This window comes from Dermacentor silvarum, unplaced genomic scaffold (genome assembly GCF_013339745.2).
Source record: "Dermacentor silvarum isolate Dsil-2018 unplaced genomic scaffold, BIME_Dsil_1.4 Seq317, whole genome shotgun sequence".
NCBI lineage: Eukaryota > Metazoa > Arthropoda > Arachnida > Ixodida > Ixodidae > Dermacentor > Dermacentor silvarum.
This window is the reverse complement of record NW_023606039.1, coordinates 11,260-80,001: the sequence shown is the minus strand read 5'-3', so window position 1 is coordinate 80,001 and position 68,742 is coordinate 11,260. Positions and strand designations below refer to the sequence as shown.

At 48.6% G+C, this 68,742-nt stretch overlaps 1 protein-coding gene across 1 annotated transcript; it reads right to left on the bottom strand.

The window, feature by feature from the left end:
* Nucleotides 1–22,870: 22,870 nt before the first annotated feature.
* Nucleotides 22,871–24,508, bottom strand: LOC119434906 (uncharacterized). Its single transcript, XM_037701934.2, has one exon. The coding sequence runs from the start codon at nucleotides 24,490–24,492 to the stop codon at nucleotides 22,972–22,974; it is 1,521 nt and encodes a 506-aa protein (XP_037557862.2). The 5' UTR covers nucleotides 24,493–24,508; the 3' UTR covers nucleotides 22,871–22,971.
* Between the last annotated feature and the right edge of the window lie 44,234 nt (nucleotides 24,509–68,742).

Sequence of the window (68,742 nt, the reverse complement as noted above, 5' to 3'; positions counted from 1 at the left end):
TCGTCAGCTTTCGCTGATGCCGCTTACACATGGCGAGTCGAGTTCTCCATTGGCGCCCGCTCTACAATATGTCATCAAGGAGCAGGTAGTCAACCACGTCCCGCCTTCTTTCCATCAGGCTCTGACTGCCGCTCCTCTGACGTACGCCGAAGTCGCTGCGAGACCTGGACTGCTGACCTACGGTCCACTTCGCCCACCTTCGCGCTCGCCTATATCCCCTCCCGCCCGACCAGTGGTAGACCATGCACGACCTCAAGACTATTGGCGCACGGAAGACAACCGTCCGATTTGTTTTTATTGTGGCCATGCTGGACACGTGGCATGTCAATGGCGCTTACTTGCACCGAACGTCTCCAACAATGTGCGTCCATATGTGCCACGTTTCCAACAACGCCACAATTATTCGACACCTATGAATCTCCTCCTGCCGCCGAGACCGCCTTCTCCGTTCGCCGTTCACCATCTCCTCGCCGCCGCTCCATTTCGCCCATGCACCGTCGGCGGAGCCCTCTGCGCCAGGAAAACTAAATATCGCAGTTCAGGAGGCAAGAACTGTGGTGTCAACAAAATGTATAAGGTCTCACAATTCCCCGAAAAACGTTATTGAATTTGCAATTGAAGGAATATGACGCTAGCTTGCGACACCGGCGCTGCACTTTCGCGATAGTGCCCGTATTTGCCGCAAAATTGGAAAAGTGACGACACCGCTTTCTGGATTATCCCTTCGGACTGCCAACGCGCAAAACGTCGAGCCATCCGGTCCGTGCACCGCTCGTGTCATGAAACAGGAGGTTCTATATGTCATCGAATTCATCGTGTTGCCATCATGTTCTCACGAAGTCATATTCGGGTGGGACTTTCTCTCCACACATCATGCGATCATCGACTGCACCTGCGCCGAAATTGAGCTGTTTCCGTTTTCGTCAGATATTACCCATGCCAACAAGGGCCCTTGTCACAAAATCACCGTTTCATAAGATACCGTTATACCTGCCTGGTCTTCTGCTCTTGTCAGTGTATCTTGTGCCTCGGTATAGATGCCGGCACAGTACTCTTCACGCCGTCTGAACTCTTAGTTCGCCGCCGACCACTACCCTGCCATTCGCTGTTCTCGAGTTCATCACTGGCGTCTCTCTGATGCGTGTGTAAAACCATCGGCCGAACCGATTACTTTACGCCGCCGTGGAAGCCTTGGGAGAGCAGAGCCACTAGCTTCACCTTCAATCTTTGGCACAATGGACGACTCCGCTTATCTTGCCGCACTCGAAGAATCGCCTCTCAGTCACTGCCACGTTCGCTTACGCCGTCTATTGCCAGTGACCTTACGACGACGTAGCGAGCCGAACTTCTTCACTTGCTCCATGGCTTCTCTTCCTCTTTTGACTGTCAAGCAATGTCACTCGGCTGCACAACGACTGTTTCGCACACTATCGACACCGGAAGCCATGCACGCATTCGGCAGCGTCCGCAAGGACGCAGACACTCTGACGCCGATGCCCTCTCGCGCTTCCCAGTTAATTCAGACGCCAGTACTTCTACCGACAGTCATGGTATCTCACCCCTTGACATCATGGACATGACCTCGGAGCAACGAAACGACGCATGGATCGTCATGATTTTCGATAGTTTGTCCAACCCTCCGGTGGCTTCAGCAACTCGAGCGTTACGCCGACAGGCCCAGCATTTCACCATCCGTGACGGACTTTTATACCACCGCAACTACCATACTGACGGCCGCACATGGCTGTTAGTCGTCCCCGCCATCTTCGAAACGAGTTATGCTCCGCTTTTCACCGACCCCCAGTGTAGTCACGGCGGAGTGTCAAAGACCTACACTCGGCTTCGCCTATATTCCTCTCGGACGTGCTGCAGTCACTCCTATGGGAATGCCAAATTATTATTGCGATAGCAATTATATGGACACTCAAAAGCAGATTTCTGCCGTCGCCGTCGCCGTCGCCGTGAGGTTCCGTATGACGTCAATGGAGATGAAATCGTGGCCGCGCGCCGCCGAACGCTGTATGTGCGAGTGAAAGGGCGCGAGGGACGCGCTCTTTCACGGGGAGTGAACGCACGGCGGAGAACAAACGCGCGTTCTGCGCCGTGCTTCCTTAAGGGCGCAGAAGTAGCGTCTCTTTCCTCCTTTACAATCACCATAAGTAGAGCAAACGCGCCTTCTTCCGATGCGCGAGAGGCCGGTGGGGAGGGGGAAGGGGGAGGGAAGGGAGGCGACGTTTAGCTGCGGCACCAAGTGCCTTTATATCGGCTCCGGCACCAGTCACCAACGCCGCACGCATTTTGAGCGACCGCGGGCAAAATGCCGACGGCGTCGACAACAGTTCGGCGCGTTGCCGGTGCTGCTGCATGTCCAAGTTTATACAGCTGATAAAGCTAATATCATTACTCCGTATATCTCTCTACAAATTTGCTATCGCAATTGATGCTTCACCTTTCAGGTGAAACTGCGACAACTTTTTTCACCGCACAACTACCGCTTATCGCCCACAGACGAATGGCTTAACAGAACGATTCAACTGACATGCTATCACTGTATGTGGCGTCAGACTACTCCAACTGGGATCTTGTACTTCCCTTCGTCACATGCGCATATACACTGCCTCCCAAGCCACTACCGGGTTCTCAACATTCTTTCTGCTTTACGGCCGCAGCCCTCCAGCACCATTGATACGGTTCACTGGTACCGGCCGGACCCTGCCGAATGCTGACCTGTTGCTACGGTCGCTCAGCATGCCGAGAAATGCGACAATTTGCCCGTTCGTTGACGTCTGCTCAACAGCGTCGCCCAAAAACAGCGTCATGACCTCAAACCACCTCCTCAACCTTTTGCCATCGACTCCCTCGTGTGGCTTTGGGAACCGCCTGTCACTGCCCCTGGCCTTTCGTCGAAGCTCCTTCCCAAGTACCACGGGCCCTATATACCGCGTGGTTGCGCAAATATCACCCGTTAATTAGGTGGTTGAACCCGTGTCGCCATCTTCCAATTTCCGTCGTCGCGGGTGAGAGACTGTACAAATTGACCGCCTCAAGCCATACTACGATCCGCTGAACTCTGCCTAGGTCGCCAGGATGGCTACTCTGCTACTCTTCCATACCAGGAACGGCGGCTGCATTTCGGTGGGGGCGAACTGCAAAAACACCCGTGTACTTAGATTTAGGCGCACCTTAACGAACCCCAGGTGGTCGAAATTTCCGGAGTCCCCCACTACGGCGTGCCTCATAATCAGATCGTGGTTTTGGCACGTAAAACCCTATAATTTTACATTTTTCTTCCATACCGGGGGGTGATTGTGAGGAAGAAGATCGGCACTCTGAACAGCCTCGTTGCCATCGTGTGGCTCGTACCCAATTTCCTCTCTGGCTACGCCCTACCTGCTGGTGCTGCGTTTGTCGCTGCCACTCTACGACCCGAATAAATCCCCTTTACACTACATACATATTGGCGCGTGTGCTCTAGGCAGAAGACAACGACGATGGGGGGCATTTAACGGACTCCGTGTAGTGGGTCGGTGGGATTTGGCCGACGACGAAGAAGACGTGCCCCTAATCTGTTTTGCTTGAACTGGTTGTCTCGTTGTTCCTGAAGAACGTCTCCGAGTCTTCTCTTGGCGTCGTACCGCGACACTGGTGGAGGTCTGGGTATTGACCATGCTGATGCTCCGGACTCCTTCTGGGAGTCGTTCATCTAGCCCGGACGCATTGCCCCCAGTTACAACCCCCGTGTATCGCTTCAGTCGTCGACTGCTAGGCCTTGCCCCGGAGTTCTCCCCTCTTCAACCACCTCTTTCTCGGAGCCCCACACTTCTTGCAATGGCCGAAACAAGCCCACCGCAAGCACCCAATGCAGCCGGTCTCCCAGTCAACAACAGGTAACCGTTCTTCATCCGCTGGTTCCTGATCGCTATCGCGGTGCAGCCTTTGAAGACATTGAAGACTGGCTTGACAAGTACGAGTGCGTCACACAGATCAACCAGTGGACCGAACAGCAAAAGCTCTCCCACGTCTATTTCGCCCTTGACGACAATGGCCGTACTTGGTACGAAAACCGCGAAGGTAGCCTAACGACATGGAATGACTTTCGGCAGAAAATCACCGATATTTTGCAAGTGCTGACCGACGCGACCGCGCCCAGCAGTTGATCGATGGAGCTACGGGTGCAACAACCGAATGAGTCGGTCACAATGTTTGCCGAAGATATGGCCCGTCTCTTTCGTAGAGCCGACCCGAACATGACCAAGGATAGGAAGTTGCGTTGCCTCATGCGAGGTGTAAAAGAGCAGTTGTTCGCGGGGCTTGTGCGGAATCCACCAGTCACTGTCGCTGATTTCATCAAAGAGGCTACGGCCATTGAGCGGGCCCTTCATCAACCATGCAGGCAGTACGAACGACTGTCCACCAGCACCGCAATCAATGTCACCGCATTGACTCCATAGTATTAGAGCTCCTTACGTGAATTGATCAGAGAGCTCGTCAGTGAAGAAATTCACAAGATTCTGACACCGACACTGGATAGCCCCGTTGCGTCATTCGCCGAAGTGGTCCGTGACGAAATCCGGCAGGCGTTACCGGCAGCCGATCGTCCAGACCACCAGCGTCCCATGACTTACGCCGCCGCTGTCAGATGTCCGCCACCCTTTACAAGCACACCCCCGTACCACCAGCCTCCGACAGCCGCTCCTTGGTCGCCGCCGCAAGAGGAGGCCTTGAGGCGCACACCCGGGATGCTGCCGTTGCAGACATACCGCCAGCCATCATTCGCCGCGCCTTGGTCCACGCCGCAAAACGACCCTACGAGACGGCCCCGATTTCGGAGATCCGACGCGTGGCGCACCGCCGATAACCGCCCTCTCTGTTTTAACTGCGGGGGTGCTGGCCATATTTCGCGCCATTGCTGGCATCGTGACACATCATTTCGACCTCTTCGTCCGTGGTCTGATGGTCGACGTGGAAATGGCGACTCCAAGCTACGCCGCAACGACGTTGATTTTCAGGGACCTCCAATAGCGCACCCGCATGACGAATACGTGCCCAATGCTCGGTCCGATTTCAGCCGACGGTCACGCTCCCGAACGCCTACACGCCAGATGCCTGCAGGACGTACTTTTGCTGACTTTCAAGGACGAAGGTCGCCCAGCCCCCGCCGGGGAAGCTGAAGGCGGCGACCTCAGGGGGTAAGGTTGCAGGCCCGCCGCAAGACGATAAAAAGCCCCCAACTCGCCCGCTGCCGAACGCCAAGAAGCCGGTAACCGACCCCGAATAAATTGTGAGCGCCGACCTTGATGTTTTGTGGATGGACAGCAGTGACAGCGTAGTCGACACTGGTGCTGACTTCTCTATATAAGTCTGGAACTCGCCCTCCGCCTGAAGAAAGTCAAGACGCATGGACCGGACCTCACATAAGGACGGCAGGCGGCCATTTACTCATGCCTACTGGAAGTTGTACTGCAAAAATTAACATTGGAGATTCTTCTTTCGTGGCCGCTTTCATCGTGCTTCCTGCGTGCTGTAAAGATTTGATTATTGGAATGGATTTCCTAAGGGATATGGCGCCGTAATTACCATCCCAGACTGCATGGTGACATTTTATAAGAGCCCTGGTTAGTCAATTGCTTATCGCCGCAACACAAACCCATTTCGTCTAACAGAAGACGACGTTGTAATCCCACCTCGGTCATGTATCCTTGCTTCAGTGGCCTGTGACGTACCATTTCATTGCGAAGGAGTTGCCGACCAAATAACCATTTTGTTACTTACGGTATCTCGGTTTGCACGAGGAATTGTAAATGTCACCGACGGGCGCACGAACCTATTGCTAACGAATTTTAGCACTGACAGATGGCAGCTTCCAAATGCACGGCCTGTGGCTTATTTTGACGGTGTTCGCGGCTGCTGTTCACTACTCGAAGAAGTGCCTACACAAGACCCAGCTCCTGTACTTGACGTCAGCACTGTTTTGCCCCAGCATGAGCGAGAAACGGCTTCTTACGCTATTGACCACGTCAACGACTGCTTTTCGTCGACGTCAAGAGTCGGTCGGACGCCTCTAACAAGGGACTGAATAATTACAGAGGATACGGCGAGACCGATTCACCAAAATCCTTATCATGTGGCTCCCAGAGAACGTGAAGCCATACAACAACCGGTGACAAAAAATGCTTGAAGACGACGTGATCCAACCATCAATGAGTCTCTGGGCATCCCCTATAGTTCTAGTCAAGAAAAAGACGGCAGCTTGCGTTTCTGTGTGGACAACCGAAAACTAAATCAGGTGACGAAGAAAGACGTCTACCCGCTTCCCCGTATCGACGATTCCCTCGACAGGCTTCGACACGCACGTTACTTCTCTTCATGGAGTTGAAAATCGGCTATTGGCAAATCAAGGTAGACCCCAGAGACCGTGAAAAGACTGCTTTTGTGACGCCAGACGGCCTATACGAATTTAAGGTTTTGCCTTTCGGCTTGTGCTCTGCCCCTGCTACGTTCCAACGCCTCATGGATACTGTGCTTTCGGGTCTTAAGTGGAAAACCTGCTTAGTGTACCTCGACGACGTCATCGTGTTCTCCGCAACGTTTGAAGAACATCTCGCACGGCTTGAAGCGGTTTTGCAGTCCATACGATCCGCCGGCCTCACCCTGAGCCGGAGAAGTGCCACTTTGGCTTTGCGGAATTAGTTTCTTGGTCACGTCGTCAGCCACGCCGGTGTCCGCCCGATCCTGAAAAAAATTACCGCCGTCGCACAGTTTACTGTACCATCCGATAAAAAGGCTGTCCGGTGGTTCCTCGGCTTCTGCGCCTATTACCGGCGGTTTATTGCAGACTTTGCTCATATTGCGTCGCCGTTAACTCGCCTCACGAGAGACGACGCTGCTTTTGTATGAGGCGACGAAGAGCAAGGAGCATTTAACGTCTTCCGGCAACGTCTCCAGACACCTCCAGTGCTTGCCCACTTTGATGAGACAGCTCCTACATGCTCCATACGGATGCCAGCAATGTTGGATTGGGAGCTGTTCTTGTGCAATGGCAGGATAACACGAAAGAGTGATTGCCTATTCAAGCCAGAACGCTCTCACGCGCCGAGGCAAATTATTCCACAACTGAGAAAGAATGCCTCGCCGTAGTAAGGGCGGTTATGAAATTTCGCCCATATTTATATGGCCGCCCTTTCAAAGTTCTCAGCGACCACCATTCACTGTGTTGGTCGACTAACCTTAAAGATCCGCCTGGACGATTGGCGCGTTGGAGCCTAAGGCTGCAAGAGTTTGACATGACGGTCACGTACAAATCAGGGAAGCGACATACGGATGCTGACTGCCTGTCTCGGTCGCCGATAGAGTCGGCTTCTCCACTCGAAGAAGAAGATACAGCATTTCTTTGTGTTCTGGACACATCTGCCATCGCTCAACATCCAACCCTGAGTTGCTTGCACTCATCAATTACTTAGAAGGAAGATCTGCGAAAGCACCTAGAGTTTTCGCAAGAGGATTGTCTTCGTTTTGTTTGCGGGCCAAGTCTTTTACAAAAGAAACTTTTCTTCAACCGGTTCCCCCTACCTGCTCGTCATTCCTGCAGCTCTTCGTACGGATGTACTTCACGCCTGTCACAACAAGGTGACATCTGGTCACTTAGGCTACACGCGAACATTGGGCAGAGTGCGGCAAAGCTACTACTGGCCGAGACTTACCACCGCCGTGAAACATCACGTTCGCACTTGTTTTGAGTGCCAGAGGTGCAAGTAACCTCCGACGAAACCAGCCGGCCTCCTACAACCTGTCCAGGTTCCTCGAACACCATTCCATCAAATTGGTATGGGTATTTTGGGCCCCCTTCCTACTTCTACTGCATGGAATCGCTTTCTCTCGTCGCAACCGACTATCTGACGCGGTACGCTGAAACAAAGGCCATCCAGAGAGGCACAGCAGCCGAGGTGGCGCGCTTTTTCATTGAGAATGTTGTGTTACGACACGGCGCACCCAGCGTCGTGATCACGGACCGAGGAACTGCATTCACGGCTGCACTTTTAGATCACGTCCTTGCTGCTAAGTGGAACGGCTCATCGGAAGTCAACGGCCTACCATCCACAAACCAACGGACTGACAGAGCGTCTAAACAAAACAATCGAAGACATGCTTTCAATGTACGTGGATGTCGATCATAAAAATTCTGATGACGTCCTTCCTTATATCGCGTTTGCGTACAACACGGCGAACAAGAGACGACGCGCATGACTCCGTTCAGCCTTGTTCATGGCCGGATGTACGAACGATGTTGGATGCCATGCTTCCACACGAATTTGACGACACTGATAAGGACGCCGATGTGTCTACGCAACGCGCCGAAGAGGCTCGGCAGCTCGCGCGCTTACGGATCTGCCAGCAGCAAGACTACGAAGCAGGCCGCTAATGCTCACCGTAGAACCGTAACCTATGAAGTCGGCGACCGAGTGTGGGATTGGACACCCATACCGAAACGAGGCCTCTCCGAGAAGCTGTTAAGGCGATACTTTATTTATTTATTTATGTATTTATTTATTTATTTATTGATACCTCAAATGCCCCTGGTATGGGGTATTACATGAGGGGTGGGTTACATTTGTACGAGTTCTTAGATGAATGACTTGAAGTGGCACGGGTCGGAGTGGTGCGCAGCGTCGGTGTGCAGATGATTCCACTCATTCGCTGTTCGAATGAAAAATGAGTTGAGGTGCGCAGTAGTGCGCGCAGGTGGTGGGTATACAGCTTTAGAGTGACTGTTGCGGAGCGAAAGGCGATGAGCAGGTATGATAATCGAGTGAGCAAGAGACGAGTGATAAAACTTGTGGTAGAGGGACAGGCGCGCTATTTTTCTGCGTGACACAAGACTACGAAGATTAGCCGTAAGTTTTAGATCAGTGACACTAGAATAGTATGAATAATCTGAGAAGACAAATCTAATAGCACGGTTTTGGATGGACTCAAAAGATTTCTGTAGGTTAATGTGGTACGGGTCCAAAACTGCGCATGCGTATTCCAGCTTGGGACGAATAAACATTTGGTACGTTAGCAATTTTACGTGAGGAGGGGTAAACTTAAGGTTACGCCGGACATAGCCAAGGACACGGTTAGCTTCATTTGTTAAACGTGCTATATGATGTGACCAGCTGAGATCATTAGTCACTGTGATTCCGAGGTACTTATACGATGAAGCTAAAGATAATTCGGAGCCAAAAATGACGTACCTATGAGCTTGGTAGGAGCTCGGCGGTGGAATGAGATGGGCGGTCTTCTTGATATTTAAGCACATTAACCAAGTTCTACACCAGTTTTCAACAGTTAGTAAATCGTTTTGAAGGGAAATGTTATCATGGAAGCTCTGGATAGGACGGTAAAGGACACAATCGTCTGCGAAAAGGCGAATACAGGAGGAGATGTTTGTCGGTAGGTCATTGATGAAGGTTAAAAAAAGCAATGGTCCGAGGACGGTGCCTTGAGGAACTCCGGATATAACAGGCGCTAATGGGGAAGTATGCCCATTAATACAGACAAACTGTTGCCGGTTTTGTAGAAAGTCACACAGCCAGTCGAAGACAAAGGCGTTAAGATTTAGGCGTGAGAGCTTAAGGAATAGTCGTTTACGTGGTACCTTGTCAAAGGCTTTTTCGAAGTCGAGGAACAGGGCGTCTATGGGAATATTGCGATCAATGCTTGAGCTGATGTCACGAGTAAAAAATGCAAGCTGGGTCTCACAAGATAAACCTTTTTGAAAACCAAGTTGCTGTGGGTGAAAGAAGTCAACAGAGATTAGAAACTTGGTAACATGCGAATAAATGACTGTGCTCCATTAATTTTGAAGCCACACACGTTAATGACATGGGTCGATAGCTGTTATGTGATGACGAAGTACCTTTCTTTGGAACTGGGATAATCTTGCCCACCTTCCAGTCCTGTGGCACCACTCCTAATGACAGGGACTGTTGGAAAATGTGAGACAGGATGACACTTGTACTATGCTTGGTATTTTTTAACACCTTGGAGTTAATTCCCTCGATGCCTGCACAAGAGGACAATTTAAGATTGTCAATTAGTTTGCTGATGGGATGAGGGCTGACTTGTATATCGGGCATAGTGGGGTAACTAAATTCAGGAAAATTGGGCAGTTCATCATTCGGTTCGAGTATTGCGAACCCATATCGAGTATTGCGGCGACTCAGTGATGTAACATACAAGGTCATCCCCGATAGTCCCAATTGTACGCGGCGTCGCCCGCACCGTCCTGAACTTGTGCATGTTGTACGCATGAAGCCGTATGTGAGCGAATGGCTATGCGCGCGATGCTCACTTCCGCAAGTGACATTTCTGGTCTAGCATCGGGACGATGCTCTTCTAGGGAGGGACAAATGACGCGTGTGCTCTAGGCAGAAGACAACGACGATGGGGGCATTTAACGGACTCCCCCTAGGGGTCGGTAGGATTTGGCCGAAGACGAAAAAGACGTGCCTCTGATCTGTTTTGCTTGAACTGGTTGTCTCGTTGTTCCTGAAGAACGTCTCCGAGTTTTCTCTTGGCGTCGTACCGCGACAATATCTTTTAGCTTTTTAAATACGGCGCTCTTGTTTGGGATTTATTTGCAAAAGTGTACACAGTCAGGGATTAGTTGTTTAGGAATGCGGGCTTTGTCACTGGCTCTAAATTATGTTAAAAAATAAGAACATTGGAATATAAAAAAGGTTAATCTTAACTGAAATACAATCATACGTATGTTACGACTATATAAAGCCAACAGGCAACGCAGCCTAGGAAAATATAGCATTAATTATCTGTGGGTGAAATTGAAATTCGGAAAGGGGGAAATGAAAGTCGACGAAAACATAACTGGTCACCGGTGGGAGCCGAACGCACATTACGCGTGCGTTGCACTGCCAGTTCTGCTACGGCCGACGGGCATCATTCAAGCAACCAACTTCGCACTTTATGTGTACTGCATACAGCCCTGAGAATGTCAGACAGCTCCACTCAGTGCAATGGGGGGCGGATGGAAAACATACTCTTGTGACCGATGGCGTCCCTTAATAGGAGTAGACACGCAGCAATGTACTCTCGTATGCTATCGATGGTATGAAGAGCATCGGGGCTCTGAGATGCGAGGCCTTCGCTATTTCGAGACTGCCGAGGGTCTTGAATCTGCCGCCATATTTAGCACACACAATGACCCATGATAGTGGCCAGACTGACGGCCGTTGTCGTAGCACAATTGGTAGCGTCACGCCTGATTATAGCGAAGGCAGTGCCATCGCCCCCCCCCCCCCCCCCTCGGGGACTAGTTATTTTTTAGTTCACTTTTATATTGCAATATTGTCACGTAGTAGTGACGGTAAAGAAAACAGTCGCAAAACTGTGTATGACGAAACTGGTTGTTCCTTGGGCGAACCTGTGCCCACACACGCATGCTACACTCAAAGCACAACGATAGCGGCCAACACAGTCGGCAATCGTTGAAAATTTGATCAGCGGCGAAACGCGTCGGCTTTTATACCTGAGTCATCGAAGGTTCCAGATTAATCCCTGATGCCCGCGGGTCTTCCAGAAAGTTCTAGACAATTCGCGTCGGTCATACAATGAGATAACATAAGCGTCGGTGAAAACAGGCAACGAAAAGAAGCATCGATAATGTTCTAGAAACTTCCGATACAGTCGCGTCCTGCGCCGAGCGATAACATTTAACATTTGTTAGCCGGTGGAAAGCGGCCACCGGTGAAAGAAAAAAAGTATACGTGTCAATGCCCTCCCTTTAAAAAGCATAGTCCCGATGCTACAATCACGAAAGCAAAAACGAAACCACGTGTACAGAAATGGCCAAAAACAACAAAGCAACAAAGGACCTAAGTTCGTCAGTGGGCGTAGAAAGGCTTAAGACACACCACGTGGATGACGGCGCCGCTGTGATTGCGAAATACCGTCTGGCACAACCTCATAGTCTAGTGCGCCAATACGTCGGATGGCCTTATATGGTCCGAAATAGCGACGTAAGCGTTTCTCGCTAAGTCCTCGTCGGCGTATCGGAGTCCAGACCCAAACACGGTCTCCGGGCTGGTACTCGACGCAGCGTCGTCGAAGATTGTAGTGTCGGCTGTCGGTTCTCTGCTGGTTCTTGATGCGCAGGCGGGCGAGCTGTCGACCTTCTTCTGCACGCTGCAAATAGGTGGCAACGTCGAGATTTTCTTCGTCGGTGACATCCGGTAGCATGGCGCCAAGCGTCGTTGCCGGCGCCATGTGCGTCGTTTCTTGCATGGCCATGTTGTATGCGAAGGTCACGTACGGAAGGATGGCATCCCACGTCTTGTGTTCGACGTCGACGTACATTGCCAGCATGTCGGCGATGGTCTTATTTAGGCGCTCGGTGCGGCCATTCGTTTGCGGGTGGTAGGCGGTGGTCCGGCGATCGCTTGTCTGGCTGTAGCGCAGGATGGCTTGAGTTAATTCAGCCGTGAAGGCCGTACCTCTGTCGGTGATGGGGACTTCTGGGGCACCGTGACAGAGGAGGATGTTCTCAACGAAGAATCGGGCTACCTCGGCAGCACTGTGTATGGGCAAGGCTTTTGTTTCGCCGTAGCGGGTGAGGTAGTCCGTAGCTACGACGATCCATTTATTCCCGGACGTCGACGTCAAAAAAGGCCCCGGTAAGTCCATCCCGATCTGCTGGAATGGTCGGCGAGGTGGCTCGATCGGCTGTAGAAGCCCGGCTGGCCTTGTCGGCGGTGTTTTGCGTCGCTGACAGTCTCGGCATGTCCTAACGTAATGGGCGACGTCGGCAGAGAGGCGAGACTAGTAGTATTTTTCTTGTATCCTCGCGAGCGTGGGGGAAAAACCAAGGTGTCCAGCCGTTGGGTCGTCATGGAGAGCTTGCAGAACCTCTGGACGCAATGCTGAGGGTACCATAGGGGGTAGTTGGCTCGGAGAGGGGAGAAGTTCTTTAGGAGAATGTCGTTCTGCAAGAAAAACGACGCCTATCTTCGCCTGAACACCTTCGGCACAATGACGGTCTTGCCTTCCAGGTATTCTACAAGGCTCCTTAGTTCCGGGTCGGCTCGCTGTTGTTCGGCGAATTCGTCGGCACTGATGCGTCCCGAGAAAGTGTCGTCATCCTGGTGGTCCTGTGGCGGCGGTTCGACGGGGGCGCGATACAAGCAATCGGCGTCAGGGTGCTTTCGCCGGACTTGTAAACGACGGTGATGTCGAATGCTTGAAGTCTCAGACTCCATCGTGTGAGGCGACCTGAAGGGTCCTTCAAGTTAGCTAGCCAACACAAGGCGTGGTGGTCGCTCACAACTTTAAAGGGCCTGCCATAGAGGTAGGGGCGAAACTGATGTAGCCATGGTGATGGCGAGGCACTCCTTTTCGGTTGTGGAATAATTTGTTTCCGCCTTCGGCAGCGACGGGCTAGCGTAACTTACAACCCTTCTAGTCCGTCAGTCCTCTGCACAACCACGGCGCCGAGTCCTACGCTGCTTGCGTCGGTGTGGACTTCGGTATCGGCGTTTTCGTCGAAATACGCCAGTATTGGCGGCGATCGCAGGCGTCGCTTCAGTTCTTCAAATGCTTCGACTTGCGGCGTCTCCCACTTGAACTTGACGTCGGCCTTCGTGAGATACGTCAGTGGCTCCGCGATGAGTGAAAAATCCTTTGTCGAAGCGCCTGTAATAGGCGCACAGTCCAAGAAATCTAAGCACTGCCTTCTTGTCGGCGGGCGGAGGAAATTTGGAGATGGGCGCAGTTTTCTGAAGGTCGGGGCGGACTTCACACTTGATGACGTGGCCCAAAAACAAGAGCTCCTCTTATGCGAAGCGGCACCTTTCTGGCTTTAACGTGGGTCCGGAGGTTTTGATTGCTTGAAGAACTGTTTCAAGGAGCCGCAGGTGTTCTTCGAAGCTTGAGGCAAACAAAACGACGTCGTCCAAATAGACGAGGCAAGTCTGCCACATCAAGCCTGCCAGTACTGTATCCATGAAGCGTTGGAAAGTCGCAGGTGCCGAGCAAAGACCAAATGGCATGACCTTCAACTCGAACACTCCATCTGGTGTTATAAAGGCAGTCTTCTCCCGGCCCTCTCGTCGACTTCGATTTGCCAGTAGCCGGTTTTGAGGTCCATCGACGAAAAATACTTTGTGTTGTAGAGTCGGTCCAAGGCGTCGTCAATCCGTAGGAGGGGGTATACGTCCTTCTTCGTTATCTTGTTGAGGCGACGATAATCGACGCAGAAACGTAGGGTTCCATCCTTCTTCTTCACTAACACCACGGGGGACGCCCACGGACTCTTGGACGGCTGGATGATGTCGTCGCGTAGCATTTCGTCGACTTGTTGCCTTATGGCCTCGCGTTCGCGCGCCGACACTCGGTACGGGCTCTGACGGATTGGGCGGACATATTCGTCGGTTATAATGCAGTGCTTGGGGACAGGGGTTTGTCGAACTTTTTACGACGACGAGGAGGAGTCCTTGTATTGCAGGAGTAGAGCTTTTAGCTGTTCTTTCTTATGCCTGGGAAGGTTCTGGTTGACGTCGAAAGTTGGTTCAGATACTATAGTCGTCGTTGCAAGTGCACTGGAATCCGTGAAGGCGAAAGCACTGCTGGCTTATACTATTTCGTGGATGTAGGTGATCATGGTGCCTTTGTTAATGTGCTTGTATTCGGGGCTGAAGTTCGTGAGCATCACCCTTGCTTTCCCTGCACGTAGCTCAGCTATGCCTCTAGCGACGCAAATTTCACGGTCCAGCAGTAAGTGATGATCACCCTTGATGACGCCCTCCATGTCTGCAGGCACTTCGGTACCGACGGAAATCATTACGCTGGAGCGAGGCGGAACGGTGACTTGTTCTTTAAGCACATTCAAGCCATGGTAACTTATGCTTGTATCCGGTGGTATCGCGTTGTGTGTTGTAAGCGTTATCGACTTGGACCTTAAGTCGATGACTGCAACGTGCTGATTTAGAAAGTCCGTGCCTAGGATGACATCGCTGGAGCAGTGCTGCAGGATTACGAAGCTCGCCGGGTAAGTGCAGTTGTTTACCGTGACTCGCGCTGTGCAGATTCCAGTCGGCGTGATTAGGTGGCCTCGCGCTTTCCGGATATCGGGTCCTTGCCAGGCTGTTTTCACCTTCTTCAACTTGGCGGCGAACGGGCAGCTGAAGACGGAATAGTCGGCTCGAGTGTCGACGAGAGCGGTGATGTTATGACCATCGATTAGCACGTCTGAGTCGGTAGACCGTCGTCTGGCGTTGCGGTTAAGTCGTGGCGTCGGATCACGGCAGCGTCGGCTTACTCCGCTGCTGCTACGTCGCGTCGGCAGGTCTTTCGGCGGCGAAGTGTTGTCGTCAAGGCTCTTGCCAGGCGGCGTGCTGATAATTCGTCGTGATGATTAGCGAATCTTCATCGTCGGCGGCGGAGGATCTTCGGAATTGCGTCGTGCAGCAACCGCACCTCCATCGGTTGCTGCCTTTAGTTTCCCGGATAGGGGCTCACGGACCGGCCCCGGGCTCGGCCAGTGTATGATCGGCGCTGCGGCGACAGGTAACGTCCTGGTGACGGCGAGCGTGAGGGTCGTCGTGGCTGCCACTGGGCTCCGACGAGGTAGTCAGCGATGTCGCGTGGGCACTCGCCAAGCTGTGGACGTGGCGCGTTGACGGCGAGCCCTCGTAGGCCCATCTCGCGGAATGGGCATCGGCGGTAGACATGGCCGGCTTCCCCGCAGTGAAAGCAGAGCGGGCGGTGGTCGGGGGCGCGCCAAATGTCCGTCTTCCTCTGGTAGCTGCGCTGGGCGACGGGCGGGCGTGCTGGCGGCGGCGGCGGTGGACGACGGAACTGTGGCGTTACGTAGCCCTGGCGCGAGCGCGGAGGGGGGCCTTGACGACGGGCGACGGCGGCCTTGGTCATCGCTTGCGGCTGTGGTTGAGGCGATGCCGGAACTTCTGGCACTTCCAGTGACCGCTGAATCTCTTTAACTATGTCAACGATCGAAGTCACCTGAGGTTGCGACCTTGGGAATAATTTCTGCAGCACTTCCCGTACAACCGCTCTGATCGTCTCGCGCAGGTCGTCGGCGCCTAGCTCTTGAGCTTCGGCGTAGTTTGTCAATGCGCAGCGGTTGTATTGCCTGGCTCGCATTTCAAGCGTCTTCTCGATCGTTGTGGCCTCCGAAACAAATTCTGCAACAGTCTTGGGCGGGTTGCGCATCAATCCGGTGAATAGATGCTCTTTGACGCCCCGCATCAAGAATCGAACTTTCTTTTCCTCAGACATATCGGGGTCGGCGTTGCGGAAGAGGCGAATCATCTCCTCCGTGAAGATCGCGATGTTCTCGTTCGGCAATTGCACTCTGGTTTCTAATAAAACTTCGGCCCTTTCCTTTCGCACGACATTCGTGAAGGTCCTCACGAAGTTCTCACGAAATAGGTCCCAGGTCACCAGTGTGGCCTCTATATTGTCAAACCAGGTCCGAGCAGCGTCATCCAATGAAAAACAAACATGGCGCAGCTTGTCGTCGTCGCTCCATTTGTTGAACGTCGCGGTCCTCTCATATGTCTCCAGCCAGGTTTCAGGGTCTTCAGCCGATGATCCACGAAAGGTCGGTGGCTCCCGAGGTTGTTGCAGCAGGATGGGGTACGCTGGTGCTGCCATTCAGGTCGTTGACTTGGCCTTGATTGCAGTGGTCCTTTCGGGAAGAAGTCCGTACTCCGGCAGAAGTCCTTGCTGCCTACGGCTAGCTCGCTGGTCCTTGGCGACGTTGGCCTCGTCCTCCGTTTTCGGGCTTGGGTGGCTGCTTTGCGGGGGCGTTCGGTGCATGAACGAACTAGCACCTCCACCAGCTGTCACGTAGTAGAGACGGTAAAGAAAACAGTCGCAAAACTGTGTATGACGAAACTGGTTGTTTATTGGGCGAACTTGTGCCCACAAAAGCAAGCTACACTCAAAGCACAACGATAGCGGCGAACACAGTCGGCGATCGTCGAAAATCTGATGAGCGGTGAAACGCGTCGGCTTTTGTACCTGAGTCGTCGAAGGTTCCAGATTAATCCCTGATGCCCGCGGGTCTTCCAGAAAGTTCTAGACAATTCGCGTTGGTCATACAATGGGATAACATAAGTGTCGGTGAAAACAGGCAACGGAAAGAAGCATCGATAACGTTCTAGAAACTTCAGATACAGGCGCGTCCTGCGCCCAGCGATAATGTTTAACATTTGTTAGCCGGTGGAAAGCGGCCACCGGTGAAAGATAAACATGTATACGTGTCAATATTGCTTCACATTTCAATGTCAACTAGCGCTAATTACTGTTGTCCTTGCCTTGGCTAGCTGCTTTGGCTGTTGGCTTTTATATGGTCGTGGTTGACAAAAATCGCCGCAAGTTGCGAATAATGTTTAAGAACCTGAACTGAGAAAGCGTCAAGTAAGACTAAAGATTATTATGCAGAAAACAAAGGTAATGTTCAATTGCGTTGCAAGTAAACAATTAACAATTCATTATCTCCAGTGAGCTTCTACAGTTTCTCCAGAAGTACGTTTACCTAGGCCAATTACTCATTAGGAACCGTGATAATCAGAAGGAAATTTGCAGAAGAATACAACTGGGTTGGAGTGCATACGGCAGGCACCGCGAAATTTCCGCTAAGAGCTTACCACTGTCGTTGAAAAGAGCAGTGTACAATCATTGCATTCTACCGGTGCTAACATATGGGGCAGAAACTTGGAGGTTAACAAAGAAGCTCAGAAACAGCTTCTTTGAAAGCTCCAGCTTAAAAAGCTCAAGAAACAAGTTCAGGACCACACAAGGACTGATAGAACGAGAAAGGTTGGGCCTAACGTTAAGAACATGAAGATAGCGGTGTGGATCAGACAGCAAACGAGGATAGCCGATATTCTTGTTGACATTAAGAGACAAATATGGAGCTGGGCAGGCTGTATAATGCGTTGGGCAGATAACAAGTGGACCATTTGGGATACAGAATTGGTGCCAAGGGAAGAGAATTGTAGTGTACGGCAGTACCGCTGGATGTCAACACAGCATCCATGGCTATATAAGGGCTGAATAAAGCCTGTTGGGCACTTGCCCGCTCGGAGAATCGGTTGCTGTGCTATTCTCTCGCTCGACACGGTGTCAGAAGTGGGCTGGATCCGGCTTGGCTGATTCCGTGCTGGCGGCTTCGACACACGGCCTCGCCCACCGCCGCCACTCTTCGTTGAAGAAGTCACCTTCCCTCCGCCATGGCCACCGGTGAAGGCTCTGCCGGGAAGTCCGCTGCTTCGTCAGCCGCTGCGTTTCTACATGGCATGGCCCAGCTGCCTCCACTACCGGCGTTTGACTTTGACAAGCCCGGCTCCTGGGCCACATCGCTGCTGCAGTACGAGGACTACTCGTTCGCCACCGGACCCTACGCCGCTCCGACGGAGGTCCATGCTCTACTGCATGGGCCCGCAAGCCAGGGTTGTCCTGCGTCCACCACGCTGGGAGAGGCGGTCCTGAAGGACGTCGCTGCCGTGAATAAGGATTCACCGACCCCTTCGTCCACCCACCGAATGAGCTGTGCGAGTCAGCGCGCTTTCACGGCCGTACGCAGCAACCGGGTGAGACGGCCGACGCATTTTTAACGCGATAGCGTTTAGGGCCCCGTGTCGCACGAAATCCGGCTTCGGCGTCGGCATTGCCGCCCGCGGCCGAAAAAATCATCCCCAACCACGCAGGCCCTCCAAATATATTTCACAACTAAAGTTGCTGACACTTTGTCTTGCATTCTTTACAAAATTATTCCTCGGAATTTTGAGAGTGACAGCTCACAAACAATTGTCTTGAAACAAAACGCCGACAGCGCATGCCTTTTACGCTAAATCTTCTCAGGCTGAAATATTAAAGGTGAAAACAATAAAATAAGGGCAGCCCACAAAAGAGGCCGCGTTTCTACTAGAAAGCGCGCCTTCGTACATAGCGTTCACTGCCAGAGTTGGGCGGTAAACATTACGGCTACATAGGCTGCAGTTGCCGGTAGGTGAGAGAAACAAAGATCTTTGAATGCTATCGCGTTTCCACTCTTGAAGGGAAGCTTAAGCGTCCTCCAAATTTTCACTGCGCTCGGCACGATGGTCAAGCGCTGCAACTACTCGCCCGACGTCGAAGAGCGGCTCACCCGAGACCGTTTTCTCGTGGGCTCGCTTGACCGCAAGCTCTCGGGCCAACTTAGTCGGAACCCGAGACCAATGTTGCACGAAGCGCTCACGCACATTCGCCAACACGAAGACGCTGATAACGAGCGCAAGGGTTGTGACTCTGCTGTTTCATCGTCGCTCGCAGTCGACGCCGCTCGCCTTCGCAAGGGAAAGCCAGCGCCAGCTGATAAGGCAACGAAGCAGCTGGGCCCATTCCGCGGGCGCGCATCACACCCTCCTGCCGACTGTCCGGCTCGCAGAGCACCCTGCAACTGCTCTTCAAGAGCAGCCATCCGGTGAGCGTCTCTGATTCCCTTCTTCGGTGAGAACCTCTCTGATTCCCTTCTTCTCGTTCAATCATTGATGTATGCCACTCGCAATTTGGAACTGTGAAATCAAAACGCTCTCGCACAGTCTATGGAAAGCAAGTATTTAGATATCGGCTAGTTTTGTTAAATGATTTGCATCAAAATAACTGTGTCGACGTGGTAATCATATCACTGCAATAACTGCGGTAGTTGTTATTTTGACAAATTTTTCTTCATTTTTCAGGCAGTTTGTGTTGAGCTATGAAAATATAGTAACTTCTTTTTCTTTAATTCTTAACTTTTTTTCACGTGTTAGCGTAAGGCATTGCCGCGCTATTGTCAATTTGTGTAGAACCTCTTATTGTTGGCTGAAACTGCTTGCAAGGCACAAAGGGGAAGTTTCCATTTCTCTGCTTTGCCAATTGCGATCTAAACAAAAGTAAAATGCAAAAACGCTCGTATACATTTAGGTGCACGTTGGAAAATCCGAGGGGGTAAAAATTTATCCTGAGTAGCGTGCCTCATATACACATTATGGTTTTGCTACATAAAGCCCGCGAATTGTATTTTATTTCTTTAGAAACTCAACGTGATCAATGTAATTTATTTATTTATTTATTTATTTTCGTACTCTCAATCGCCCGAAGGCTTTACAGAGAGGAGGGGCAAGAACAAATGTAAGTATTAATGGCGGTCTTGAAATTCTTGGAGTCAGAGATGGCGGTGATGGAGGCAGGGAGGTGGTTCCAGTCTTCCGAGGTTCTTGGTATAAGTGCGTCAGAGTACATTTTTGTGCGACAAAGGGGTATACCAACTTTCTGGGAATGATCAATGCGAGATGACACGTACGATGGCCGATGTAGTAATTCTTCCTTAAGTGTGAGATCGAAGTAAAATATTTTATGGAAGAGGCACAGTCGAGAACACTGTCGGCGCAGAGCGAGGTCTGGTAGGTCAAGAGTTAGTTTCATTGCGGAGACGCTAGAATAACGACTATAGTTAGAAATTATAAACCGGGCGCTGCGATTCTGGATAAGCTCTAAAGAGTTTGTTAGTGTTACCTGGCCAGGATCCCAAATTGAGCAGGCATACTCAAGTTTGGGTCTGACCAAGGTCTTGTAAAGTGTGAGTTTAACTGTAGTGTTGGCGCGTGAGAAGTTGCGACGCAAAAAACCTAGCATGCGGTTAGCGTTGTTGATAATATAGTTCACATGCAAAGTCCATGATAGATTCTGGGCTATAATGACGCCGAGATATTTGTAAGAAGTCACGGCGATTAGGGGTGTGTTATTAAGAGTGTAATCAGCGGGATTAGTTGAGTAAGGCACTCGAGACACGCGCATGCTTTTACACTTGTTAATATTAAGTTTCATTAGCCAATCAGAACACCAGCGGGAAATACTATCAAGGTCAGTCTGTAATGCAGCATGGTCGCAGGAGTTAGAAATTATGCGATATATTACACAATCATCAGCAAACAGTTTTATAGTAGAAGAAACTTGGGTAGGAAGATCATTGATGTATATGAGAAAGAGTAGTGGTCCTAGAACCGACCCCTGAGGTACCCCCGATGTTACTGAAGCGAAAGAAGAATCATGACCGTTAGCCGAAACATATTGAAAGCGGTTAGAAAGAAAACATTTAATCCAACTTAGGACATTGGCATCGAGGTTCAAACTGTCAAGTTTAAAAAAGAGTAGCTGATGTGAGACTGAATCAAATGCCTTAGCGAAATCTAGAAAAATACAGTCGACAACGAAACCATTATCAACAGCGCGAAATAAGTCGTTTGTAAATAACAGAAGTTGTGTTTCACACGAAAGATATTTTCTAAAACCATGTTGACAAGTAGAAAAAAATGAGTTAGATTCAAGAAAACATACCACATGTGAATAGATGACGTGTTCCATGAGCTTGCAAGGTATACTGGTCAATGATATCGGTCTGTAGTTCAGTGGAGAGTGAGAAACACCTGATTTGTGCAAAGGAACCACCCTCCCCACCTTCCAATCACTTGGTATGGTGCAACATTGCAATGACTGTGAGAAAATCTCGCAAAGAATCAATGATGAATACACTGATGTACTTTTCAAAAACTTCGAATTAATACCGTCAGGGCCAGCACTGCTAGAGACCTTTAGGGTTTCGATTAAACGAGAAATACCAATTGAATCAAACACAATAGGATACATGGGGGGAAAACCGGAGTCGGGATAATCAGGATATACAACAGGATTATTATGCGAAAAGAAGGAAATAAATGCATTATTTAATACATCACAACAGTCCTTGTTATCTACAGGAACGCCAGCAGTATCACAAAGCTCAATCAAGGTTTCATTTTTGTTATTGACTGCGCACCAAAATTTTCGAGGATTGTCACGTAGAAGTGTCGGCAGTGTGCTACAATAAAAGTCATCCTTGGCCCGTGCTATAGCCTGTTTGTATTCGTTATCTGCGTTAGTGTAAGCAAACCAGCTCGAGGCGTTTGTGGATCTTTTTGTGCGTCGAAATAACCTTTTCTTTTTATTTAGAAGCCGTTTAAGTTGTGCGTTAAACCAAGGTGCCCGAGATTTAGTCGTAATACGCTTCAGTGGGATATAACGGTCCATTAGGTATTTTATTTTATTTTTAAACAAAGCCCAGTTTGCTTCCACCGTGCGAGTGTACAAATTCGGCAAATATTCGCTAATGAAGGATGACAATTCAGAATTAATAGCGGTGACATCAGCATTCTTATAATCACGAATAACTTTGGATGATTTGACCGATGGGGTGCAAGCACGTAAGTCGAAAAGTAGAATGCAGTGATCACTAACGCCAGAAAAATGTTGAACACTTGGAACGAGGTTAGGGGTTGTGGTTAAAATGAGGTCCAAAACGGTAGCGGAATGACTGGAACTTCGTGTCGGATTAGTGACAAGTTGCGTGAGGTTAAAATCAAGACATAGGTTAAGGAACGCAAGGCACTCAGATCCACCCTTTATAACTGTAGGTTGGGTTTTCCAGTCAATCCCTGGAAAGTTAAAATCGCCCACTAAGAATAAAGGGCATGAAGAAAACTGTTGTGTCAAGTTGCTTAAAATGTCGGAAAGTTCATTGCAAAATGTGTTAGTTGAACTAGGTGACCGGTAGCAGGCACTAAAGATGAAGTCTTTGTGATCGATGGTTATTCGAGCGCATACAAATTCCAAATCAGTAGAGATAGTTATCTCGCGGCAAGATATGGTATCACGGACGGCTATAAGCACTCCGCCGCCTGTCCGCTGCTCGCGGTCTCGACGAAAGAACTTATAGTTGCTTTCACATTCAAAAATTTCGTGATTAGCTATCTGATTTGAGAGCCACGTTTCTGTAAGAATGACTATGTCGGCTGAACACGTGTCTATTAGAGAGGACAAAGATTCGCGTTTGTTACCTACGCTGCGCACGTTAGAATAGAAGACAGAGACCTGTTTACGATTCGGGTTAGTAATAAGCTATGACGTTGCTGCATGTGCACTGCTAGTACCTGTGGAAGAACGGTTGTTATTGTTAGTGACAGGAGCCACGCCTGAATGAAGTTCGCAAACCTGGTCAGTAGTGGGACAATACACGTAGGTTTTCCTATTTATATGCAGTTTGTTAAGACGAAGTGTGTACTGTTGGCCGCTATTCTTGCCGAATTCAATAAGTTTCTTTCGACATTGACGTGTAGCTCGGCAAAAGTCCTCAGCCACAGATATGCCTGTACCGCGAAATTTTGAACGCTGAGAAAGGATGTTGTCCTTCAGTTTTGAGGAACCAAATTTTACTATTATTGGCCGTGTTTTGCCCAAGACGTGCGTACCCAGACGGTGTGCGCGTGAAATGCTGTCATCAGGAAACGTAAGATTCAAAATACGGGTGAGCGACTCACGAACATGGCACTCGGACTGCGCCCAGGTTTCCGCAGGACTATCGACAAGCCCGTAAAAGATCAAATTGTCACGTCGCGATCTATCCTCAAGTTCATCGAGTCGTGAATTTAGTATTACAGTTTCATTCATAACACTGCTCACAATACCAGGTAGGTTCTCGTCATGCCGAGATGAATCAAACGATTCAACAACGGATTCGACCGCGGAAAGTCTGGTTGTTATGTCAGACACCTTTTGTTCCAGTTGTTCTTGATTCCGTCTTACTTCGGTTAGCATTTGCATCATCTCAGCATGACCTGCATCGACTTTTGCTGACAATGTGGCAATCGCAGCCAGAACGTCACTATCATTGGCAGGCCCTGGATTCGTTTCAACGTCGCCAGCCAACAACAACAACATGACAACATGCGCACATTCACTAACAATATCCAAAAGAACTATTGGGCTTGGGAGGAGCAGCAGGCAAACATCATGTGAGCGTTTAGCATGTAAAGAGGGATATTTACTGACCTGCACAACGAAGCAGAAAGGATTGAAAACCGGCTGCATAGCTGCTGCTCCTCCGTGCCCACTAAAGGGAAACGATGCCGGCGGTGCGTTTAAATCTGTGGTGGTGACTGATGCCGTTGCCGATGACACTGTCCTGGTGAAGCCCGTCAATGTTGCCGTGTGCTCCCTCAGTGGCAAAGAAACGTTTGGAAAAGGCAGCACCGGTATCCCGGAAGGTAATGGTACGACAGCGACTGATCCATCAGGCGGCAAGGGCGGCCATGCTGATAACAAGGCCTGCACAACGAAGCAGAAAGGATTGAAAACCGGCTGCATAGCTGCTGCTCCTCCGTGCCCACTAAAGGGAAACGATGCCGGCGGTGCGTTTAAATCTGTGGTGGTGACTGATGCCGTTGCCGATGACACTGTCCTGGTGAAGCCCGTCAATGTTGCCGTGTGCTCCCTCAGTGGCAAAGAAACGTTTGGAAAAGGCAGCACCGGTATCCCGGAAGGTAATGGTACGACAGCGACTGATCCATCAGGCGGCAAGGGCGGCCATGCTGATAACAAGGCCTGCACAACGAAGCAGAAAGGATTGAAAACCGGCTGCATAGCTGCTGCTCCTCCGTGCCCACTCATGTAATTGTTTACTCTGCTGTCATTTTGCGGGGTCAGTCACCTCGTCAAGCTTTTTTTCGTTGAATATTTCTTTCACGAGAAAGCAAGATGAAGAATTGAATTTTGTCAACGTTCTCTTTTTTTCTTTCTCGAGTACCAGCCTGCGTGGTGGGAGCAGGCATAGGGCTCCCACCGGAAGGCTGTAACTCTGGCTGAGGGTCACGGGAAGCATCCCGCTAAGACATTCGCATGAGATTAGTGTTAGTAACGTGTCTGAGAAAGAAGTTTTGAAGAGTGCATTGAATAGTGCATTCTCAGATGGAAATTTTCGCGATATGCAAGCATAATATACAAAGCGTAAATTGTGCTCCAAATGTTTAGATGTAAATGTTCACGTTAACGTCTATTTTGAGGAATCTATAGTTCAACATCTTAAAGAACACCGCCCAAGCACTCCATACAGATGTTTAACTAGCGAAGCTGAAACGTGCGGCCCCTGTGTTTAGCAGTGGGTTAATCCCGACGCCGTATTGAGGCGTTTCTCAATTATTGGTTACATGTTGGTGTTTCTAGTGGAACGCAAGCGCCGATGGCGGGCGAATCTTGGTAACCACGATGCCGAGCTAACTTGAGATATTGAACGCATGTGAAAACGGCGAGCCGAGGAGACGGCGTTGCAGGCAGAGCAGCGTCAACGCTGCAATGGCGGGAACGCGTTCGCCAACGACGTCACTAACGGCACTGTCAATGGCGCGCGCGCTTGGGTGCGACGTATAGAGAACGACGTAACTGACGGTGCAGCCAATGGAGACGTTTATCGAAACATGGGACGAACGGTTTTTCGTTTCGCCTAGCCATATACAGCTTTCGCTGTAAGAAGTGCAAGGCTCAACGGTAACCGGTCTGGTCGAGAATACACACTCGAAATTATAAAAAAGCACGCAACGCTCACCAAATCTTTCAGCGAGAAAACAACGTTTCGGCCTCCGCAGGGGCGCCTTGTTAACCTGAACAAGTTTGGCATGCGCGGGAACAAAAAAATTTCGTCGGCATAGCAGGGCTTTTGTGCCCTTAAATGCTAAAACAGCCCCCGCCGTAGTTGCTTAGTGGTTTTGGCGTCGCTTTGCTAAGCACGAGGTCGCGGGGTCAAATCCCTGCCGCGGCGGCTACATTTCGGTGGGGGCGAAATGCAAGAACGCCCGTGTACTATGCATTGGGTGCTCGTTAAAGGGCCCCCTAAACCACCTTCGATATGTCTCAAAAATTTCAAGTAAATACGCGCATCGAGTTCAGGGCCGGTATTTTGTAGCGATGACTTTAAAGTAATAATGCCTTTTCGCGCTTCTCGCGCTTTGTCAGTGGTCAGAGGGACGGTCCGCTCGCGTTATCAACGGGATCAGCCGGCCGTGAGCGGTGGATGATAAGACTATTCTAAAATAAGTCATAAGGCATCGCTACAAAATCGCGGCCCAGAATGCCGTCACGATCAACCATGTGAAACGCGGCAACGCTACAAAATAAAAAAATCCCGTTCTCCTCTCCGGGCCTTTCCGTTGTCCCCAATGCAACGGTCGTCGCGACGTCACCAGGGTGCAACTGGTGATGTCAACCGGGTCGACGATGTCGATTGGTCGAGCAAGAACCTACGACTTCCGGTTAGTCGGCTAGCAGGTACGCGCGCTCCCTGCTCTTCCTCGTCATGTTGTTCGCTTGTGCGCGCTTGCGAATCGGTAACTAGGGGCCGCAACGCAAGCGCCAAATCGCTCGCGTTCCAACACAGTCGTGCTTAGCCATAGCCTCCTCTATAGAGGAGGCTATGGCTTAGCGGTCTGATTAGCTGCGCGAACAGAGTGTGACAGTGTTGGCCTTTCTAGACGTGTGCGCAACACAGGGTCCATAGCGGGACGCTTCACAGGAGCACGCACTGGCACGACTGCAACAGCGGCTAGCCGAGAAGCGCGGAGTTGCGGTAATGGCCCGTCCACGTTACCGGCACGGCAACTCGCCGCACGACGTTTGCGGGCCGCCTTTCGATGGCGGTTTTGCCCGCGAACGGCAAGATTTTCTTGCCGTCCAGAGGATGGCGCCGGGACCCATTTATGCGTCAGCCGTACAGCGATGTGGCCAATCAGCGACTGAGGAGCGGGCACTCTGGCACCGCCGGTAGCCTCACCGCCGCTGATCACTCGACGGCGCCGATATCGTCGGTAGGCCTTCTCCTGTTCACTTCAAAGCTAAAGCTGACGGCGCTTCGGAATGAATCACCGACGCTCACAAGCCGCAATATTTTCTGATCGGCGTTGTCGCTCTTCGCAATAATTGTACACAAAGAAGAAAATACGATATTAGCGGCGCCGTCGGCTGCGATGCGAGCACAGATGAGCCGCTCGGTCGTCTGCCATCGGTAGCTGTGCACTGCTGCTGAGCACTCTTTCGTGTTTAACGTTTGGCAGTGGATATGTTTTTAAGCGAAGCTTTATAGGCTCACAAGTTTTGGCGTTTCGGCGGCGGTGGTGTCACGCTGAAAAGTGGGCCGATCCTTGCGATTGTGCAGAAAATGTCCAAGTTCAATGGCTCATACCAAGGACAAAAAAGAGAGAGAAAGAAAGAAAATCACTAGCGCTTCCCCTGTCGAGAAAATGGGGGTAATCAAAGATTGTCGTGTGTGTACTTGACCTACTACTTTCCCTTCTTTTTCTTACTATCTTTTGTTCCCTCTCGTGCTACTTTTCGTTCCCTTTCCTTCTACTTTTGTTTCTCTTTCGGACTTTTCCTTCCGTTACGTTGTACGTTTCATTCCCTCGATACATACATTTAGTAAGCGTTTATGTTTCATTACCGTGACACGTCGTGAACTTTGTTACCCTGACGTTCGAAGGTGAGATACACACTACAAGCATCGCTTATACCCCCATTTTCTCGACAGGGGAAGGGTTGGTGAATTTTTTCATAAAATGTACAATTTACGCATCTCTTTACCCAGCGGAAATTATTTTGCTCGGAACAGAAGCTGCAGCCGATGTTCGCGGGGCCGGTGGCGGAGTCGCGCAACTTCGCGCTCGTCGATTGGCTCGTCGGTCGTACGGTGGGCGGTGCCAGCCGAACTGCAGTCTAGTTTGGACACCTCTCGCACGGCAGACGTTCAACGGATTCTACGGCATTGGAGGCCGCTTCGCCGTTGGTGTGTTAGCCGCTAGGAAGTGGACAGTGTTTTGAAAAGCGCGTTGGCGATTCACCAAACGTGACATTTGGAGGAGCTCTCGGCAAGGAGATACCAGCCGACTAACGGAGCGTAGAGAAGGAAAGAGCGAAACGAGTGAGGGCCGTGTTTCAATCATCAAACGCGTGTAACTGCGCTTTTACAGCACAATTTCGAAAAATTCATGTGGCTACGTGTTCGTTGCAGACTCGTAAACAGCTGCAACCCCACAACTATATTTCGACCTCTGGGGGGTTTAGGGACTGTTTAAAGAACCGCAGGTGGTGAAAACTCATCCGGAGGCCCTCACTACGGCGTACCGCATAAGCAGATAGTGGTTTTGGCGCGTAAAACCGCAGAAATGAATTTAATGCCAAAACATCACAGCGGCCTTTAGAGATGCCGTAGCGAAAGCTACATCTTATTTTGGCCGCTTCAGTTGGTTTAGCGTCCTCATTTGCCTTGCTGTGAAATGGTATTATCATGCCGGCCCCATGAGCAAGCGATCGCTGGATGCGGGAATCGGGCCGGTGACAGTTTACTCCGAGGCCATATTAGTTGGGCACAATGATGGCCAAAATCTACATTGGTATTCAAAACTGCCACAGCTGTAGAATTCATTTCGAATAATTGGTAGTAGCGACAATTGCAATGTGTGGGCACGAAATGAGATGGTCGTAAAGATATATACCTCAATTTGGTGCGCATCTAGGTAGCAGCTCGCATTTCAATGTGAGCTTTGCACAAGGACACAGTCGCAAGAAAGTCAGGAAGGCAGCTGCCTGGCAACTCTCGCTTAGCCATCTTTGCTGTGGTAAAAGTTGCGTAGCAAACAAATGTGCACAGAAGTGTCAGCCAAAAGTGTGCATCTGTTCAGAAACACACACACACAAAAACTAAAGTACACTACCACGTACTGCACCTATTATCTACGGACGGAAATCAGGGAATGACAACTGCGGTTCTGAAAAGTAACAGCAGCTATAAATTATATGCTCGACTGTGAGAAGTTCTGCGGTAAGGAAAGCTAAGTGTTACGTTCGCACAACTACAGAAAAGGAGCGAATGAACTCACGTTTGTAATGCAGCCACCTTGAAATGAATGCCTCCCTTTTATAGTGTGTCTTCTTCTTCCTCCTCTTTACTTTTTTTTACCCTCATGTTTGGTTAAATAAGAGCTGTCTGTGGGCTTCATTTCCAGACGTTGCGGCTGTCGCAATAAATAGGGTGCGTCAAAAAATGCTTTCGAGGTTCTTTAAAAATACTAAATATGGGATCGTTAAGTTATTTTCTCTAAATTAGTTTTAGCACAGATGAATACATTATAACATGAGGGTTGTTACCCATTATAGTCCGAAACAAGTCTAGAGAAATGCGGCTTTTTCTCGTCAAAGGACCCCCCTCCAGCCAATGGTGTTGCTTTGTCAACGGGACGTCGCGGCCGACGTCACGTTTCTATCGCGCCGCGGCCGCGAAAAAAAAAAGAAAAAGGCGTGTTCTTCCGCGCTTAAGGACGTTTATCAAAATGGCCACCTCCGCTGTTCGCGTCTACCCACCGCCGTCGTCAGTGAGATCGTGCTCTCTCAAGCTGACTTTAGTACCGTCCAGTCATATCCCAAGGTGAATTCCGTGAAAAGCCTTATTTGTGTGTTGCATGCAGTGAACACACGCTCGGTAACGGCGATCGCTCTGCGTTTCGTCTACTGCGTCACCTCTTGGCGCCGCCGCGAAAACACCTCTTGGCGCCGCCGATGAAGTTTACTGGAATTCAACTCACTTCTCCAATTGAGAAATGAGCCCTTTCACCTCTTGTATTGTAACGGGCTGATAAAGAATTTGAGCTAAGATTTTATTTTCGCTCAAAATGAAGGCATGCTTCGGAACTGCTTAGGTTTACGGATGCACTCGGAGAAACCGGGCTCCAATGGCACTACTCGTAGGAGTAAGGCCGTGGGCCGCGACGTCACGTTGACGCAGCGACACCATTGGCTGGAAGGAGGTCTTTGACGGGGAAAAGCGGCATTTCTCTTGACTTGTATGAGACTATAGACAAGCAATTAAAAGAATCACACCAGCGAACTTTGTAACCAAATGTGTCCGACGATAGCCCTGAACGCCAGACGAACAGACACAAAAACGTCATAGGGCTCTCCGGGCCTATGCTGCTCATTCGTGCGGAATATTAATGTCCCGTTGTCTTAACCAAGAAAACAGACACTTAAATGCCGAACTTTCTCACCTATACCAGACGTCCATGACTGGAGTCGTACTCTCCGCCTCGCCATTGGTCCAGCTTGAAGGAGCGCCACTCCCAAGACGTTCTCTGCTTATTTTCATTTGTTTGCCCCCATGGTGAGCTGGGAATACTGACGTCACTGATGGACGCCCCACGTTGGTTCCCATACCTCCGCGTTGCTCTGACTCCTAGGTGGTCTCACGCACCCAGAGGTGGTGTCACATGGAAGAGTTCGTGTGAGTGCGCCTCTCACATCCTCCATACGCGCACAGTCAAGACAGATCGACAGCTGCTCGTTCTCTCGTACAGCAGTGTTCGCGGCCCACCACAGCTTCTACGGACCTAGCTAGCCCTGTAAATGGGCCGTCGATGTCTTATCGGCAGTATGCATCTTTACTTTAGCAAACTGAAAGGATTATACGGCCGTATGCGTGGAACACATCACCATTCTTTTTAAACAACGTGAGGCTTGAGTTATTGATGTTATTTTTATCATGAAAGAATCGTCCATATTTTTTAATGCTTCAGTTGAAACTTGTGTCAAAGCCTCACTAAAGGCACCATGTAAGAGTATTACAGTGGCGATAAACAGGGTACACTTATAGCTATATTTAAGCAAAACAACAACGATAGTGCATGGACAATTAGATTAATGAGTGCAAACGAAAATGCGCGGTGGCAAGATACATGGTAAGACTATCACACACGGGCCGTAGCTACTTATAATGAATAAGGACAACAGACAGCCAAAATAATCTAACATCACTTCCGCATGGAGTAGGCACCGGGTCATTGAAAAGGAATTTGATTCTCTTACCGCCGAAACTAAACGCACCTTCCGTTCATCCACATTACCATGCAAGAAAACAATTCTGACAAGTTATCAACCCTGAACCTTCTCCACCTATGTCACTCTCTGATGACCTCAACCTTCCCTTCCGAAACGAGGACGTCGCTGAAGTATTAAACTCTACCTTCTCTTCAACATTTACTGAGGAGTCCGTAGACGATCTCCCAGATTATCTTCATACTGACCACAATAAGGTGATTGGTATAACATTTGAAGCTAACGGCATAATCAATGGAATCGATTGCATCAATGCAAAGATTTAAAATATTGCAAAATACATTTCCGGTGCTCTTTTATCACGCGTTTTCCAACAATCCCTCGCGACCGGAATTGTAGCTCATGACTGGATGCTTACCAAAATAATTCCGATGCACAAAAACGGTTCCAAATCATGGCGAATAAACGAATGCTCTATAATCATTACAATGCCCCTTCAAAAGTAGTAGAACGCATAATTTATTCATACATCATGAAATTTCTATTATGTGTAAATATATATCATCCCTGCCAGAATTGCTTCTTAAAAGATCCCTCATGTTCTACCCTACTAGTCCTATTTCAACGTTTTTTTACTGGCTTTACTCAACAAGTTGAGTAAAGTGAAAAAAAAGTTGAAGTATATGAGTTCCCCTGGCTTTTGGAACATTTTTTCACCTACTAGTCCTGTTCATTAACGATGTCAGCTCCAGCCTCGACATTATTGTACACGTCGACGCAGTGTCTTTAGATTTTGAGAGAGATTTTGACAAATTTGCTCACCAACATCTTTGACTGAAACTCTCGCATTTAAGGTGGCGGTCCCACTCTGGCGGCACGAACCCCCCGTTTTCAGTACTTTGGAGCAACCGTGGCGGCTCTTCTACTTAAGATATAAAGTTGTCGTATAAACCATAAAAAGCCTCATTCTTGTAGATTCCAACTATATATAATATAAAGAAATTGATTGGTGTGATTTAGAAATAAAAGTTCAAGAACAAGCATGAGATACATGGTATTTGCGAACTGTGTCTCAGTTGTGACCATATTTAGACGAAACTACCGCACTTACTGCATTGAGGGTTGCTCTGTAGCTTTAGGACATATTTATCTAGTTCCTAGACGTAGAAAATTAATTTTGAATTTTTACTTTTTGGATAATTTGCTTTGAAAATTGCCAAATATTGCACTCTTCTGTTGTAAACATCCCGGCGACTACATGCTCAAAGAAGCTACATTTTGGAGAAAGTAGAGTTCAAAGAATGTACATTTAAGACGCAAAATTTCATTCATGCAACTTTATTAGTTTTCTGATAATGCAGCCGAAAATAAGCAATATTTAGAATTCTGGTTTTATTTTTGCCCATTTTTGCGGGAAGGTAATAAAGCTATGAAGCTGCGCCTTAAAACTAATAAAGTTACATGAATGAAATTTTGTGTCCTAAATGGAAACTCCTGGAACTCCACTATATCTAAAATTTAGCTTCCTTGAGCATGTAGTTGCCGGGCTGTTTACAACAGAAATTGCGACATTTGGCAATTTTCAAAAGCAAATTATCCAAAAAGTAAAAATTCAAAATTAAGTTGCTACGTCTAGGAACTAGATAAATATGTCCTAGAGCTACAGAGCAAGCCGCAATGCAGTAAGTATGGTAGTTGCTTCTAAATATGGTCACAACTGAGACACAGTTCGCAAAAACCATGTATCTCATGCTTGTTCTTGAACATTTATTTCTAAATCACATTAATCAATTTCCTTATATTATATATAGTTAGGATCTACAAGAATTAAGCTTTTATGGTGTATACCACAACTTTATATCCTAAGTAAAAGAGCCGCCACGGTTACTCCAAAGTACTGAAAACGGGGGGCTCGTGCCGCCGGAGTGGGACCACCACCTTAAACATCAACCCCTATGTTCTAAATTGGGCGATCGACTTCCTCGCTAATCGTCAACAGTTTGTCTGGCCTAACAACCGTGCATCTCGTAACACACCGGTTGCGACAGGTGTGCCCCAGATCACTGTTCTGGGTCCCTCACTTTCCTTAATTTATAGAAATGGCCTCCCCTATAATATATCCTCTAACATTCGTATATTCGTTGAACGACTGTGCTATTAATTTACCGCAGCATGAATAACAACCTTGACTCCACGACACTCCAAAATTATCGGCATCACTTCGAAAAATGGTGCGACATAGGGTTCATATCCCTCAACACGAAGAAACTACGTTAATTTCGCTCCACGGTCGGTCCTCGTATTCCCCAACATGTTACACAATTTACGGTTGCGATATAACGTCCTTACGCTTATATAACAATCTTGGCCTCTGCCTGCTTCGTGGCCTTACATGGTCGGCTCATTAATTAACATCACATATGATGCTAACCGCATCCTCGCACATTTACGTCGCACATTGCTGCCGTTTACAGCATCTAAAGGTAACTTGTTCCGTTCCAGTCTTTTGCTGTTTGGACTAAAAATGAATTCATATGAGCAGATGTGTGGGCATGAGAAGGATGAACGCCTTTTTGGTGACTGATGCGAAGCGATGATTGGTGAGCGGGAATGATGACGTTGTGGTTAATCAACGAGTAATAAAATTTATGAAAAGTGTAAACCGTCGAAAGTTTTCGGCGGCATTCAAGACTGGCCAGGTTGGCACGAGATTTTAGTGCTGTGACGCAAGTTACATAAGACTATTCTGAATAAAGGAACCTTGCAGCAAGAGTTTGAACAGATTCCAGCATGTTTGAAAGGTTATTCTGATCGAGGTCCCAAATCGCGCTTGCATACTGGGCTGCTGAGCACGAGGTTGCGGGATCGAATCAAGGCCACGGCGGCCACGGTGGCCGCACCTAAATCTAAGCACCGTGTGCTTAGATTTAGGTGCACGTTAAACAACCTCAGGCGGTCCAAATTTCCGGAGTCCCCCACTACGGCGTGCCTCATAATCAGATCGTGGTTTTGGCACGTAAAACCACTTAATTTAATTTTTTTCTAGTTTCGGTCGTATCAGTGTTTAGTAAGCAAGTATTTTTACAGAGGACGGGATGTGGTGCAAGTGATGACGTGAATGTGCGAGGATGCGGTTAGTATCATATGTGATGGTAATTAAATTAGCCGACCAATTACAAACTAGACGACACCATTCTAAGTAAGGCTAATGGAGTTAAATATTTGGGTGTCCTACTAACTGCTGATCTGTCCTTTTCAAGCCATATCGATATGACTGTAAGAAGAGCTGGGAAAATGCTAACCTACTTATACGCACCCTTGGGACTGCCTGTGGCGACAGAGATTGACGTCCGTCGGATGCGGTTTATTGAACCAACTGGTACGATGGCGCTAGCGCGAGCCCTCCCTCTTGCATTGTAAACCTCTTCTTCTATAGTTTTCAATGCACTCCCGCGACCGCGTTGAACGTGTGCGCTTTCATACGGTAGATGATATATTATACTTATATTATGAATATTATACCACATCTTTCGACAGTCACTATCATCTGGACAACTACCAGACGACTGGAAAATTGCTAAAATAATACCAATTTTTAAATCCGGAAATAATAATTTACCTGAAAACTACCGTTCGATATCACTCACATGCATCTGCTGCAAACTTCTTGAGCATATAATCGCCTCCCACATCTACAATCACCTGTAGACTAACAAATTCTTCTTTTCAAACCAGCATGGATTCAGGAAGGGCATGTCATGCGAAACGCAGCTACTGGAATTGACCACTGACCTTCATTCCAACATGAACAATGGCCTACAGACCGATTCCATATTTCTTGATTTTGCCAAAGCTTTCGATCGCGTCGCCCATTGCCGCCTTATTTCTAAATTATCTGCCCTTCGATTAGATTCTCTCACTTTATCATGGCTTCGGAATTTCCTTTCACTTCGCAAGCAGTTCACGATTGTTAATAATACTTCCTCTCACTCTTTCTACGTCTTTTCTGGCGTTCCACAGGGCAGCGTTCTAGGCCCGCTTCTTTTCCTGATCTATATAAATGACCTGCCAAATAACATATCATCAAGTATTAGAATCTTTGCTGATGACCGCATGTTATACAGATCAATAAAGAGTCCCGACGACCACCTGATCCTTCAAGACGATCTCAACATTACCTCTATCTGGTGTAAGCACCTGGCTCATGACCCTAAATACTAACAAGTGTAACATTATTTCTTTCGGGCGTAAGCGAGACGTTTCCATTTTTTCCTACCACATACAGGGAGACAAGCTTTCGCGGGCATCATGTTATAAATATCTTGGCGTTTACTTACACCAGGCCTCTCCTGGTTTGAACACATCACTGCTACGTGCGCGAAAGCCTCAAAATCTTTAGGGTATCTACGACGAAACCTCCGTCATTGCCCCTCAAACGTTCGCAAATTATCCTATTTAACTTTCGTCCGCCCACAACTTGAATATGCCTCATCTGTTTGGTCCCCTTCCGCTCATTATCAAATTAACGTGCTTGAAGCAGTTCAGAACAGAGCCGCCCGTTACATTTCAAGGAACTATGACAATCATTCAAGTGTGACTCAACTTAAACTTGATCATTCCCTTCAACCATTGGCCATCCGCCGTCAAATATCTCTCCTATGCCTGTTCACAAGTACGTCTACAGCAATAAAATAGCCTCGTTACACCTTGAACGCCCCCTTTTCACGTCACGCAGGCTACATAATCACCTCAGCTTCACGAGCATCTTTGGCAATACGAACGCTTTTAACACATCCGCACTTCCACAAGCTATCTGCATGTGGAATGATCTTCCCGATCATATCGCCTCTGATAATAAACCTTAACACATTTCGCCAGAAGCTTGAGGTACGTATTTTCTGTTAAATAGTGCTGTAACACGGTCTCGTCGTTTAAGTTCTTTTGTTTATTTTGCGATGTGTTGCGTTTTTGTTAGTTTTTTTTTCTTCACTTGCACTCAAATGCTCATTTAGTGCTTATTTCGGAAATGTATTCTGTTGTGCAGCATATATATTTTTTTCTTCACTTGCGTTGGAAACTTCTTTTACATTTCGCAATTTACTCTGTTGCGTTCCGTTTTGATGTTCACTTGCATTGTAACCCTGTTCTATACTAGTTTGCGTGTGCTTTCATTGTATTAAGTAAACTCTCCCCCCCCCCCCTTACTCAATGCCCTTTGGGCCTGTAAGGTATTTTTAAATAAATAATAAATACGTCGGTCTTGTTGACGCAAGCTTTGAAGTTGCCTCACTTGCAGTCCAGCTTGTACCCGAAGATAGAGAGGAAGCGCTTGAACGCGTTGGCCATGTCGGCCAGGACAGCGGCGAACAGACCTCGCGCGGCGAGGGCTACGACGAAGGGCTGCTGAAGTTTTGACGGAGAAAAGCCGTTAGGGTGCGCTTTCGTTGCGCTCGCGGCATGTTTCTTCGGCGCAACAAGTATACTCTTTAATCGTCGTTTTGAGTCTGCAGCAACCTGACGAGCTTGCTGCGGCGCCGGCGGTTGCGGTTGCTGCTGGCGTCCCACCAGGCTGGAACAGAATGCCACACTTTACGTGACGGTGAGCAGATGACCACAGGAATGGTCAGAGAACTTCCTTCATTGTCTCCTTGGGCCGCACATGAACAGCAGGTTGTATATGTTCGTCTTGCTCTTGATGTAGGTGCCACGTGTGCGTCCGCTGGTACATTGGCGCGGCGGTACATGGTAGGTCATGTCAGTACCGGTGGAGTTGGACACCTTTTGTCGTTTTTAGACGAAGTTGTCAAGCTTGTAGTCTTTAGGCGCATCTGGCGGTGGCGGACTCTGCGGTGTAGTTGGCGGGAAATAGCGCAGTCGGTCGATTAATGTGAGCCCTCTGGTGGGAGATGTCGGTGCTTTTCAAATATGATGGGGTCACTGACGCTGTGTATATGCTCGTCTCGTGGCTACGGTTTCGAGATCTAATTTGCCGGTGATGGTCGGTCTCCACGTTGCGGTGGCGGTCGAGCGATGAGCAAGAGCGATGGCGTTTCAGTTCGTTGTTTTGTATTTGATCCCCTTGCTCGAGGCTGAACAGCTTGCGCGTTTTGTTTCGGGTCGCTTCTGAAGCAGCCTTTTGTTTTCACTTGTGGTCGTAATCTGGGACCCGTATCGGTGATCACCTTGTCGTTGTTGAGAAGAGCTGACGAGGTACCCACCGCGTCGGTCTGAAACTTCGGTTGGTGTACGCGCGATGTCGGTGGTCCTTACTTTACGCTGGCCTCGGTCTGAAGCTTCGGTAGCTGTACGTGAAGTGTCGGTGTCAGTGATCTGGCGTTTGCGCTGACGTTCGCCTGCTTACCGTGGTGTACAGACTGGGTGTGCTGCCTGCTGTCCTGCCAAAGGGCTGGCGGCAGTCGGTAGTGATCCAATGACGGCGCGAGAATGAATGCGGAAACGAACCCGGCTGATGGCATGGCGGATCATCTCGTGGCATTCGAGGGCCTCGGTGAATTCCGCTTGGTATTCGTCGTCGTCGATCACGAGCTCTTCGATTCTGGCGTTGATTTCAGCGAGGTCATGGTCTTCGTCATCAAGTTCCTTCAGTAGCACTTGCAAGTCGGTATGCGTCGGTTCAATTTCTTGCAAGGCTTCAGTTGCGGCGGCTATGACACGGGTAGCGGCGCTTCGAATGGCGTCGCGCTGACGGCGCAGTCGGTCCATGGTCGGTTCTACCGGGTTTCACGGCACCATAAAATATGTTGGCGACAGAGACTGACGTCCGTCGGATGCGGTTTATTTAACCAACTGGTTCGATGGCGCTAGCGGGAGCCATCCCTCCTGCATTCTAAACCTCTTCTTCTTCTATAGTTGTCAATACTGCCCATCAGATTCTTAAAATACATATAGGTCGCCTGGTAATGCCGCAATTAGAGAATATGCGACCGCATTGTAGGATCCGCACCAGCAGTACCTGATTGATAAGCTAGAAGCAATACGCGCCAGGTTTGTATCAAAGTAGTTCTCCAATACATGTCAGCAAACTGAGACAAAGAAACACGTCGGTTTAGAAGCGCTACAGATAAGGCGCCAGAAGCAAAGACTTAAACTTCTACACTCAATATACACCGACTCGACAGGCGTTGATAGAACAAATACCTCAAAACACCCCACTATATTTCAAACAGGATAGACCACAGTTTCAAAATACGTGAAATTGCCTGCAAAACAAACTACATGAAGTACACATTTTCCCCTGTACTTTTTCTGACTGAAATAAGGTGCCGGTTGAAATTGTGGGTGCTCATCGCGAAGAGCTTTTAAGGTTAATTAATGACTTGTGATTGTACACTTTTTTTCAAACCAGCTATTGATCAATGATTTGTGATGCTACTGTTCTTAAAACCATTACTAAAGATTGAATGTATTCTTGTACATACCTAATGTTTACTTTTCTGTTTACTGGTCTTGATACACTACTCGCTTGTCCTCCCTCCTTGTGATGTTGTTACTGCTCGTCACTTTATGTTGTACCCACTCCCCTGCTATAATGCTTCAGCGCCGCAGGGGTGCACTGTAAATAAATAAGAAAGAACGGCTAAATTTGAGCTCAGTCGCGCAAAGCTTAGGTACAACGAAACTACTGACTGCACTGCTAGGTCCCTAACTTGGCTTAACACAACTACGCATGTAGGAAGGTATTCGTGAGCGATCATTTTCGGAGGTACCTTCCCTTTCGCGACATTTCGCGTGCCTAGCGCTGAACGCGTCGGCGCCTACGAGCAACAGTGTTTCCGGGCATGCCACAAACGCAGGCAGGCTAACCAAAGTTGGCACAGTGCCAAGAACGCTGATGCTTGCCGACGCCAAACGCGTTGGAGACTAGCCGCTGGATATCAATCGGCTCAGCGCGCCGTGGAGAGAAGAGTGGCGGGGGTCGGGAAGGCAGGGAGCTGGCGAGGAGACCACGAGCGCATGCACGCGGTCTCTTCCTCCTTCTCCGGGTTGCCATGGCTACGGCGTATCAGTTTCTTGGCACGCACCACAAATTACAGCTGGCAGCTTCGCTGTTAATAAATAAATAAACAGCAGCGACCCTGATAAATTGAAACGGTTCTGGCGGACATTATTAAATAAATGTTATGCCTTGTTCGCTTTTTCCATGTTGTAACGCGCTGCATTTTTTATTTTATTGCGATAGCAATTATATGGACACTCCAAAGCAGATTTCTGCCGTCGGCGTCGCCGTCGCCGTGAGGTTCCGTATGACGTCAACCGCGATGAAATCGGCGCCGCACTCCGGACGCTGTATGCGCGAGTGAAAGGGTGCGAAGGCGCACGCTTCACGGGGAGCGAACGCACGTCGGAGAGCAAAAGCGCGTTCTGCGCCGTTGCTCCCTGAAGGGCTGCAGAATTAAGCGTCTCTCTCCTCTTTTCTCTATATAGAGAGCAAACGCAACTTTTTACGTCGCGCGAAAGGCTGTGGGGGATGGGAGGGAGGAAGGGGAGGCGACGTTTAGCTGCGGCACCAATGCGTATTTATATAAAAACGCCGCGCGCGTCGGTGCGAACGCGGGCAAAGCGCCGACGGCATCGACAGCAGTTCTGCGCGTTGCTGGTGCTGCTGCATGTCCAAGTTTATACAGCTGATAAAACTACTATCCTTACTCCGTATAGCTCTCTACTAATTTGCTATCGCAATTGGTGCTTCGCCTTTCGGGTGAAACTGCGACAAATTTTATTGCGATGGCAATTATATGGACACTCCAAAGCAGATTTCTGCCGTCGGCGTCGTCGTCGCCGTCGCCGTGAGGTTCCGTATGACGTCAATGGAGATAAAATCGTTGCCGCGCGGTAAGTAAGTGGTTCTTGAGGGAAAGGGAAAGGTTGACGCTATCTTCTGCAGCGCCGCCGAACGCTGTATGTGCGAGTGAAAGGGTGCGAGGGACGCGCGCTTTCACGGGGAGCGAACGCACGGCGAAGAACAAACGCGCGTTCTGCGCGGTGCTCCCTTAAGGGCTGCAGAAGTAGGCGTCTCTGTCTCTTTCCTCCTTTACAATCACCTAATATGTAGAGCAAACGCGCCTTCTTCGGACGCGCGAAAGGCCGGGGGGGGGGGGGGGAGGCGACGTTTAGCTGCGGCACCAAGTGCCTATTTATATCAGAGCCTCCGGCAACAGTCACCAACGCCGCACGCATTTTGTGAGAACGCGGGCAAAACGCCGACGGCGTCGACAACAGTTCTGCGTGTTGCCGGTGCTGCTGCATGTCCAAGTTTATACAGCTGATAAAGCTACTATCATTACTCCGTATAGCTCTCTACAAATTTGCTATCGCAATTGATGCTTCGCCGTTAAGGTGAAACTGCGACAACTTTTTTTATATGTATACATCAAGTGAACTAACCTTCTTTTCCCCTTTGTTACTGCGGTAAATTTTACACACGTCCATATTTATGTCTTGTATTAATTGCTATATGTTTGGAATTTACTAGTCTGTACTTGTTTTTCATGGTTATTTTGCATTCTTGTAACAAGCGTTTCTATTCTGTTGCTGACCTGCCGTGGTTGCTTAGTGGCTATGGTGTTGGGCTACTAAGCAAGAGGTCGCGGGATCGAATCCCAGCCACGGCGGCCGCATTTAGATGGGGACAAAGTGCAAGAAACACGCATGTACTCTGTAGTGGCACAACCCACTACGAATGCCTCATAATCAGATGAGGTTTGACACGTAAAGCCCCATTATTTAATGTTTGTTTATCCTGTTGTTGACCTGTTTCTATCTATGCTTTGCCATCCCTCATGTAAAACCCCGTAACAGGGGTATTTTGAGCTAAATAAATAGGTAAAAGAAAAAGATTGCAGTTGCGGCAAACAACACAAATCGCAATTTTCCAGCCGACAACTGTCTTGAAAGATGGAAAAATAGAGCAGTGCGTTATGGTAAACCGGCGAAGCTCGAAAGTTCGCGAATTGATTATCGCCAATTTATTGATGGCGCCACATGGCGCGTTGTTGTAGTGTGATTGCGATATATGGCTGATATGGCGGTGAGGTGGCAGGTATTCCAATTGAGCACGTTTCTTTTTGTTTTCTTTTTTTTCGGTTATGTTGCGCTTGAGTGATGTGAGAAGGCGGAAAATATTATTAATTGAGGAGCACAGTGTTATAGGGTTTCAATGTCACCACTATACTGCATAATAGGGATAGAACGCTGAAGCCTATAGGGCCAAATAATGTTACGTAAGCTAGCTGGCATAGTTTTCTATAGAAACAATATATGGGTAATTAATGTCATACTAGAATGTATGGGTAAAAATTAAATAATTAATATACAAGACTGCAATTATCATAGAAGTGTTTCCGTAGTCGCTTACCATCATTAGAATGAGTGCCGTGAATAAAAACTTTCGGAGTTGTAATAGTACGTATCATTTGACGCAGGCAGTTATAAAAACATTGTTGCTGCAAAAGCGCAATTTTAGCGCTTCTGCCAGTCTACCAGTGCCTTATTTTCCCAGACTGCTGTAGAAAAGCCTCTATTTTCTTCTCTGTTTTTTGCGATCTCTGTTATTTGCTCTTCATTCATATTTATAAATTCTGATGCTATTGATTCGTGTTTTGCGTTAGTAGCTCTCCCAAACTTTAATGTTAAACGGTATGATAGCTACTCAGGCTATTTTATCCATGCTCGTCTATTATCATTTCATGTAGCTGTTCATATACCATTTCTGGGATTAAGGCGTAGTTGATATATGACTTCCTGTTTCCGCATTGCCACCTTACCTGCCCATAGCATTTATTCTCCCAGTTAGCTGCTACAAGGTTCTGTTCATTACACAGATCCAGTACCACAGAGAACTGTTGTAATTAGTCATCATCATCATCATCAGCCTATTTTTATGTCCACTGCAGGACGAAGGCCTCTCCCTGCGATCTCCAATTACCCCTGTCTTGCGCTAGCGTATTCCAACTTGCGCCTGCAAATTTCCTAACTTCATCATCCCACCTGGTTTTCTGCCGACCTCGACTGCGCTTCCCTTCTCTTGGTATCAATTCTGTAACCATAATGGTCCACCGGTTATGCATCCTACGCATTACATGGCCTGCCCAGCTCCATTTCTTCCGCTTAATGTGAACTAGAATATCGGCTATCCCCGTTTGTTCTCTGATCCACACCGCTCTCTCCTGTCTCTTAACGTTAGTCCTAAGATTTTTCGTTCCATCGCTCTTTGTGCGGTCCTTAACTTGTTCTCGAGCTTCTTTGTTAACCTCCAAGTTTCTGCCCCATATGTTAGCACCAGTAAAATGCAATGATTGTACACTTTCTTTTCAACGACAGTGGTAAGCTCCCAGTCAGGATTTGGTAATGTCTGCCGTATGCACTCCAACCCAATTTTATTCTTCTGCAAATTTCTTTCTCGTGATCAGGGTCCCCTGTGAGTAATTGACCTAGATAAACGTACTCCTTTACAGACTCTAGAGGCTGACTAGCGATCCTGAATTCTTGTTCCCTTACCAGGCTATTGAACATTATCTTTGTCTTCTGCATATTCTTCTTCAACCCATTTCTTACACTTTCTCGATTAAGGTCCTCAATCATTTGTTGTAATTCGTCTCCATTGTTGCTGAATAGGACAATGTCATCTGCAAACCGAAGGTTGCTGAGATATTCGCCGTTGATCCTCACTCCTAAGCCTTCCCAGTCTAAGAGCTTGAATACTTCTTCTAAGCATGCAGTGAATAGCATTGGAGAGATTGTGTCTCCTTGCCTGACCCCTTTCTTGATAGGTAACTTCTACTTTTTTTGTGGAGAACCAAGGTAGCTGTGGAATCCTTGTAGATGTTTGCTAAGATATTCACGTATGCCTCCTGTACTCTTTGATTGCGCAATGCCTCTATGACTGCTGGTATCTCTACTGAATCAAATGCCTTTTCATAATCTATGAAAGCCATGTAGAGAGGTTGATTGTACTCCGCAGTTCTCGATTACCTGATTTATGACATGGATATGATCCATCGTAGAATATCCCTTCCTGAAGCCAGCCTGTTCTTGGTTGGCTGAAGTCAAGTGTTGCCCTGATTCTATTGGAAATTATCTTGGTGAATATTTATTGCGATAGCAATTATATGGACACTCAAAAGCAGATTTCTGCCGTCGGCGTCGCCGTCGCCGTCGCCGTTGCCGTCCGTCGCCGTCGCCGTGAGGTTCCGTATGACGTCATTTGGAGAAGAAATCGTCGCCGCGCGCCGAACGCTGTATGTGCGAGTGAAAGGCGCGAGGGGCGCGTCTTTCACGGGGAGTGAACGCACGGCGGAGAACAAACGCGCGTTCTGCGCCGTGCTCGCTTAAGGGCTGCAGAAGTAGGCGTCTCTGTTCTCCTTCACAATCACCATGTATGTAGAGCAAACGCGCCTTCTTCCAACGAGCGAGAGGCGTGGGGGAGGGGGAGGGAAGGGAGGCGACGTTTAGCTGCGGCACGCAGTGCCTATTTATATCAGAGGCTCCGGCAACAGTCACCAACGCCGCACGCATTTTGAGCGAACGCGGGCAAAACGCCGATGGCGTCGACAACAGTTCTGCGTGTTGTTGCTACCAAAGCCGCTCACCTTACTTCGTATGACATTGCTGTGTGCTATCGCATTCATTGCTTCGCCCTTAGGGCGAAACTGTGACATTTTTTATACAATACTGAAAGCAAGCTAATGGGTCTATAATTCTTCAGTTCTTTAACGTCTCGCTTCTTATGGATTAGTATAATGTTGGCGTTCTTCCACCTCTCTGGTACACATGAAGTTGTGAGGCATTGCTTATAAAGGGCCGCAAGCTTTTCAAGCATGATATCTCCTCCATCTTTGATTAAATGTACTGTTATTCCATCTTCTCCAGCAGCTTTTCCCCTGGTCATGTCTTTCAAGGCCCTTCTAACTTCAGCGCTAGTTATAGAAGGAGCCTCTGTATCCGGTTCATTACTATTTTGAATGAATGTAGCTTGGCTGTTTTGGGCACTGTACAGGTCAGTATAGAATTCTTCCGCTGCTTTTACTATGTCATCGAAATTGCTGATGATATTACCAGGCTTATCTTTCAGTGCATACATCTTGCCTTGTCCTATGCCAAGCTTTCTTCTTACTGATTTAATGCTGCGTCCATATTTTACGGCTTCCTCAATCTTTCCCACGTTATAATTTCGAATATCCCTTACTTTTTTCTTGTTGATTAGTTTTGACAGTTCAGCGAATTCTATCTGATCTTTGAGTTGGACATTTCATTCTGTCGTTCTTTATTAGGTCCTTTGTTTCTGGGGAGAGCTTACCTACTGGTTGCCTTGGTGCCCTACCTCCCACTTCAATTGCTGCTTCTGAGATCAACCTAGTTAAGGTTTCATTCATTACTTCTATGTTGTCTTTATCTTCCTTTTCTAAAGCTGCATATTTGTTTGCAAGCACCAGCCTAAATTGGTCTGCTTTTACCCTTACTGCCTCTAGGTTGGCCCGTTTCCTCTTGACTAATTTCACTCTCTCTCTCTTCAAATTGAGAGAAATCCGAGACCTCACTAACCTATGGTCACTGCACTTAACCTTACCTAACACTTCTACATCCTGCACTATGCTTGGATTGGCAGAGAGTATGAAATCTATTTCATTCCTTGTTTCTCCATTAGGGCTTTTCCAGGTCCACTTCCTGTTGCTGCGCTTCCTGAAGAAGGTATTCATTATTCGGAGCCTATTCCTTTCCGCGAATTCTACTAACATCTCTCCTCTTGCATTCCTAGAATCGATGCCGTAGTTGCCAATTGCTTGCTCACCAACCTGCTTTTTCCCCACTTTGCATTGAAGTCACCCATGACTAAAGTATACTGAGTTTGCACCTGTCACATTGCTAGTTCAACATCTTCATAAAACTGTTCATTTCTTCATCATCGTGACTAGAGGTTGGGGCATAGGCTTGTACTACCTTTATTTTGTACCTGCTATTCAGCTTTATTACTACAACTGCTACCCTCTCATTTATGCTGTAGAATTCACCAATGTTGCCCGTTATGTTGTTATGCACTAGAAATCCTACCCCGGATTCTTTCTTATCTGGAAGACCTCTGTAGCAGAGGACATGGCCGTTAGTCAGCGCTGTGTAAGCCTCACCAGTTCTTCTAACCTCACTAATGCCAATAATATCCCAGGAAATGCCTGATAATTCTTCAAATAGTCCTGCTAAGCTAGCCTCACTCGAGAGGGTGCGCGTGTTGAACGTTGCCAGGTTCAGTTTCCATTGGCGGCCTGTCTTCCGTAATTAGTAACCGTGTAAATCACCCATTTTCACGTTCATATCTCCCACTAAAATCACCTGGTCAGGTTTCTTAAAGTCATTAATATTACTTCTGATGCAATCAATCAATCCCTTATTTTTATCTATGCTATCACTACGTGCTCATATGTAAACTACCAGTGACGTGTTTTTGCCTTGCCATGTGCCGCTAATCCAAATGCTCCTTACGTGTCTTTTTACCCTTTGATACTTCAGTCCTCGCCTAATTACCACACATACGTCTCCGCTTTTCCTTCACCCGGTCATTGTGTTGTACCCATCCCATACAAAATTGCCAATACCAGGCGGCTGCTCCAAATCTCGTAGATGCGTTTCGGTCAAGGCGTGCGGCGGAGTGATTAGCGTACAGGCTAATCACTCCGTCATTCTTCTGCGTTTGAATTAACAGCCATTTTCCTGCTTGCGACCACCCTTGCATGTTTATGTAAGAAATTTTACCTTCTCTATTGTTATCCATTGTGCGTCTTTTCCTAACTCCTTGCGGACTCCTTGTGGTCTAATTATGATTTTATTGGTGTGTCCTTACATTCAAGATTTATTTTTCCTTTCTGGCTGTCCGTGGACCGCCTAAAAAGGCTACAGCCCGCGTCACGAATCGACGTCCTACCGGTGTTGCTACACTCTTACTGAAATGTATGCCGTCATGCAGAAAAACCGCCTTCGCGGCCAGCTCGGTGCACTTCTCGGTTGATGTCAATGACCGTAAAATACATCGCCTTAGCACTAGCGTCCAAATTTCCCTGCTTAGTGCAAGAACAGCCCTTTCACTTGCATATCCCTGCCATTCAACCTGTGACACCGTGCACCCGGTGCGATTTGTACTTCCTTCGAAAAATTCCACAGGTCGCTGGCTCCTTTGGCTATTTGCTTTGCGATCCCTGCCCCTCGTCCTTGCTGTACGCCAGTCACTCCGCCCATTATCACCACTAGGTGCGTTCCTCCACTGTGTCCCATGTGCGTTCCTTGGCTTTCGCTATCACCTCATTAATTGGTTTTCCCGGAAGCGCGGTAACTGGGGCGGTATTCTGTAAGAGTCTACCTAGTGGACTGTCCATTTAGGCTGTCGCTGATTGGCTGCTGCTTGCCGTGCAGGAAGGAGACTGGCTGGCACCTTCCTGCACATCCAGCAGCAGACTCTTACAGAATACCGCCCCTGTACTCGTTCGCCTGCGCCTACCCTCGCTTTGTCGCTGGTTCTACTCAATGCATATTGCAATCCCAATAATGACAACTCGATACTTCCCTCCTCCTCGCCGCCGAAAGGTGCACTTGAGGCCGCGATGGCCTCTCCTCCTGTCTTGTACTTTGCTTTGTTGTCTTCCGCGGCCCGCACGTCAGTGGTAGCCCCTTCGGGACCATCACTGACGTTTCTGCCGCTGCTTTCCGGCGTTGTGGTTTCGGCTCCCTTAGCTGTTCTCGCTTCGCAAGGAGTGCGGTTCGCGCCGCTCACATCGAACCGTTCCCCATTGCTCTGTGGAATGGTGGCCCGAAGCTTCACTTCTACGTAGGCTAACTTTTAACACGAAAGTGTTTTATGCCGGGGTCCACCAAGACTTCACTGACGTATTTCCGTCACGGAAATACGTCATAGAACATAATACAAAGAAAGAAACCAGAAGAAAAAGTTCCACAAACATGCAAAATTTGGAAATCGAACCCACGACCTCTCGGTCCGCGACGATAGATCGCCGAGCGTTTAACCCATTGCGCCACAAACGCATTTGCAGAGAGCTACACAGACGCGCCTTATATATCTAACACTCCTCCGTGTACCCGCGCTCTTGCTCGGGCGGTGCCGCCGCCTACGAGCAGAAAAGAGAAGTACTGCATTATGACACTAACGCGCACCGACAGTGAACGCTTCGGTGGTCTCAGCACTACGACGCCTCGATGCCAGCATTCGAAGGGACGCTGGCATCAAGAAGCACTACCAACGCCAAGGTGGCGTTCACCGTACTCAGCACAGCGGAGCGTGGCCTCCGCAATTAGCTCTGAAATGTTTCTGAAGTTGATCGCGGAGGCTGCAATTACGACGCGCTGTACGCGCTGATTTGACTCGGTGACGATTCAGTTACGTGCTTTGTCTTGCGCGTTGTATTAGTGTGTCAGTTACGTGCTTCGTCTTTCGCGTTGTGCTAGCGTGTGCAGCGTAGTGCAGCTTCCATATGCACGACGGTTGCTCATGGTCATCGACGTTGGTAGTCGTGATGGAGGAGACGTGCCACCAGGCGTCAGCGTGGGTGCATCAACGCCTAAGGGCGCTTTAGCCACAAAACACCAATAGACATTATATATCAATGTGCAATAAACATTACACAACTTCTGTGAAGACACATTTCACTTTCGTGTTCTATACCGATTCCTATATAAGAGGGATCAACCACATTTTTTTATTCTACTTCTTTCCTCTGCTTCTGTTTACTCTTACGCTCATTTTCTAGCTTTCCCACCCATTTATCGAGATTATCTTTATCCTGATCTAGACGGTCAAGCCGTGACCCTAGCACACACATCCTACAGATAAAAGCTGCCCCGTTCGCTTCGCGCTCTGACCCAAACCGTGTTTCTTCCAACGCGTAAGAGCACTCGCGCTCAGAACAACACACACGTGGGTTCCCTATAGTGCGGACCATCTCGTACTAACAAGGCGCAGTATACTCCAACCGCGAATCCATGAAGTGGTTCCAGACATTGTAATTTTATTTATTTATATTATTGCATTATTTTTTCTTCTTACAGCCCTCGCGGGATGTTACAGGGGTGGGAAAGGACATTATACAATACTACGTACAAATCAGTTCCAAACGTGGCTGAAAAACTTCAGCTGACTCACATTCATAACCATTATGCCAAAATTAAGCTTAGTTGCGTATAGGAGCGAACAGGGTGTTCTGATAACTTTCTACGGCGATGACATTGCTACATGTCAATGTCTAACCTTCACTACAAACATGTCCAGCACACATCCAATGCAGGCTCATCGTTCCGTGACCCGGTTGTAGCGCGACAAAAATGAGGCATTGTTTTTCTTAGGCGCACAAGAGGTATCGTAAATTTCCCTTGACTTACCTCTTCGCGAAAAATTAGGGCTGTTTGGCCATTTTTGAAATTATGGGACACTTCCGTCGTTTGTCTGCGCAAATATTGCGCCCTGAACATTTAACGCACTTCTGCAGGCCTGTGTCATGTTTAGGATGTGATCGCGGATGCTATATAATGAGCATTTTACGTTTCGGGATCCAACCAGCTGAAAGCTTGCCACAATCGCTGGTTTCCTGCCTTCCAGCGCCCTCACACATGCCACTACTTATAGCATGGTTCATTCGGCGCTCTCCAAAACTAATTAGATCTAATAGTAACTACATGTTGCTGGGCACTGAGTACTTCGGCACTTTGAGTTCAGCTCTATAGAACAAAGAGCACGAAATATGGGTACCGGTGGGAAAGCGGGGTGATAGGGCGTTGCAGCTTGACGTTTCACTTACGCAGGGATTCTCGGCCAAGAGCCCATACAGTGTCTTCAGCAGATGGCCTTCTCTGACAACAGTGGTTCAAAATGAAATTCAACAATCGAAAATGCGCAATTATTGCGATGTATTATTGAGAAAAATATACATTGATTGAACTGCAAAGCATTAGGCGCCTATAAACGCGTTTGGTACATCTATTCAGATTAATCTTCATGTTCCCGATGATATGTTCAGCTTTAGCGCAGTGAGTATACCTACGAATTTAAACATAATAATAATAGATAGGAACTGTAATATACCAACACATGTAATATTTATGTGGAGAAAGATTAAAAACAGCTATGTAGTACTCCTAAGGTATGGTCGCGGTTAAATATGAGTATCTATTAGGTAGAGTGTATGCCTTGTATACAAGTGAATACGTACAATGTGGTAAAAAACTGGTTCGTTAGTATATTTGTACCAAAGCGAGAGAGAGTTCTTTTACTGTATTCAATTCGTCGTGGAAGTACCGCGCCAATATCGTTCGAAAGCTGATCTTGGGAATCTGTTTATGTATCTTTTAGAAATATTGACAAATGTACGAATTAAACGCGGTAAGTGCCACTGCATCTTGATCAGGGAAAACGGGAATGCGGGAGATTGAAATTGAAGACGATGAGCAACACGAGAAGAAGGGGAGAGAAGGAGCCCTGCTCTCACCTTAATCTCGTGTTGTACATCTTGATCACAATGTTATAGCTGATGTACCATCGAAGCACTTCCAAGCTGAAAAAATAGTCATGGTGAAGAAGACTGTGGTTGGTGTCGGTATGATAAATAAATGTTCTGTCTTCCTGAGTGACATCTCTGCGACCAACGCTGCTTAACTAGCAAGATATTCACGCCATAAGGCACGAGTGATTCGCGTTACGATGACATGAACCATTGCTGAACTGCGAAACGCACTCAGTGCCGCTATTATGGATGGAACGGCTGAGTAATCACCGTCGTGCCCTTAAGCGAAATTAGTGTCTCGCACAACGTACGCAAAAATATGGCTTATTTAGATGAATACTGTTCATCCTCTATAGTAGCACTGGCTCTCGGGGATGCAGTTTCCGTATGACGTCCGAATGAATCCACGAGCGCAGAAGCACCCGCTCACGCACTCGTACGTGCAGAAAGTGCGCGCTGGCCGTCCACAAATGCGCGGGCAGGCAGTACCGCACTGGAGGTACACCTCGCGAGGACTGCAAGGGCGTTCCAGGAAACCACCTGCGTGCACCGATGTGCAACGTCAGCGCCAGAGCATGCGCAATACGACGTTGCTGCAATTTTAGAGCGAAGCTTTCTATGCCACTTCGTTCAACATTTTCACTGCTGCTGCTGTCTGGCACACCGGGTCGGGGGTGGTTCAGAGCGTGTATATATATGGCAGGAGCGCGGCAGAGAGAAAACGACGCGGGGAGCCTGTTAAGACCTTTCCCTCTCGTCGCCACGTTTCCATCGGTAGCCATGGGCGTTGCCGAAATACGTAATACCTAAGCATCCAAGGTAACGCTACTACTAGACAAGGATTGAGTTACGTACAAACTGGATAAATTTAAATTCGAAGTGCGGTAGGGCGCTTTCCTGGTATTTAAAAAAAATAGTCACCGTGCAATATTGTCGAACGGACAACTCACGCAGGGCGTGCAGTCGCAAAGTCAGTTAAAGCACCGCAGCGTCTAGACGGAAGCGGCCGCTCATCAAGTCAACACTTGGGTACCGCCTTGTAACTTTGTGGCTATGGCGTTGCTAGAGGTCGCTGGTTCGATGCCGACTACGGCAGTCGCATTTGATGGGGGCGAGATGCAAAACTGCTAGTGCCTGAGGTGCAAACGACTGAGGTGCAAGTTATGAAATCCCAGCTGCTCAAAATTAATCCACAGTCCCACACTACAGTGTGCCTGATAATGAAATTGCGGGCTTTGCTCATTAAACCCCGTAATGTGATTAAAGTTCGACACTTCTGCCACGATGCGATGCGCCATGTGACCACATGGCCCGACGAGAATGGTATTCTTCTCGCGGTGATGCCACAATGATGTCACAAAGCCTCAAGCAAACACGCCTTGTGTGTGTTACGTGTATGATGTAGAGAAACACAAGAGGTGCACGCAAGGTACCGTTTAAAATCAACTCTCCAATTTCTTATTGTACTAAACGGCGAAGAATTTAAACATGCCTGTAAACATGACCGCAAGTTATCGTCAATCGACACAAACAACATAGAAAGCTTTGCGTACATCGACTCCCACAGTGCGTTGGATCCGCATTATTTTTCTTACAACACCCGTCAGGAAAAAAAACCCCAAAAATACGCATTGTCACAGGAATAAATATAGAATGACTCTAAGCTAGTATTGTGGCTAGAATTAAGTTCTTGAAAAAGTTATACGTGGTTTTCCTGGTGCCCTGGCAAAACTTAATGATGCACCGAGTTATCATTGGTATCCTGCGTATCATATTGTCAAGTGCTATGCCGAGCATGGTAGAATGCGCCAAAAAGGCGGTGAAGACGACGATCTGGGCAGTGCTCGTGTTGTTGTTCTGTCATCTTGCCTGCAGCTGTCTCTCTCTGTATATATCGTGTAAGTATAATTTTCCTATCCCTTTTTGCTACTCTGATCCCCGTGGCATTTTGGTGGAGGTGCGGGGTACCCACACGGTACAACGGAGCTCCGCAACGGCCGACGCTTGGCTTTCTCCACGATGGTGGAAGAGGTCTCTCCTTCCGCCGAGGCGGCTGCAACGACAACGGTCCTCCTGGCTCAGCTAAAGGACCCAGGCACATTCTGCGGGACTGACAACGTCGACATCGAGAACTGGCTACCCCTGTACGAGCGTGCAAGTAAGAATAATCACTGGGATGAGACGATCATGTTGGCAAACATATTATTTTATCTGAAGGGAACCGCGAAGGTGTGGTTTCAGAATAATGAAGACGAAATTGGGAGCTGGGATGCATGCAGGGAAAAGATGCGTTCCCTGTTCGGCAAGCCCACAGGTAGAAAGGCAGCAGCAAAGAAGGAGCTGGCATCTCGTGCGCAGACATCGACAGAGTCATACCTGACTTATATGGGGTGATATACAGGACGTGCTTACAGGACTGAGGTGACTGAGGGACTGAGGTGATATACAGGACGTGCTTGCCCTTTGCCGCAAAGCCGACGACGGCATGCCGGAGTCTGAGAAAGTAGGCCACGTGTTGAAGGGCATAGCAGATGATGCCTTCAGCCTGCTAATGTGCAAAGACTGCGACACCATCGATGCCATCATCCAAAAGTGCAAGCGCTTTGAGGCCGCCAAAAGTCGACGCATTGCCAATAATTTCGCTCCACTTCCGAACACGGCAACAACGTGGTCCTGCGAAGACGTACCTGAGCCGTCGGTGCCACTCACCGTGGAACACGTGAAAAAGATCATCCGACGTGAACTTGACGCTGTGTCTCCTGCTTCTACGTGCGGCCATACTTGTGATCATAGCTCCCAGATGGTGCCACTAGTCCAACCTATCGTTCATCAGGAGCTCTTCAATGCTGGCCTGGACTCTGTGTGCGCCGCAGCTCCTTCCCAGCCGATCGACCGCCGTCCCTCACTTTCGCACGGCCAAGGTCAAAGGCCGCCTTTCCGTACTCGCAACCCAGCCGAGTGGAGGACTGCTGATGACCGTCCCATTTGCTTTATCTGCCGTCGTATTGGACACGTGGCCCGCCATCGTAACAGCCGGTGGTATTGGTATCAGGCTCCCTATGGAAACAACCATCGCCCCGACATGGATCATGGCTGATTTCAGCCCTACCACGAGCATCCCCAAATTACCGCTGAAGACGCTCCCCCCATGCCGTATCGTCGTTCGCCATCCCCACGTGGTCACCAGTCCCGTTCGCCGTTGTCGCGTCGCCAATCATCTCGCTCGCCACAATTCCGCCGCCCTAAGTCGCCGATTGAACGACTCCCTCGGGAAAACTAGACGATGCAGCTCCCTGAGGTGATGCTGCATCGACGACACGCCTGCAAAATCCTCTGACCACACTACAGACCAGACGAAACCTGATAGACGTTAAATTGGATGACGCACATGTTGTCGCTCTAGTGGACACTGGGGCTCAGATATCAGTGAAGAATTCGGAGCTTCGTCGCCGCCTTAAGAAGGTCCTAACACCACCACAGTACCGCTCATTCGTGTCGCCGATGGCAGAACAACAACATGAGCGCTGCCAAGATCGTCTTCACTGTCTTTTTGGCGCATTCTACCATGCTCGGCATAGCGCGTATCATCTGCCGCGTGCGCCACTGATATCGTGCACGTCTCCCACCTTAAGCCTTTTGTTGCCGGACAAGATCCTACTGCTCCTTAAGCGCCGAGGCGGCGCTCTCGACGGCGGGGGTTCTATGTTACGCGATATGCCGAGCATGGTAGAATGCGCCAAAAAGATGGTGAAGACGACGATCTGGGCATCGCTCGTGTTGTTGTTCTGCCATCTTGCCTGCAGCCGTCTCTTTCTGTATATATCGTGTAAATATAATTTTCCTATCCCTTTTTGCTACTCCCATTCCCGTGGCAATATTAATGTAATTCTCAATGTTGTACCTCAATATCTTTATTAAAGCTGAGTAAATTTCAACTATGTCACAATCACTGAACACAAATTTCTCGAAAAAAAATTGTTTTTTTTTTCCTTATTTGAAGAATACCGGCCCGCAGCTCTGCCCTAGGGCAAGGCTTCTCAGGACCTATCTAATAAAGTTCTCTATTCGAGATTACTTAGTAAACAAGAAATATTTCGACCTTCGCCTGATCGAAAGTGACAGCCGTTTTTCCAGCTCTTGCGCATGCATTCGAAGCCGAAATCAGAAACCTAATCTTTCAGAAAACCAGAATTTGCCTACACCTGGGTAGTTTTTTTTCTCAGTTTTTTAGCCGACCCAGAATTAGAATATATACGACACTTACAGAAGGGATTTGTCGTCATTAATGTTTTTGAATTCAAGTTTTCATTAGTGGACTACGTCACATCTATATTATCCTGGTTCGTTTACATTGCTCAGGCTTCCTTTTTCCACTAATCTTCTATTTAGTTTATCTTTTAGGAGTTAAGACTTGTAAACTTATTATGCGTAAATAAAGTTGCAGTATTTATTGGGCTCATGAAAATTTCTAGGCCACAACAAGGTTTCCACTCAATTCCTTCGAGAACCAACAACGCCGAATGAAGGCCCCGCCTGACTCTAGAGGGGACAAAACAGAGGCGAAAAATAAAGTCCAGATACAGCTAGTGCAAAATTGAGACCAAATCGCTTCAAAGGAGGGCCCAAGCTATGCCGGGTCAAGTTTGTGCCTATCAGATACTGCTTTTACACCTGATAATGGGTTTCCAAACTCCAACCCTGTTTTACTGAAAACATTACTTGCGAAGCTCTCCTGTTACAAGAGCACTCAACATTATTTCTGGTATACATTCTGTATGAAATTAGTGTGCTGTTTTTTATACATTCACACGTGCAATGAACTGCAATAATTTCAAGAGTTCAGTGGGATTGTTTTATATTTTTACTTCCCTGAATAAAATGCGCTTCCACCTAGTGATATAGAAGTGATGGCGATGGTGTTTCAATACCACAGCTCTGAAGTTAGTCTTCTGTACTACCTAACTGTTCTTGTTAATGTATGTTGCCTGTATAATGTACATACCTGTATAATGTGTGTTGCCTTGTTATAATGAAGTAAAACGAACACTCGCCAAGGAAATACATGTATTGGAAAATAAAACGACGTTTCGAGTCCCGTACGGGAACCTTGATCACAATGAAAGCAAACACGGTGGCTCTTGTTTAAATATGGGATAGATGGCGTAGTGCGCGTGTGTACAATTCTGGCAGATTCCCACGTGTCCTGTTTATCGCATGTTGCATCGTCTGAATGTGCAACGATTCAATCATTAGTCTTGCAGGCAGTTTCTTCTCTGTGGCGATTATGTATGCTGATTCCCAGTCTATGCAGTGACCTGTGTTTTCGTGGTGTTCCGATAAAGCGTTTGACGATGAGTTGTCCTTGCGGCATCGTACTGATGCTGTTTTATGCGCTTTTTGAAGTTACCGGTCTCGCCGACATAGGTTGCGTCACAATCTCTGCACGGTATTTTATGCACAACACCGGGGTACCTCGATCGTTCCAAGGGGTCTTTTACGCCCATCATTTGACCACGTAACTTGCTTGACGGGACATGCGCAATCCAAACGTCGTACTCATTGAAAACTCTTTCCAAAGCCTCGCTTACCTTGTGCGCATACGGAATGGCTGCGCGTTTACACTTCTTTGTAACCGCTTGGCGAGTGGGTGCTGAGGCACGACGTTCCTGCTCTCTGAGCATTTGAGGCGGGTAGCCGTTATTCGACAAGTCCCTCCGTACCGTGTCCAGTTCTGCTCTGCGTTGTAGGGCTCGAACAGAGACGGAAGGCGCGATCGAACAGCGATGACACGACCAAGCCCCTATGGCCCTTTGGGTGTACTGAAAGGAAATCGAGGTATTTTCCCGTGTGCGTGGGCTTTCGATATACCATTGTGGTGGAACCTTTATCGATGCGTTCCACAAGAACGTCAAGGAAAGCTATGCGGCTGCTCTCTTCATATTTCACCGTAAACTGGATACTGGGCTTTAATGAGTTGAGGTGGGCCAGACCGTTTGGACGTCACTGCGGCGAGTAACACAAAAGCAGTCGTCAACGCAATGGATGAATAATTTTGGAGCGGGGAGAACGGCGACAACGCGGCATCCTCGATGACCTCCAGGGCTAGATTAGTGCACACGACTGATACGGAAGCCGCCATGGCGGTCCAAAGACTTGTCGGTAGAAATTATGAAAAAAAAGGCGTATTGAAAACGTATACATGTTTATCTTTCGCCGATGGCCGCTTTCCACCGGCTAACAAATGTTAAACCTTATCGCTCCGCGCAGGACGCGCCTGTATCGGAAGATTCTAGAACGTTATCGATGCTTCTTTCCGTTGCGTGTTTTCACCGACGCTTATGTTATCTGATTGTATGAGTGACGCGAATTGTCTAGAACTTTCTGGAAGACACGCGCGTACCAGGGATTATTCTGGAACCTTCGATGACTCAGGTATAAAAGCCGACGCGTTTTGCCGCTGATCAGATTTTCGACGATCGCCGACTGTGTTTGCCGCTATCGTTGTGCTTTGAGTGTACCTTGCTTTTGTGGGCACAGGTTCGCCCAATAAACAACCAGTTTCGTTGTACACAGCTTTACGACTGTTTTCTTCAGCGTCACTACTACGTGACATCTGGTGGAGGTGCTAGTTCGTTCATGCACCGAACGCCCCCGCAAAGCCGCGACCCAAGCCCGAAACCGGAGGACGAGACCAACGTCGCCAAGGACCAGCGAGCTAGCCGTAGGCAGCAAGGACTTGCGCCGGAGTTCGGACTTCTTCCCGAAAAGACCACTGCAATCAAGGCCAAGTCAACTACCAAAATGGCAGCACCAGCGTCCCCCATCCTGCTGCAGCAACCTCGGGAGCCACCGACCTTCCGTGGATCATCGGCTGAAGACCCTGAAACCTGGCTGGAGACATACGAGCGGACCGCGACGTTCAACAAATGGAGCGACGACGACAAGTTGCGCCATGTCTATTTTCATTAGATGACGCTGCTCGGACCTGGTTTGAGAACAGAGAGACCACTCTGGTTACGTGGGACCTTTTTCGTGAAAACTTCGTGAGGACCTTCACGAGTGTCGTACGAAAGGAGAGGGCAGAGGTTCTCTTAGAAACCAGAGTGCAATTGCCGAACGAGAACATCGCGATCTTCACGGAGGAGATGACTCGCCTCTTCCGCCACGCCGATCCTGACATGTCTGAAGAAAAGAAAGTTCGGTTCTTGATGCGGGGTGTCAAAGACCAACTATTCGCCGGATTGATGCGCAACCCGCCCAAGACTGTCGCCGAATTTCTTTCCGAGGCTACAACGATCGAGAAGACGCTTGAAATGCGCGTCAGGCAATACAACCGCCGTGCCCTGACCAACTACGCCGACGCTCAAGCGCTAGGCGCCGACGACCTGCGCGAGACCATTAGAGCGGTCGTTCGCGAGGAGCTGCATAAGCTCTTTCCCAGGTCGCAGCCTCACGTGGCATCTATCGCCGACGTCGTCAAAGACGAAGTTCAGCGCTCACTTGGAGTTCCCGATGTGCAGCCACAATCGCCGCATCCCCAGCCGGAAGCGCTGACCTACGCCGCCGTCGCCCGTCGTCAAGGCCCCCCTCCGCGCTCGCGCCAGGGCCCCGTGACGCCGCAGTTCCGTCGTCCACCGCCGCCGCCGCCAGCACGCCCGCCCGTCACCCAGCACAGCTACCAGAGGAAGACGGACATTTGGCGCGCCCCCGACCACCGCCCGCTCTGCTATCACTGCGGGGAAGCCGGCCATGTCTACCGACGATGCCCATACCGCGAGATGGGCCTACGAGGGTTCCCCGTCAACGCGCCGCGTCCCGATCGAGGTGAACGACCGCGCGACATCGCCGACTACCTCGCCGGAGTCCAGTTGCAACCACGACGATCCTCACGCTCGCCGTCACCAGGCCGCTACATCTCGCCGCATCGCCGTCAGTACAACGCTCCCACCCGGGGCCGATCTCCCAGCCCTTACCCGGGAAACTAAAGGCAGCAACCGATGGAGGTGCGGTTGCTGTACGACGCAATGCCGAAGATCCTCCGACGCCGCCGACGACGACGATTCGCTATTCATCACGACGAGATATCAGCACGCCGCCTAGCAACAGACTTGACAGCACTTCGCCGCCGAAAGAAGACCTTCCGACGCGACGTAGCAACAGCAGAGCAAGCCGACGCAGCCGTGATCCGACGCCACGAATTAACCGCAACGCCAGACGCCGGTCTACCGATCTAGACGTGCTCATCGATGGCCATAACGTCACCGCTCTCGTCGACACTGGAGCCGACTATTCCGTCTTCAGTGGCCCGTTCGCCGCCAAGTTGAAGAAGGTGAAAACAGCCTGGCAAGGACCCGATATCCGGACAGCTGGAGGCCACCTAATAACGCCGACTGGAATCTGCACAGCGCGAGTCACTTTAAACAACCGCACTTACCCGGCGAGCTTCGTAATCCTGCAGCACTGCTCCAGGGATGTCATCCTAGGCATAGACTTTCTAAACCAATACGGTGCAGTCATCGACTTAATCCAAGTCGATAACGCTTTCAACGCACAACGCGCTACCACCGGATACAAGCATAAGTTACCATGCACTTGAATGTGCTTGAAGAACAAGTCAACCGTTCCGCCTCGCTCCAGCGTATGATTTCCGTCGGTACCGAAGTGCCTGCAGACATGGAGGGCATCATCGAGGGCGATCATCACCTACTGCTCGACCGTGAAATTTGCGTCGCTAGAGGCATAGCTGAGCTACGTGCAGGGAAAGAAAGGGTGATGCTCACGAACTTCAGCCCTGAATACAAGCACATTAACAAAGGCACCACGGTCGCCTACATCGACGAAATAGTACAAGCCAGCAGTGCTTTCGCCTTCACGGATTCCAGTGCACCTGCAACAACGACTATAGCACCTGAACCAACTTTCGACGTCAATCAGAACCTTCCCAGGCATAAGAAAGAACAACTAAAAGCTCTGCTCCTGCAATACAAGGACTGCTTCTCGTCGTCGTCAAAAGTTCGACAAACCCCTGTCGCCAAGCACCGCATCATAACCGACGAAAATGTCCGCCCACTCCGTCAGAGCCCATACCGAGTTTCGGCGCGCGAACGCGAAGCCATAAGGCAACAAGTCGACGAAATGCTACGCGACGACATCATCCAGCCGTCCAAGAGTCCGTGGGCGTCCCCCGTGGTGTTAGTGAAGAAGAAGGATGGAACCCTACGTTTCTGCGTCGATTATCGTCGCCTCAACAAGATCACGAAGAAGGACGTATACCCTCTCCCACGGATTGACGACGCCTTGGATCGACTCTACACGCAAAGTATTTTTCGTCGATGGACCTCAAAACCGGCTACTGGCAAATCGAAGTCGACGAGAGGGACCGGGAGAAGACTGCGTTTATAACACCAGACGGACTGTTCGACTTCAAGGTCATGCCGTTTGGTCTTTGCTCGGCACCTGCGACTTTCCAACGCGTCATGGATACAGTACTGGCAGGCTTGAAGTGGCAGGCTTGCCTCGTCTATTTGGACGACGTCGTTGTGTTTGCCTCAAGCTTCGAAGAACACCTGCGGCGCCTTGAAACAGTTCTTCAAGCAATCAAAGCCTCCGGACTCACGTTAAAGCCACAAAAGTGCCGCTTCGCATATGAGGAGCTCTTGTTCTTGGGCCACGTCATCAACAAGTCTGGAGTGCTCCCCGACCCTCAGAAAACTGCAGCCATCTCCAACTTTCCTCCGCCCGCTGACAAGAAGGCAGTGCGTAGATTTCTTGGACTGTGCGCCTATTACAGGCGCTTCGTGAAGGATTTTTCACGGATCGCAGAGCCACTGACGTATCTCACGAAGGCCGACGTCGAGTTCAAGTGGGACACGCCGCAACTCGAAGCATTTGAAGAACTGAAGCGACGCCTGCAATCGCCGCCAATACTTGCGCATTTCGACGAAAACGCCGATACCGAAGTCCACACCGACGCAAGCAGCGTAGGACTCGGCGCCGTGCTTGTGCAGAGGACTGATGGACTAGAAAGGGTTGTAAGTTACGCTAGCCGGTCGCTATCGAAGGCGGAAGCAAATTATTTCACAACAGAAAAGGAGTGCCTCGCCATCATCTGGGCTACATCAAAGTTTCGCCCCTACCTCTATGGCAGGCCCTTTAAAGTTGTGAGCGACCACCACGCCTTGTGTTGGCTAGCTAACTTGAAGGATCCTTCAGGTCGCCTCGCACGATGGAGTCTGAGACTTCAAGAATTCGACATCACCGTCGTTTACAAGTCCGGGTGAAAGCACTCTGACGCCGACTGCTTGTCTCGCGCCCCCGTCGAACCGCCGCCACAAGACGACCAGGATGACGACACTTTCTTGGGACCCATCAGTGCCGTCGAATTCGCCGAACAACAGCGAGCCGACCCGGAACTAAGGAGCCTTGTAGACTACCTGGAAGGCAAGACCGTCATTGTGCCGAAGGTGTTCAGGCGAGGATTGGCGTCGTTTTTCTTGCAAAACGACATTCTCCTAAAGAAGAACTTCTCGCCTCTCCGAGCCAACTACCTCCTCGTGGTACCCGCAGCATTGCGTCCAGAGGTTCTGCAAGCTCTCCATGACGACCCAACGGCTGGACACCTCGGTTTTTCCCGCACGCTCGCGAGGATACAAGAAAAATACTACTGGCCTCGCCTCTCTGCCGACGTCGCCCATTACGTAAGGACATGCCGAGACTGTCAGCGACGCAAAACACCGCCGACAAGGCCAGCCGGACTTCTACAGCCAATCGAGCCACCTCGTCGACCGTTCCAGCAGATCGGGATGGACTTACTGGGGCCTTTTCCGACGTCGACGTCCGGGAATAAATGGATCGTCGTCGCTACGGACTACCTCACCCGCTACGCCGAAACAAAAGCCTTGCCCAAAGGCAGTGCCGCCGAGGTAGCCCGATTCTTCGTTGAGAACATCCTCCTGCGTCACGGTTCCCCAGAAGTCGTCATCACTGACAGAGGCACGGCCTTTACGGCAGAACTAACTCAAGCCATCCTGCGGTACAGCCAGACAAGCCATCGCCGCACCACCGCCTACCACCCGCAGACGAATGGCCTCACCGAGCGCCTAAATAAGACCATCGCCGACATGCTGGCAATGTACGTCGACGTCGAACACAAGACGTGGGATGCCATCCTTCCGTACGTGACCTTCGCATACAACACGGCTGTGCAAGAAACGACGCACATGGCGCCGTTCAACTTGGTCTACGGAAGGAACCCGGCAACGACGCTTGACGCCATGCTACCAGACGTCGCTGACGAAGAAAATCTCGACGTTGCCACTTATTTGCAGCGTGCCGAAGAAGGTCGACAGCTCGCCCGCCTGCGCATCAAGAACCAGCAGAGGACTGACAGCCGACACTACAATCTACGACGACGCTACGTCGAGTACCAGCCCGGCGACCGTGTTTGGGTCTGGACTCCGATACGCCGACGAGGACTTAGCGAGAAACTGTTGCGTCGCTATTTCGGACCATATAAGATAATCCGACGTATTGGCGCACTGGACTATGAGGTCGTGCCAGACGGCATTTCGCAATCACAGCGGCGCCGGGCACGACCTGAAGTCATCCACGTGGTGCGTCTTAAGCCTTTCTACGCCCGCTGACGAGCTTATAGGTACTTTGTTACTTTGTTATTTTCTTTCTTTATTACGCGTCGTTTTGATTTCGCTTTCGCGTTTGTTTGTAGCATCGGGACGATGCTTTTTAAGGGAGGGTATTGACACGTATACATGTTTATCTTTCGCCGATGGCCGCTTTCCACCGGCTAACAAATGTTAAACGTTATCGCTCGGCGCAGGACGCGCCTGTATCGGAAGATTCTAGAACGTTATCGATGCTTCTTTCCGTTGCGTGTTTTCACCGACGCTTATGTTATCTGATTGTATGAGCGACGCGAATTGTCTAGAACTTTCTGGAAGACACGCGCGTACCAGGGATTATTCTGGAACCTTCGATGACTCAGGTATAAAAGCCGACGCGTTTTGCCGCTGATCAGATTTTCGACGATCGCCGACTGTGTTTGCCGCTATCGTTGTGCTTTGAGTGTACCTTGCTTTTGTGGGCACAGGTTCGCCCAATAAACAACCAGTTTCGTTGTACACAGCTTTACGACTGTTTTCTTCAGCGTCACTACTACGTGACAGAACTTTGAGGCAGAACTCCAACAGACGACATAAGTCATCGACGTGAATAGGCGTGCGAGAGGGCCAAGAGCGATCCCGTTCCAATGTTTCTCTGCAACATTGTATCGCAAAATCGACAGGCACGCACGTAAACATAGATTTTACGTCAATTGAGACCATGATGTGGTCTTCGTCGATTGTACACTCTTTTAACCTTTCAACGAAATGGCTTGAGTCTTTCACATACGTAGAAGTTTTTCCAACTATCACAAACGTAGAAGTTTTTCCAGCCTGTGAAGAGGTGAACGGGTAAAGTCGACTATCGGTCTCAGGGGCAAGTCAGGTTTGTGCACTTTCCGCAGACCATAAATTGCCGGCGCAGACCCGTTATGACATAGCAGTTTGTAATAAAGGTGCTTGCTCTCAGGTGGCACGAACTGGAAGACATTAAACAGAAGTTTCGGCAGCTCACCTTCGATTTTTCGAGTTGGGTCGCGTTTTATCAATGTATACGTTTCATCGTCCTGAAGCAGGTCCTCCATCTTTGAGACGTAGTCAGTGCGGTCGAGAACAACGCTTGCATTCCCTTTATCCACAGGGAGAATAAAGGGCCATAAAAGGGCCACCCAAAGGGCCATAAGCGCTCGGTCGTGTCATCCCTGTTCGATCGCGCCTTCCGTCTATGTTCGATCCCTACAAGACGCAGAGCAGAACTGGACACGGTACGGAGGGACTTGTCGAATAACGGCTACCCGCCTCAAATGCTCAGAGAGCAGGAACTTCGTGCCTCAGCACCCAACCGCCAAGCGGTTACAAAGAAGTGTTAACGCGCAGCCATTCCGGATGCGCGCGCGGTAAGCGAGGCTTTGGAAAGAGTTTTCAATGAGTACGACGTTTGCGTTGCGCATGTCCCGTCAAGCAAGTTACCTAGTCAAATGATGGGCGTAAAAGACCCCTTGGAACGATCGATGTACCCCGGTGTTGTGTATAAAATAGCGTGCAGAGATTGTGACGCAACTTATGTCGGCGATACCGGTAACTTCAAAAAAAAACGGAAAAAAACGCATAAAACAGCAACAGTACGATGTCGCCAAGGGCAACGCATCGTCAAATGCTTTATCGGAACACCACGAAAACACAGGTCACTGCATAGACTGGGAATCAGCATCCACAATCGCCACAGAGAAGAAACTGCCTGCAAGACTAATGCTTGAATCGCTGCACATTCAGACGACGCAACATGCGATAAACAGGACACGTGGGAATCTGCCTGAAATCTACACACGCGCACTACGCCATCTATCCCATATTTAAACAAGAGCCACCGTGTTTGCTTTCATTGTGATCAAGGGTCCCGTACGGGACTCGAAACGTCAAGTTTTATTTTCCAATACATGTATTTCCTTGGCGAGTGTTCGTTTTATTTCACTCATTCCTGCCAGACGGGTTTCCGTCGAACTCTGGATTATGTTGCGTTGTTAATGTAAACTTTCTTGTGAATGTATATTGCCACGTGCGTTCATTTATTCTTCCGATCGTCCACTTTGGCCAGTACCACTGTTTTCACGCACCTACGCGGAGATAATGCTTTTGTACGGTATGATATCACCCTTTCTAGAAAAGCTCGACCCGTAATAAAATTTTGCATGATCGCTTCGAGGTTATTGTCGCACTTTCTGGAAAGTCCTTGGTCGCCAGCACTGCGTCGATGAAATTCGCCAACGAATGTATAAACAACAAGCCGTCAAGTACGGTGTCATTCAGTCGACAGACGCCGAGTGCGATTACTCTCATCGCCTCCGCCGAATTTTTGTCTGCTTTGCTTTTGTGCATAAGCTCGTTCAATAAAGTGTTGCACTTTATCGTTCAAATTGGCCTCGCTGTGTTCCTGCCCGGGCACCGTCATCGCTACATGACAATATCGTTCCTCTCTTGGCGCCTATAACGTGACGCGTATTTTTCTGTAAAACGCTTTTGTTGTTGTTTGGTTAGTAAAACATCCTAAAATGTCTAAATAATTGTGCTTTACAAGAGGAAAGCAAAAATAACTTTCGCACCTAAATTCTCAAGTCTCTCAAAGCTGGTAAGATACACGGTGGCGATAGCGTTTGATTGACGCTCGAGCGAGTTTTGAGTTGCCGATAGTTCAGCAAAAAATTACTGATTCATTAATAGGTGCACAAAATTTTTTTACCTCAAACAAACGTTCCCTGCTTTTTCTAGAAATGCACTCAGCATGCTGACTTGAAATAAAGGCAAGGTGATCAATTTTTCGAATTTTATTTGATGTGGAACTGTGCTCGTGTATCAACGGATTAAACGCGAATTCCTGCGACACTGCCCTGTCATTTTCTAAGAGGCAATTCATGCGTCGAACGTCTGAGAGCGTTGTGATACTGGCCATCAAGCGCATAGTCACGTGATCTTATTTTAACGCCAAGCTTTCTTTCCCTGCTCCTCCTACTTTTCCACTGCTGCTGCTGACTGACACGCCGCATCGGGTTAGGTGAGGGAGGAGGTAGGGATAGAAGACAGAGAATGGCTATAACGAGTAGAAGTGACGCAGTCGCCATAAGAAGGTCCTTGCTACTTCGCTCGTGGCTGCTCGCATGCATTGGAGGAGCGCGGGAGAGGGAAGGGCTACGCAAGAAAGCAAGGTAACGCTACTACGGGACACGGAAGACGGCTGCGGACGAAGTGGCTAAATATAAATTCAACGTATGTTTCTACCATTTCTGAAAAATAAGCACCATGCAAACTTGTCAAGTGGACAAGTGACGCAGGGCGTGCCGATTGAAAGCCGTAATAAAGCACCGCAGCGTTTAGACCACACTACGGAAGCAGCCGCCCATCAAATCAACATTTCTGCAGCTGCCGCAGCAGCTTTGTGGCTATGGCGTCGCTATAGTACGCTGGTTTGAACCCGACCACGGCAGGCGTATTTTTTGACGGGGGCGAAATGCGAAAATGCGTAATGCCTGTGCACTTCGATTAAGATGCGCGCTTGTAAGTATCAGGTGGTGAAAATTAATCCAAAGTTCTCCACTACCGCCTGCCTCATAATCAGTGGGTGGGTTTCACACGTAAAGCCCCATGTTTTAATAAGAAGTTTAATACTTCTGCCACGATGTGACGCGCCTAGTGAGGCAATGACAGTGCTAATCTTCTCGTCGGCTATGAACATTGGTACACAACGCTTCACGGAAACACGTTTCGCCGCGTTTTACGTGCACCGTGTAGATAAACACACGCGTACACGCAAGGTAACCTTTAAAATCAACTCACCACTCTCTTATTGTAATAAGCATTGAAGAACCTAAACATTCGCCCGAAATGTCACCGCCAATTATGGTCAACTGATGGAAACTGTTCAAGAAAGCTCCGCTTGCATGGATTCGCACCGTTCGTCAAATCGGCATAACTTTTTTTTTTACCTTTGCATGTGTTTCTGATAACGTGCCAAAAATATATCGCAAGCGGCTAGACGGTTAATACAGTTCAATCAAGCGTTTTTTAATGTTCTACAACTGTCGCAGTGGGTGTTTCTTTATGTTCTTTTTTTTTCTTAAATTTAGCTCCAGTAATGTTATGTATGTATTCTTGTCTAATTACGCAACTAAAAAGAATTCAAGAAATGCGTCTCCGTACAGGGGTCAGAATTATATTATTTTATTTATTGGTACTGCAGCCCCCACCGGGGTTTTAGCAGGGTGGGATACAATACATGAAAGACAACACAACATAATGGCAAACAAAATATATGTACATGCATATGTCAAGTAAAGAAAGAACACTAGAAAAAAATAAACAAAGCTTTTATCAAATCTGCAAATGAAGCAGAGGAACAATAAACAATTATGCATTAAGTCAGTCATTCTATAGCTAACCCGTGTATTTTAAAACAAAGAATAAAATTAGCTCTGACACCATGTATATGTATGCGGCATGCCTGGTAGAATGGATGCCTGTGTGCGTCGCAAGGTTCCCGATCTGTTGTATTCAACGGTTTTATTTCGGATGTGTCTTGTACAGCATTGTTACGTTTGTTGCAGCATCACACCGTTTATCACAATAACGAATTCCCAAAACAATTTATCAACGTGCGCATGTCTAAACATGACTGTCGGCGTGAAGGTACAAAAATTGCAAGGCAGGCATGCTCAAGTTTCGATGATTGTTTTTTTCGTTTTCCAACTATCAGCGTCCTTTTTTTGGTCACTGTGAAGATAACAATTATGCAAAATGTCTGTACGTGGAGCAAGAATGATGCCTTGCACACAGGCGGCGTGCACAGTTCAGCAAGCAAAACAAAAAGTGAACAAAATTTGCTGATAAGTTCTGCGTTGAAGAAAGTAGAAGCTTCTTTTCATTGAGGCACAAATTCTATTCTTTGCGTTAGGTAAAATTATGAAGATTTCGTACTCCAAGAAAACAACAAGCTGTGGGGAAGTATACTACTGGAAAACTAAGGGCCCCTGACAATCACACGGAGGAAAAAAAAAAGACTATTTTGCTCCTTTTTTTTGTCCAGCCATTCACTGGAGTAAACTAGATCCCTAGAGGGGGACTCACTAAAACACTTTCTCACGTCCTGGCTAATTTCTCCCTACAGCTTTATTACGCAGATTTTGTGTATAAGATGACGGGGAAAACAGTAAACACATTAATTCCGTGAAACTGCAGACCAAGCGGGAAAGAGAAAACAGAAAAAAACACAAAAAAATATGCGGCGACAGTGCCGTAATTCTCTTTTGAAAACAATCTTTTTAAAGTAATTGAAGTAGCCAAGCAACGACATCAATATAGACGCCACGTTGAGACCTATTGAGAATAAGCATGTACGGCTTTGTGTTAAATACGTTTGCTTCCACGCTGTCAAGTCGCGCTGCTGCGCTGGCTAGCCTCCAGCAGATGCGCCAAGCAACATGTTAACCTGTCAAATGTTTGTGGTACCCGGGCTGACGTTACTGGCCGGACGTTGTGGCCGTTCTACCGCATGTGTCGGCAATAATGCAGCTTGGCTAATTGAGACGGGTTTGAGGAGGAAAGTTAGCGTCGGATTCGGCAGATCGGTCGCTGCTTGTGCACGCGGTCACTTACCCTGAGCGTCTGCGACACCAATGAGGAGAATTGCCAACACTGCAGCACATTGCAGGATGTGGGCTTCCATATTGCGACCTGCATTCACAAAGTACATTTAATGCCAATGCGATGCATACCCAGCTGTATTCTGGCTACTAACAATTAGTTTATTTTTACTTTGTAAAGCCAAGACGCACATGCCAGACGGCAGAGCCCTATCCACACGAAGCACCGCGTTTATATGCGCCTGGCTGCGTGTGCGAGTCAGCTTGCCTGTCTAGCTGTGAAAAAAAAGCGCCTGTAAGTACGCTTCTGCGAAGAAAAAATTTAAAATTCTACTTTGCCCACCGTAAGGGCCTGGCTGTCAGCTGACAATAGAACATCGGACATTAAGAGGGGTACAAAAGGGATCAGAATAAGAGGAGAAAATATATATGTAGAGAGAGAGAGGACAAAAACACACACGCACACACACACACACACAAACACGGCTAAGCGAAGAAAAATAAGGTGTTGAGCATGTAGGCTAGCGGCCATGAATAGGGCGAGCACACAACAGGCGAGACTGTTTAATTCAAATGATGCAAATATATAGGCCATTGTTGGTTGAGCAAGATTCCATGAAGCAAGATTCCATGATTCCATGCCAAGATTCCATGGCATCTATCTTCTGGAACCAGACTACATATCGACTTGCTGTGATAACAACAAAAAGATCTCAGCCTATAACTGCAGAACAAACACGTTTTACTACTCTTTTTTCCCCAAATCAATTCGACAATGGAATACTTTATCAAATGATATAGTAAATGTGTCAAATAGCGAATTATTCTATTCTATGCTGTGATGGTGCTCTTGTAAAACAAATGTGTTTGCTATATATCTTGAAAACCTGTTTGTTTGACATTACTTGTGTCTCTCTCTAAATACTATTGTAGTGCTTCTGTTTGTGAGTATATCTGTGCAAAAGCTTTTCTGTATTACTGGTTATGTTTTGTTCCCCCCTACGTAATGCCTTTATGGCGATGTAGGTACTCTGTAAATAAATAAATAAATTTGCATAGGCACCAACTCTGGTCACTGGCCATTGCCGAGGCATTCTTGGAGAAGACGCACAACTTATGCCCACACTTCCTCGTCTTCAGGGCGCGTAGCCCAAAACGTGATCTGTACAGCACTACGCGTAACTTCCACGTCCCGCCTCGTTTGGCGTTTATGAGCGGTGCGCATCATTTCCTGCAGAGGAAATGCAGAAAAAAAAGCGTTTTAAATGAAGTGGCTCTTCTTTCAGAGTATCTCAGTTCAAAACCTGGAAGTCCTGCAGGTACCGAGCTGTGTAAACTGACGTGACGCGTAGGCCGTCGAGTGCGTGGTGCTCCGTGTGGACAACTCTTAACAACATTGACTTCTGGCTATCTTACCTTTCTCGAATAACCACTTACAGTACGAAGTATCTCACAAAACAAAGAATACTGACAATATTTAGGAGGTAACGTGGCTGTGGTGCTCACTTTATTTTTCAGACACGAAGCACGCAATGATGTAGGATATAGGCTTGTTGCAGATTTGAAGAACTGTTTCAGCGGAACTGTTAAAAACTTATGCAGACCCCACGCACTGTGGGAATCGATCTAAGCGGATCTTTCTATGATGTTTGCTTTGACTGGCGATAATTAGTGGTGACGTTGACGGCGAATGTTTAATTTCTTCAACGTTTAGTCGTTCACGAGAGTCGTGAGTTGATGTTAAACTTCACCTTACTTCCACCACTACTGTTTGTCTGCGTAGTACACTGAACACACAGGGGAAGGTGTTTGTATGAGGCGTTGTTGTGCGCCATACTTCATAACATGTCTTTGCAGCACAGCCTTCGACTTCCAGCGATACCTGATCGACCGGGCCAGCCGGATAGCAGCAGCAAATGGGGCCCTGGACTGAGGGCTCCACCCTCTGAGTTACAAAGCACCAAATAAAGTTTTCTACTATTAATACTACTAAGACTCATAACCTGTGAGGGGGTTGAGCATATTCATTGCCTCACATGGCACAGCGCATCGTGGCAGGAGTATTACATTCTAATTAAGTCATAGGGCTGTACGTGCCTAAACCACAATCGGCTCATGCGGCACGCCGTAGTGGAGGACTCCGGATTAGTTTTGACACCATGGTGTTCATGAACGTGTCCCGAAATGTAAGTGCACAAAAGTTTTACAGCGTCGCTGTATACCTCTACCAGCCAAGAAAATTCTCGTGTCGTTGGCGTAAAC

Coding starts and splice junctions, on each gene's coding strand:
- LOC119434906 (XM_037701934.2), bottom strand. CDS start 24,492: ATGCAGCCGGTTTTCAATCCTTTCTGCTTCGTTGTGCAGGCCTTGTTA.